This window comes from Bos indicus x Bos taurus, chromosome 7 (genome assembly GCF_003369695.1).
Source record: "Bos indicus x Bos taurus breed Angus x Brahman F1 hybrid chromosome 7, Bos_hybrid_MaternalHap_v2.0, whole genome shotgun sequence".
Taxonomy (NCBI): domain Eukaryota; kingdom Metazoa; phylum Chordata; class Mammalia; order Artiodactyla; family Bovidae; genus Bos; species Bos indicus x Bos taurus.
In genome coordinates this window covers 12,614,880-12,686,968 of record NC_040082.1, presented here as the reverse complement: position 1 = coordinate 12,686,968, position 72,089 = coordinate 12,614,880, and the positions used below count along the sequence as shown (strand labels likewise).

At 43.3% G+C, this 72,089-nt stretch overlaps 1 protein-coding gene across 1 annotated transcript; it reads left to right on the top strand.

The window, feature by feature from the left end:
- Window positions 1–36,682: 36,682 nt before the first annotated feature.
- RGMB (repulsive guidance molecule BMP co-receptor b) lies at window positions 36,683–65,691 on the top strand. Its single transcript, XM_027545537.1, has 6 exons — window positions 36,683–36,864; window positions 37,183–37,436; window positions 38,454–38,529; window positions 42,154–42,443; window positions 47,603–48,111; window positions 62,229–65,691. The coding sequence occupies exons 3-6, from the start codon at window positions 38,525–38,527 to the stop codon at window positions 62,895–62,897; spliced, it is 1,473 nt and encodes a 490-aa protein (XP_027401338.1). The 5' UTR covers window positions 36,683–36,864; window positions 37,183–37,436; window positions 38,454–38,524; the 3' UTR covers window positions 62,898–65,691.
- The last annotated feature ends 6,398 nt before the right edge of the window (window positions 65,692–72,089 follow it).

The following is a 72,089-nucleotide window of genomic DNA, read 5'->3' as shown; positions in this document are numbered from 1 at the left end:
TACTGGTTCTGATGATGTTATTCAGTCTATGGACTGCCTCACTCTAAATTTTAAATACATATAGTCTTATGGACTCTGTTGCAGAGGGAGAGGGTGGGAAGATTTGGGAGAATGGCATTGAAACATGTATAATATCATGTATGAAACGAGTTGCCAGTCCAGGTTCGATACACGATACTGGATGCTTGGGGCTAGTGCACTGGGACGACCCAGAGGGATGGTATGGGGAGGGAGGAGGAAGGAGGGTTCAGGATGGGGAACACATGTATACCTGTGGCGGATTCATTTTGATATTTGGCAAAACTAATATAATTTGTAAAGTTTAAAAATAAAATAAAATTAAAAAAATAAAATAAAATAAAATTTTTTAGAAAATACATATAAATTTCATATAAGCCAGGGACAAGTTGAGTGTTATCACCTGAAGTGTGGGGCCTATGGAAACAGGACAAAAATCATAATTCAGGTAAACAACCCACATTACAATGAATGCTGTGCATTCTTATTCTTACGATATCTTACAGCCACACTATCACTGAAAAACTTCCACTCCCTTCTGACAACAGTCAGTTCTCTGCATCTATGACTATGCTTCTGTTGTGTTAGGTTTGGTCCTTTGCTTTTGTTTTTTAGATTCCGTATATAAATGCAATTATGTACTGTTTGTCTTTGTCTGACATTTCATTTAGTATAATACTCTTTAGGTCCACCTGTGTTGTTACAAATGGCAAAGTTTCATTCTTCTTTATGGCTGAGTGATATTCTATTGTAGATATATATTCCACATCTTTATCCATTCATCTTTTGATGGACTTAGGTTGCTTCCATATCTTGGCTGTAAAATATGCTGTGATAAACATGTGTGTGTATTAGCTGCTCATTCGTGTCTGACTCTTTGCAACCCCAGGGACTATAACCCACCAGGCTCCTCTGTCCATGGAATTCTTCAGGCAAGAATACTGGAGTAGATTGCTATTCCTTTCTCCAGGGGATCTTCCCAACCTAGGGATCAAACCCGGGTCTACTGCATTGCAGGCAGACTCTTTACTTTTATAGAGGTACATATATATTTTTTTAAATTGGTATTCTTGTTTTCTTCAGAAACATACCCAGAGGTGGACTTGCTGGAATACATAGTGATATACATTATAGATATAGATAGGTAAAGATATATAGCTATCCATCTGGTCTAATGTGTTTCAAAGCCAGTGTTTCCTTAGTGATTTTTCTTTCTGGATGATCTGTCCGTTGATGTAAGGGGTATAAGTCTCCTACTATTATTGTGTTACTATCAATTTCTCCATTTATGTTTGTTCATATATGCTTTATGTATTTAGGTGCTTCTATGTTGGGTGTACATATATTTACAGTTGTTATATCTTCTTGTTCTACTGATTCCTTTACCATTATGTAATGCTCTTCTCTGTCTCTTGATACAGTCTTTATTTTAAAGTCTATTTTATCTGATAGAGGTACTTTATCCCAGCTTTCTTTGAGTTTCTATTTGCATTTTTTCCATCCCCTCACTTTTAATCTATGCACTATGCACTTATTTATCTACCTTTAATAAGATCTGAAGTGAGCCTCAGAAACAGCACATAGATGGGCCTTGTTTTTATCCATTCAGCCACTCTGTCTTTTGATTGCAATATTTATTCGATTTACATTTAAAGTAATTACTGATTGATATATGTGCTGTGTGCTCAGTTGTGTCCAATTCTTTGTGACCCCATGAACTGTAGCCCTCCAGGCTCTTCTGTCCCTGGAATTTTCCAGGAAAGAATATTGGAATGAATTGCCATTTCCTACTCCAGGGGGTCTAATTTTCCAGGCAAGAACACTGGAATGAGTTGCCATTTCCTACTCCAGGGCATCTTACTGACATAGGGATTGAACTCTCATCTCTTTGTCTCCTGCATTGGTAGATGGATTCTTCACCACTATGCCACATGGGAAGTCCCGATTGGTACATACTTATCATCATTTTGCTGATTGTTTTCTGGCTGGTTTTGTATTCTCTTTTTTTTCTTTCCCTTCTTTTGTCTTTCTTTCCTTGTGATTTGATGACTATATTTAGTGTTATGTTTAGATTCTTTTTTCTTTTGTTTGTGTATCTATTATAGATTTTTGGTTTGTGATTTCCATGGAGTTGTATTTCCCTTGATGCTTTTGAGATTCCTTCTTTAATTTTTTTCATTTTAATTACAATGTGTCTTAGTCTGGATCTCTTTAGGTTCCTCTTGTATAGGACTCTCTGTTCTTCCTGGACCAGGATGATTGTTTCCTTTCCCCAGTGAGAGAAGTTTTTGGCTATTCAGTTCAGTTCAGTTGCTCAGTCGTGTCCAACTCTTTGTGACCCCATGGACTGCAGCACGCCAGGCTTCCCTTCCATTACCAACTCTCAGAGCTTACTCAAACTCATGTCTACTGAGTCAGTGATGCCATCCAACCATCTCATCATCTGTCGTCCCCTTCTCCTGCCTTTAATCTTTCCCAGCATCAGGATCTTTTCAAATGAGTTAGCTTTTCACATCAGTTTACCAAAATATTAGAGCTTCAACTTGAGCATCAGTCCTTCCAGTGAATATTCAGGACTGATCTCCTTTAGGATGGACTGGTTGGATCTCCTTGCAGTTCAAGGGACTCTCAAGAGTCTTCTCCAACACCACGGTTCAAAAGCATCAATTTTTCAGCACTTAGCTTTCTTTATAGTCCAACTTTCACATCCGTACATGACTATTGAAAAACCATAGCCTTGACTAGATGGACCTTTGTTGGCAAAGTAATCTCTCTGCTTTTTAATATGTTTTCTAGGTTGATCTTAGCTTTTCTTCCAAGGAGCAAGTGTCTTTTAATTTCATGCCTGCAGTCACCATCAGCAGTGATTTTGGAGCCTGAGAAAACACAGTCTGTCACTGTTTCCATTGTTTCCCCATGTATTTGCCATGAACTGATGGGACCAAATGCCATAATCTTAGTTTTCTGAATGTTGAGCTTTAAGACAACTTTTTCCCTCTCCTCTTTCAATTTCATCAAGAGGCTCTTTAGTTTTTATTTGCCTTCTGCCAAAAGAATGGTATCATCTGCATATCTGAGGTTATTGATATTTCTCCGGACAATCTTGATTCAGGCTTCTGTTTCATTCAGCCTGGCATTTCATATGATGTACTCTACACAGAAGTTAAATAAGCAGGGTGACAATGTGCATCCTTGACGTACACCTTTTCCTATTTGGAACCAGTCTGTTGTTTCATGTCCAGTTCTAACTGTTGCTTTTTGACCTGCATATAGATTTCTCAGGAGGCAGGTCAGGTGGTCTGGTATTCCCATCTCTTGAAGAATTTCCCACAGTTTGTTGTGGTCAACACAGTCAAAGACTTTGGCATAGTCAATAAAGCAAAAGTAGACATTTTTTTGGAACTCTCTTGTTTTTTCGATGATCCAGTGGATGTTGGCAATTTGATCTCTGGCTCCTCTGCCTTTTCTAAAACCAGCTTGAACATCTGGAAGTTCACAGTTCATGTACTGTTGAAGTCTGGCTTGGAGAATTTTGAGCATTACTTTACTAGCATGTGAGATGAATGCAAGTGTGTGGTAGTTTGAAATTCTTTGGCATTGCCTTTCTTTGGGATTGGAATGAAAACTGACCTTTTCCAGTCCTGTGGCCACTGCTGAGTTTTCCAAATTTGCTGGCTTATTTAGTGCAGGACTTTAACAGCATCATCTTTTAGGATTTTTTTTTATTATTATTATTTTTTACTTTACAATATTGTATTGGTTTTGCCATACATCAACATGCATCCACCACGGGTGTACACATATTCCCCATCCTGATCCCCTCTCCCCCCTCCCTCCCCATACCATCCCTCTGGGTCATCCCAGTACACCAGCCCCAAGCTTCCTGTATCCTGCATCGAACCTGGACTGGTGATTCATTTCTTATATGATATTATACACGTTTTAATGCCATTCTCCCAAATCATCCCCCCCTTCCCTCTCCCACAGAGTCCAAAAGACTGTTCTATACATCAGTGTTTCTTTTGCTGTCTCACATACAGGGTTGTCATTACCATCTTTATAAATTCCATATATATGCGTTAGTATACTGTATTGGTGTTTTTCTTTCTGGCTTACTTCACTCTGTATAATTGGCTCCAGTTTCATTCACCTCATCATAACTGACTGAAATGTATTCTTTTAAATGGCTGAGTAATACTCCATTGTGTATATGTACCACAGCTTTCTTATCCATTCATCTGCTGATGGACATCTAGGTTGCTTCCATGTCCTGGCTATTATAAACAGTGCTGTGATGAACACTGGGGTACACGTGTCTCTCAATTCTGGTTTCCTCAGTGTGTATGCCCAGCAGTGGGATTGCTGGGTCGTATAGCAGTTCTATTTCCAGTTTTTTAAGGAATCTCCACACTGTTCTCCATAGTGGCTGTACTAGTCTGCATTCCCACCAACAGTGTAAGAGGGTTCCCTTTTCTCCACATCCTCTCCAGCACTTATTGCTTGTAGACTTTTTGATCGCAGCCATTCTGACTGACATGAAATGGTACCTCATTGTGATTTTGATTTGCATTTCTCTGATAATGAGTGATGTTGAGCATCTTTTCATGTGTTTGTTAGCCATCTGTATGTCTTCTTTGGAGAAATGTCTATTTAGTTCTTTGGCCCGTTTTTTGATTGGGTCATTTATTTTTCTGGAGTTGAGCTGCAGGAGTTGCTTGTATATTTTTGAGATTAGTTGTTTGTCAGTTGCTTCATTTACTATTATGTTCTCCCATTCTGAAGGCTGTCTTTTCACCTTGCGTATAATTTCTAACAACAAATAACACACATGTGGATTCCCATAAGGATAACAGCTGATCTTTCAATAGAAACTCTTCAGGCCAGGGGGGAATGGCAAGACATACTTAAAGTGATGAAAGAAAATAACCTACAGCCCAGATTACTGTACCCAGCAAGGATCTCATTCAAATATGAAGGAGAAATCAAAAGCTTTACAGACAAGCAAAAGCTGAGAGAATTTAGCACCACCAAACCAGCTATCCGTCAAATGCTAAAGGATCTTCTCTAGACAGGAGACACAAAAATGGTGTATAAACTCAAACCCAAAACAATAAAGTAAATGACAATGGGATCATACTTATCAATAATTACCTTAAATGTAAATGGGTTGAATGCCCCAACCAAAAGACAAAGACTGGCTGAATGGATACAAAAACAAGACCCTTATATATATTGTCTACAAGAGACCCAGCTCAAAACAGGGGACACATACAGACTGAAAGTGAAGGGCTGGAAAAAGATATTCCATGCAAATAGAGATCAAAAGAATGCAGGAGTAGCGATACTCATATCAGATAAAATAGACTTTAAAACAAAGGCTGTAAAAAGAGACAAAGAAGGACACTACATAACGATCAGAGGATCAATCCAAGAAGAAGATATAACAATTATAAATATATATGCACCCAACATAGGAGCACCACAATATGTAAGGAAAATGCTAACAAGTATGAAAGGGGAAATTAACAATAACCCAATAATAGTGGGAGACTTTAATACCCCACTCACACCTATGGATAGATCCACTAAACAGAAAATTAACAAAGAGACACAAACTTTAAATGATACAATAGACCAGTTTGACCTAATTGATATCTATAGGACATTTCACCCCAAAACAATGAATTTCACCTGTTTCTCAAGCACACACAGAAGCTTCTCCAGGAAAGATCACATCCTGGGCCATAAATCTAGCCTTGGTAAATTCAAAAAATTGAAATCATTCCAAGCATCTTTTCTGACCATAATGCAGTAAGATTAGATCTCAATTACAGGAGAAAATCTGTTAAAAATTCCAACATATGGAGGCTGAACAACACTCTTCTGAATAACCAACAAATCACAGAAGAAATCAAAAAAGAAATCAAAATATGCGTAGAAATGAAGGAAAATGAAAACACAACCCAAAACCTGTGGGACACTGTAAAAGCAGTGCTAAGGGGAAAGTTCATAGCAATACAGGCATACCTCAAGAAACGAGAAAAAAGTCAAATAAATAACCTAACTCTACACCTAAAGCAACTAGAAAAGGAAGAAATGAAGAACCCCAGGGTTAATAGAAGGAAAGAAATCTTAAAAATTAGGGCAGAAATAAATACAAAAGAAACAAAAGAGACCATAGCAAAAATCAACAAAGCCAAAAGCTGGTTCTTTGAAAGGATAAATAAAATTGGCAAACCATTAGCCAGACTCATCAAGAAACAAAGGGAGAAAAATCAAATCAATAAAATTAGAAATGAAAATGGAGAGATCACAACAGACAACACAGAAATACAAAGGATTATAAGAGACTACTATCAGCAATTATATGCCAATAAAACGGACAACGTGGAAGAAATGGATAAATTCTTAGAACAGTACAACTTTCCAAAACTAAACCAGGAAGAAATAGAAAATCTTAACAGACCCATCACAAGCACGGAAATTGAAACTGTAATCAAAAATCTTCCAGCAAACAAAAGCCCAGGTCCAGACGGCTTCACAGCTGAATTCTACCAAAAATTTAGAAAAGAGCTGACACCTATCCTACTCAAACTCTTCCAGAAAATTGCAGAGAAAGGTAAACTTCCAAACTCATTCTATGAGGCCACCATCACCCTAATACCAAAACCTGACAAAGATGTCACAAAAAAAGAAAACTACAGGCCAATATCACTGATGAACACAGACGCAAAAATCCTTAATAAAATTCTAGCAATCAGAATCCAACAACACATTAAAAAGATACATACACCATGACCAAGTGGGCTTTATCACAAGGATGCAAGGATTCTTCAATATCTGCAAATCAATCAATGTAATACACCACATTAACAAATTGAAAAATAAAAGCCATATGACTATCTCAATAGATGCAGAGAAAGCCTTTGATAAAATTCAACATCCATTTATGATAAAAGCTCTCCAGAAAGCAAAAATAGAAGGAACATACCTCAACATAATAAAAGCTATATATGACAAACCCACAGCAAACATTATCCTCAATGGTGAAATATTGAAAGCATTTCCCCTACAGACAGGAACAAGACAAGGGTGCCCACTCTCACCACTACTATTCAACATAGTTTTGGAAGTTTTGGCCACAGCAATCAGAGCAGAAAAAGAAATAAAAGGAATCCAAATTGGAAAAGAAGAAGTAAAACTCTCACTGTTTGCAGATGACATGATCCTCTACATACAAAACCCTAAAGACTCCACCAGAAAATTACTAGAGCTAATCAATGAATATAGTAAAGTTGCAGGATATAAAATCAACACCCAAAAATCCCTTGCATTCCTATACACTAATAATGAGAAAATAGAAAGAGAAATTAAGGAAACAATTCCATTCACCATTGCAACGAAAAGAATAAAATACTTAGGAATATATCTATCTAAAGAAACTAAAGACCTATATATAGAAAACTATAAAACACTGGTGAAAGAAATCAAAGAGGACACTAATAGATGGAGAAATATACCATGTTCATGGATCGAAATATAGTGAAAATGAGTATACTATCCAAAGCAATCCATAGATTCAATGCAATCCCTATCAAGCTATCAACGGCATTTTTCACAGAGCTAGAACAAATAATTTCACAACTTTTATGGAAATACAAAAAACCTCGAATAGCCAAAGCAATCTTGAGAAAGAAGAATGGAACTGGAGGAATTAACCTGCCTGACTTCAGGCTCTACTACAAAGCCACAGTCATCAAGACAGTATGGTACTGGGACAAAGACAGAAGTGTAGATCAATGGAATAAAATAGAAAGCCCAAAGATAAACCCATGCACCTATGGATACGTTATCTTTGACAAAAGAGGCAAGAATACACAATGGAGAAAAGACAATCTCTTTAACAAGTCATGGTGAGAAAACTGGTCAACCACTTGTAAAAGAATGAAACTAGAGCACTTTCTAACACCATACACACACACAAAAAAAAACTCAAAGTGGATTAAAGATCTAAACATAAGACCAGAAACTATAAAACTCGTAAAGGAGAACATAGGCAAAACACTCTCCGACATACATCACAGCAGGATCTTCTATGACCCACCTCCCAGAATATTGGAAATAAAAGCAAAAATCTTTTAGGATTTGAAATAGTTCAACTGGAGTTCCATCATCTCCACTAGCATTGTTCATAGTAATGCTTCCTAAGGCCACTTGACTTCACATTCCAAAATGTCTGGCTCTAGATGAGTGATCACACCACTGTGGTTATCTGGGTCATGAAGATCTTTTTTGTATAGTTCTGTTTTCTTGCCACCTCTTCTTAATATCTTCTGCTTCTATTAGGTCCATACCATTTCTGTCCTTTATTGTGCCCATCTTTGCATGAAATGTTCCCTTGGTATCTCCAATTTTCTCGAAGAGATCTCTAGTCTTTCCCATTCTATTATTTTTCTCTATTTCTTTGCATTGATCACTAAGGAAGGCTTTCTCATCTCTCCTTGCTATTCTTTGGAACTCTGCATTCAGATGGGTATATCTTTCCTTTTCTCCTTTGCCTTTAGCTTCTCTTCTTTTTTCAGCTATTTGTAAGGCCTCCTCAGACAACCATTTTGCCTTTTTGCATTTCTTCTTCTTGGGAGTGGTCCTGATCCTTGCCTCCTGTATAGTGTCATGAACCTCCATCCATAGTTCTTCAGGCACTCTGTCTATCAGATCTAATCCGTTGAATCTATTTGTCACTTCCACTGTGTAATCATAAGGGATTTGATTTAAGTCATACCTGAATGGTCTAGTGGTTTTCCCTACTTTCTTCAATTCAAGCCTGAATTTTGCAATAAGGGCTTCATGAACTGAGCTCACCCCTCTGTTATGGCAGGCCAGCTACTGTGTGTGCACTGGTACGCATTTCTAGCCCCAGTCCAGCTGGTGGCCAGTCCTGCATTGTATGGAGGCTGCCAGCCCTCTGGTGGGTGAGTCTAAATCCTGGCACAGCTGGCACTGGGGCCCAGAGTGCCCCCTGCTGGTGGGGAGCAAGTCCCAGGGCAGCTACTACTGCAGGGCCAGGGCTGGGGGAAGGGGCCTCAGGACTGCTGCTGAGTGGCTGGTACATAGACAAGCCTCCAGTGCTAGTGGACTAGAAGGAGGGTGCCAAAATGGGGCTTATCAGCACCAGTATCTTCATGATAGAATGAGCGCCCCAAAGTGATTCCACCTGGGTCTATGTCCCTAGAGGAGTCCCTGTTACCTCCTGCCTTCTGGGGGGCTTCCCTGGTGGCTCAGCAGTAAAGAATCCACCTGCCAATGCAGGAGACGCTGGTTCAATCCCTGGGTATGGAAGATCTCCTGAAGGAGGAAATGGCAACCCATGCCAGTATTCTTGCCTAGAAAATCCCATGGACAGAGGAAGCTAGTGGGCTACAGCCCATGGGGGTCACAAAGAGTTGGATGTGACTTAGCCATTAAACAACAACACAACCAAGATCAGCAGGTGGATTTGATCTAATTTGAAATGACTGCTTCTGCCCTTGGTCTTGGAATATGTGAGATGTTGCATGTGCCCTTTAAGAGCAGGGCACATGCTCTCTGTTTTCTGGAACTGTTCAGCTCTCCTGTATGCAAGCACCACTGGACATTCTTGGGTCTCATCTTCCTGAGGCAGAAGCACCAGGCCTAGGGGGCCCAATGGACCCCTCACTCCTTGGGGAGGATCTCTGCCATGGTGATTAACCTCCTATTTGTGGATTGCCTACCTGGATCTTCCCTCATGGCTCAGATGGTAAAGAATCTGCCTTCAATACAAGAGACCTGCATTCAATCCCTGGATCTAGAAGATCCCCTGGAGAAGGGAATGGCTGCCCACTCCAGTATTCTTGCCTGGAGAATTCTATGAACAGAGGAGCCTGGCAGGCTACAGTCCATAGGGTCACAAAAGAGTCAGACACAACTGAGCGACTAATACTTTACCTGGGCCATATTGTGCCCCTCCTACCCATCTCATTATGGTTCCTTCTTTATACCTTTTGTTGTAGAAAATCCTTTCTGTTCATCTTCAGGTCAGTCTCATCAACAGTTACTCTATAAATAATTATTTTGGTAATGCATGTAAATAAAGAAATGAGCACAGGATCTTCCTACTGCATCTTGGCCATATCCTATTATTTTAACCCCCAAGTTATGATGTTTCCTTTTCAAAAATACCATTCCTTCCTGCTTTTGATATCCCACCTCACATGTAAATACTCAATAACTCCACCTTCCTGACCTTAATTCTAAAAATCAGGAGTCCTGCTTTACTCAAATATGATTACATCTACCTGCTTCAGGACAAAATGGAAAAGAAAACTAAATGTATTTTCTGGTAAACACAAAATGGAGAAGCAAAAGAAGGTATAGAAGCATTGTTGTATATAGTAGACAAGATAGAAACGCTTGTCTTGACTTCAGAGTCAAACGTTGCAATGAGGTCATGCTTTATAAACGGTCTACTCCAAACCATAGCAATAATAGGTGAACTATTAAGATAGACCCAAAAAGACATACTCAGATTTGTAGAAAAGATAATATCCAGGCTACCCAAAGGCTAGATGGGGGTTCCCATCTAGGTCAAAAGAGAGGAACAGCCATTGGGAATTTGATTCTTGTGGAGGAAGAGGAAAGTACTTTGTGTAAGAGGGGGATAGTTGTGTCACTACTTGAAATCAGGGCCTGACGTGAGTTCTCTCATGTGTGAAACAAACATGGCAGATCTGTTGGCAGGGGCTATAGCTTATCAGTAGCTCTGAGCCCAAGGAAAAGCATAACCTTGCTACTAGAAGCTCAGCTAAACTGCTTACTAGGTTTTCCACATTCTCATATATTATTGAAGTATGATAATAAATCCTAGTTTTTGACTGAGGGCCAGAAAGCTAAGTGGAGTCCACCATAAAACAGGGAGTTCCTGAGCAGTCCAGCTGTTAGGCCTCAGAGCTTTCACTGCCATGGCATAGGTTCAATCCCTGGTCGGGGAACTAAGATACCACAAGCCTTCTTGTGTGGCCAAAACACAAACAAAACATAATGTACCAACAGTACAGGGGATAGAGAAAACAAAACCAAATGTACTCAAAGTAAATCTCCAAATTCTAAAACAAATTTTAAAAAAATGAGAAGAGGAAAAGAAGCAGTGGAGGACATAAATTATACTTGAAGGGAATTTATTTCATACAACATAAAAATGAGTTTGAAATAGCATTTGGAGAATTTCAAAGAGAAATAAGGGTGCAATATCCACACAGAAATAACAAGACACCATGACACCAAATGATGCACAAAGGATATAAGATTAAGCTCATATTAAGAGGAGTTAATCAGAGTTTCCCTTATGATGTGGGTGTATACTGTTACCACATCTGACTCCCCTGCATATAACAACCGTAAACTCTCAACAAAATACCAAAAGCAACAACCTGAAAGCATCAGAGAGTAAACCAAGCAAGGGTTGAGGTTCTCATTTTTTTACAGCTTTTGGCCTAAGGGCAACTGGAAGCTAACATTGCACAAGGTGGCTAAAACTTCAGTAGAAAAGCCACAGTCTTGCCTCAAGAATCAGAGGACAGAGTTCAGAGTAACCACAAACACCGGAAAGTGGGAAAGAGGGGAATTCTAGAACAAAAAAAGAAAACAGAGAAGGAAAGTCCCAAATTCTGTGTTTAGACTCTGCACAAATCTCTGGTTAATCCCTGAACCATGCATGTGTTGGACAGACTCCACTAAAGAAAAAAGAACCCGGTCTAAGATTTGAACTATTTCCCAGGAGTCTGAATTTGCAATTTGAGTGCAACCAAGTTGATGTCTGCTAAAATACAGAAATCAACACTCTTTGGAGGAATATAACAGACTTTGCACAACATAACATTTCACAATATCTAGGATAACATCCAAAATTACTCAATGGAAAATATGATCCATTTTCAAGAGAAAAATTTAATAAACAGAGACAAATCCTTGATGGTCATAAATTGAAAAGAGTAGACAAGGTTTTTTAAAGCAGCTATTATAACTATGCTCAAATACATAAAGGAAAATACGTACACAATAAACAAATTTAAAAGATGGAAATTCTAGAACTGAAAAACTTATGTTTTAAAAAATATATATTTGGATAGTTTAATAGAATGAAAGTGATAGTAGCTAGCCAATGAACTTGAAGTTTGTTCAATAGAAATAATGCAATCTGAAGAACAGAAAAATCTTCTAAAAATTTTTTTAAGAGATTAGAATTTTAGGGACCTGTTGGACAATACAAAAAGGCACATATATGCTTATGTGTAAGTAGAATCATAGCATTATTCGTACTCATGAATTTGTATGCATCTAGTAGCATGCACTTAAAATAAGCAAATTCAGTTCTTCGCATCAGGTGGCCAAAGTAATGGAGCTTCATCTTCAGCATCAGTCCTTTCAATGAATATTCAGGGCTGATTTTCTTTAGGATAGACTGGTTTGATCTCCTTGCAGTCCAAGGGACTCTCAAGAGTCTTCTCCAACACCACAGTTCAAAAGCATCAATTCTATAGCACTCACCTTCCTTTATGGTCCAACTCTCACATCCATAATGGCCACTGGAAAAATCATCAGATCAGATCACATCAGTCGCTCAGTCGTGTCCGACTCTTTGCGACCCCATGAATTGCAGCATTCCAGGCCTCCTGTCCATCACCAACTCCCAGAGTTCACTCAGACTCACGTCCATCGAGTTAGGGATGCCATCCAGCCATCTCATCCTCTGTCGTCCCCTTCTCCTCTTGCCCTCAATGCCTCCCAGCATCAGAGTCTTTTCCAATGAGTCAACTCTTCGCATCAAGTGGCCAAAGTACTGGAGTTTCAGCTTTAGCATCATTCCTTCCAAAGAAATCCCAGGGCTGATCTCCTTCAGAATGGACTGGTTGGATCTTCTCACAGTCCAAGAGATTCTCAAGAGTCTTCTCCAACACCACAGTTCAAAAGCATCAATACTTCGGCGCTCAGCCTTCTTCACAGTCCAACTCTCATATCCATACATGACCACAGGAAAAACCATAGCCTTGACTAGACAAACCTTTGTTGGCAAAGTAATGTCTCTGCTTTTGAATATGCTATCTAGGTTGATCATAACTTTCCTTCCAAGGAGTAAGCGTCTTTTAATTTCATGGCTGCAGTCACCATCTGCAGTGATTTTGGAGTCCAGAAAAATAAAGTCTGACACTGTTTCCACTGTTTCCCCATCTATTTCCCATGAAGTGATGGGACTGGATGCCATGATCTTCATTTTCTTTCTTTTTTTTTTTTTTCATTTTCTGAATGTTGAGCTTTAAGCCAACTTTTTCACTCTCCACTTTCACTTTCATCAAGAGGCTTTTTAGCTCCTCTTCACTTTCTGCCATAAGGGTGGTGTCATCTGCATATCTGAGGTTATTGATAGCCTTGACTAGATGGACTTTTGTTGGCAAAGTAATGTCTCTGCTTTTTAATATACTGTCTAGGTTTGTCATAGCTTTTTTTCCCAAGGGGCAAGCATCTTTTAATTTGAAGCCTGCAATCACCATCTGCAGTGACTTTGGAGCCCAAGAAAATAAAGTCTGTCTGTTTCCATTGTTTCCCCATCTATTTGCCATAAAGTGACGGGACCAGATGCCATAATCTTCATTTTTTGAATGTTGAGTTTTAAGCCAGCTTTTTCACTCTCCTCTTTCTCTTTCATCAAGAGGCTCTTTAGTTCCTCTTTGCTTTCTTCCATAAGGGTGGTATCATCTCCATATCTGAGGTTATTGATGTTTCTCTGGGCAATCTTGATCCCAGCTTGTGTTTCATCTGGCATTTCACATGATGTACTCTGCACAGAAGTTAAATAAGCAGGGTGACAATATATAGCCTTGGTATACTCTTTTTCCAATTTGGAACCAGTCTGCTGTTCCATGTCCAGTTCTAACTGTTGCTTCTTGATCTGCATACAGATTTCTCAGGAGGCAGGTCAGGTGGTCTGGTATTCCCAGCTCCTTAAGAATTTCCCACAGTTTGTTGTGATCCACACAGTCAAAGGCTTTGATGTAGTCAATAAAGCAGAAATGGATGTTTTCCTGGAACTCTCTTGCGTTCTGGATGATCCAACGGATGTTGGCATTTGATCTCTGGTTCCTCTGCCTTTTCTAAATCCAGCTTGAACATCTGGAAGTTCATGGTTCACATACTGTTGAAGCCTGGCTTGGAGAATTTTGAGCATTACTTTACTGGCATGTGAGATGAGTGCAACTGTGTGGTCGTTTGAGCATTCTTTGGCATTGCCTTTCTTAGAGAATGGAATTAAAACTGACCTTTTCCAGTCCTGTGGCCACTGCTGAATTTGCCAAATTTGCTGGCATATTGTGTGCAGCACTTTCACAGCATCATCTTTTAGGATTTGAAATAGTTCAACTGGAATTCCATCATCTCCACTAGCTTTGTTCATAGTGATGCTTCCTAAGACCCTCTTGACTTCACATTCCAGGCTGTCTGGCTCTAGGTAAGTGATCACACCATTGTGGTTATCTGGGTCATGAAGATCTTTTTTGTACAGTACTTCCGTGTACTCTTGCCACCTCTTATTAATACCTTCTGCTTCTGTTAGGTCCATACCATTTCTGTCTTTTATTGTGCCCATCTTTGCATGAAATGTGCCTTTGGTATCTCTAATTTTCTTGAAGAGATCTCTAGTCTTTCCCATTCTATTGTTTTCCTCTATTTCTTTGCATTGATCACTGAGGAAGGCTTTTTTGTCTCTCCTTGTTATTCTTTGGAACCCTGCATTCAGATGGATATATCTTTCCTTTTCTCCTTTGCCTTTGCTTCTATAGGTGTCTACTTGCTTCTCTTCTTTTCTCAGCTATTTGGAAGGTCTCCTCAGACAGCCATTTTGCATTTCTTTTTCTTGGGGATGGTTTTGATCACTGTCTCCTGTACAATGTTACAAATCTCTGTCCATAGTTCTTCAGGCACTCTGTCTACCAAATCCAATCCCTTGAATCTATTTGTCACTTCCACTGTATAATCATAAGAGATTTGATTTGATTTGGTCTTGTGGTTTTCCCTACTTTCTTCAATTTAAGTCTGAATTTGGCAATAAGGAGTTCATGATCTGAGCCATAGTTAACTATGTCAATAAAATACAAGGAAATACATGTTAGCTGTTGAGAGATAAGAGAGATTAGATGTTTGCTTATATATGATCTTCCTGAAAATAGGATCTGTGTCTTTTGCATGCATTTAACTGGATCTGAGGTGAAAAAGGACCACCAGAAAAGCCAACAGGTGTGGAGAACAGTGACAGTGAATGGCTGTTTTTACCACCCAGGACCCACCCATGTTTCTCTTGGCACAGAGCCCTGATGCTAGTTCCCCCTCCTCTCAACATGTAGGTTCCAGGTGAGCTACCCCAGATAGCTTGGGGATGGTGTGAGACACAGGCCTAAACCAACCAGCATGGCACATTACCCTAGACCAGGCTGACTGACCAGTGATGAGCCCCTGATCCAACGAGAAACAAGAGACGCTTCTTGCAATTCAAGGACAAAGATTTGCAAGCTTTTTTGCATGGCATTTGAAGACTAGACCACAAAAGGTTAAAAACTGCTGCTGATCATGAGGGAGGACCCTCCTGAGGTCAAAGTTGACTAGGACAATGTAGAGATGAGAGAGAGAGAAATCCCAGTCCCAGCTGGCATTGATTGAGTCCCTATATCCAGCTGGACCATATGTCTGCCAGTCAGTTGCTACTTTGAAACCCAGGCTTCATCAAAGAAAAAGGACCTCTTTCTCTTTTCTTCAGTCTTCAATAAATGATTTCTGATCCTCACAACCATCCTTTTTGTTTTCTGTGAGCCCGCTCATTCTGCCCCTCCCCAAATGTACCTGTGTTTCAGAATGGTCTTATGTGTGTGTAGGACTGTTTACCTTCCAAAATATGAGCTCACCCAGGAAAAGGATTATAATATTATTCTTTTCACAGATCTTACACAATTTAACTTCTGGAACATAGTAGGCACTCAAACTAATTGTAGAGATAGTGTGTGTGGCATTGTGGAGAGACTTGTAAAGCAAGCACAACTAGATTTAAACTAGATATTGTCTACAGTATAGAGCATCTTAGGGCTTCCCTGGGGCTCAGACAGTAAAGAATCTTCCTGCAGTGCAGGAGACTTGAGCTGGATCCCTGGGTCGGGAAGATCCCAAGAAGAGGACATAGCAACCCACTCCAGTATTCTTGCCTGGAGAATCCATGAAGAGGAGCCTAGCAGGCCACAGTCCATGGGGTCACAAAGAGTCAGACACAACTGAGTGACCAACACACATGCCCAGACACAGAGCATCTTGGTACCTCAGTTTCCCCATATGTAAAATGGGAAGAATAACTTTCACAGTTTGTGGTAAAAGTTAGATACTGTTTGAAACATGTCTCTATGATCCCTAGCTTACAGAAAGTCCTCAATAATTATTGGTTTTTTCCAACTCCATTCCCAGTAAACATTATATTAATTGATAATTCAAGCAAGTGGTAATGAGAATGTGATAGAGAACTACAGTTATAGGAAAAAAAGAAGACCAAGTTTAGGAGATAATATAAAGTAAAACAACAAATTTTGGTGAAGGACTGAAAAAAAACCAAACATGTAATTGAATGTAACCTAGAAGCTGTGAGTACTGAGAGACCACTGATGATTTCATCATGATGCAGGGAGGGAGAAAAAAAGCACAGACCATGTTATTGCTGATTAACAAATCCTCCTCCAAAGTTCCAACAATGTAATTGGCAGTTGCAGCGGTAAACTATAATTTAACTGCTGTGAACATGTTTATTAGTCAGACTCTAATTCTCTGTTAGGGCCTCCATCAGCCATTCCAGTAACTAATTGCCCAAATTAAGTTGTAAGCATTGAGCTCATTGATAAACAATTTAATGATAACACATAGCATATGGCAACAGCAAAAAAGAAACAGCTGAATATCCAAAGTGAGGTAAAGCTACCCTTTAAAGATAATCTCAATATTTCGTTGGTACCAGGCTTTCTTGGAATGTCCACTGAACCCTTTTGATGAGATTTGCCAACTGGAAACATGAGGAATGTCTAAATAATAAAATGAAGCGAAGGCTGAAACATCTATTCAGTATATGGATACAGTACAGATCAGTAAATGAAATAATTTAGCCCAATAACCTCTTTTTCCTTACTTAGAAAAGAGTTCAACTTAATTTTGACAGTGCATTTCCATTGATGGAGTGGACAGTACCAAAAAGGTCAAAGAGATTATATGTATATTATCTGTAGTATTAAGCACACTTCTATTCAAGCAATATAAATCTCTGTAACAAATTTAGACAGGGGAATTCCCTGGAGGTCCAATGGTTGGGACTCTGTGATTTAACTGCAATGGCCGAGGTTTAATCCCTGGTCTGGGAACTAAGATCCCACAGGCCATGCAGTGTGGCCAAAAAAGAAAAAAATTCGACAAGGAGGGTAGCATCTAGGCTACTGAACCCTTGGTGAAAAGATATATCTGGATAGTTAACTTTTTTGGAAAGCTGATTTCATAATTTATGCACCCAAACTCTTTTAATTGTGTTGAGTAGAATTTTTTCTAAAATAAACCACTAATTTTGCCTGTCTCTTTAAACAAAGAATATTAATGACTCAAACTGATTGTTATAAATTACAATTATTAAAGCCTCAATACTTGAACACCCTTTCCAACTATTATTGTCATTACTAGGAATTTACCTTTAGAGCATAATCATAAAGACATACAAGTATTTTACTTCAAAGATACTCATATAAGATCGGTTTCAGAAATGATTATTTGATGTATACTCAAAAGCCATGGAAATAGTAAAGAATATGAATAGAATATTCAACAGTTACAATATGTTTACAAAGTGAAAAATGACAGTGAATATGTCACACTTTTTAAAAAGGAAAATATAAACGGTACTGTGAAAGATATCGTGCGGTGATGTAGTGACCTTCGGAGCTACTCATGAGTATAGCGCTATTTGCTCTAACACACATACAACAATCAGGCTCTAATATAGTCCTTTTCAGGTCTTGACGTGACTTTTGAAATGTTTCTGCCTTTCTTCATCGCGGTAAGGCTGTCTGCTCCATCTTCTCAACACTGACAGTGCACCTGTCCCTGGCAGCCCACCTTCATTTTCATTCTCTTAGCATCATGAGGTTGAATAGGACACCAGTGATCCCTGAAACCAATCTCCTTCCAGATGTTTGTGTCAGCTCATTGACAACTCTGTCAAGTGCCATCCAGCTGAAACCTGGACCCATCTACCTGGACAGCTGACTTCATCTTCTGGCTGCATATAGCTCCTTTCAGCCTTGTGAATTTTTTTTTATCTATTGATCCCCTTACAATATTCATATTTTGCTTTTAATGATAGCCATTCAAATCTGAACTTTCTAGTTACAGTTTTTTGAATATTTGAAAATAACTATCAAAGTTTTCTCTCTTCCTTCATTTTTCATTCAGTGAATCATTATTTACACCCTACTAGGGCTTCCCTTGGAGAAGGAAATGGCAACCTACTCCAATATTCTTGCCTGGAGAATTCCAGAGATGGGGGAGCCTGGTGGGCTGCTGTCTATGGGGTCGCACAGAGTCGGACACGACTGAAGCAACTTAGCAGCAGCAGCAGCAGGGCCTCCCTGGTGGCTGAGAGGGTAAAGCGTCTGACTACAATGCGGGAGACCTGGGTTCCATCTCTGGATCAGGTAGACCCCCTGGAAAAAGAAATAGCAACCCACTCCAGTATTCTTGCCTGGGAAATCCCATGGACAGAGGAGCCTGGTGAGCTATAGTCCACAGGGTTGCAACGAGTCGGACACGACTGAGCAACTTCACTTTCTTTCTTTCTTTGATGAGGGGCACTGCTCTAGACACTGGGAATGTACCAATGAATAAGTCCAATAAGGTCCCTGTCCTCATCCAACTCACATTCTAGCAAGGGAGATAATATCAAGAAAATGAATAAGTAAAATAAGATAATTATAGGTCAGAGGAGTTATCAGGCAGAACCTAAATGGGCTTTTGTTCCAGAAAGGCACTAGAAGAGACTGAGTACGTAACGAAGCACCGTTTCTAAGTAGAGACCTGAAAGTTGATGCCCAACCAAGGGAAAAGCCAAGGGGGAAGCAGTTCAGGCAGAAGGAACAGAACATGAATTCACTCTTAGATAACGAAACTCTCAAAGTGTCCAAGGAACGTAAAGGAGACAAACAACAGCCACTGGAGAGGGTGAGGAATGGGAGGAGCAAGGAGCGTGAGATGAGGTGGAAGAGGCACACAACACCATGTCGTGTAGGGACTTGGTAAAAGGCTTAGATTTCCTTCCAAATCCAAAAGCAAGTGACAGGCGTGAACGAGATAAAATCTGATTTACTTGAACGAGATAAAATCTGATTTACGTTTGAAAAGATCATTCCGGCTGCCCAAACATCACAAATTCCTGTAACCGTTTCTCACAGGAATGATTTGCATTACTTCTCTTGGTCCAACCCTTCTAAACATGCTCTAGTTTTTCTACATTCTTCTCCAGGAGGGAGCCCAGAGCTAAAGGTGGTGCTTTGGGTGCGATCTGATCATCTGGAGTAAAGTCACCTCTCTTACCCGGGATGTTCTTCTACCATGTAGCTGAAGATTAAGACATCCAGCAAGGTTGAAAATATTCATATAAAGACATTTGTCAAGAATAAAAGTAGATGAACGCTGTTTGAGGGCTCAAAACAGTGGTTCTCAACTGTGCCTGCACAATAGAATCAACTGGGAAGCTTTGAAAAAAAAACAAAAGGAAATGAACACTGAGGGCTCAAACAGTGGTTCTCAACCGTGCCTGCACAAACTGGGAAGCTTTGAAAAAAGATGGTGTCTAGACATCACCCCAGGCCAGGTAAATCAGAATCTCTGGAGGTAGTCTTTTCAACTTCCCAAGTGGTTTCATTATGCACCAAAAGCTGAAAACCATGAGAGAATGGCTAGCTCATGGGTTCCAAATTTTATTTTGAGAAGAAGAAATGTGACAAAGGCAGGCTAGCAAACATGCTTTTGTGAGAGGGAAGCTTAACGTGCAGAGCTATCATCTGAGAATCTAGTTAAAATACATATTCTGATTCCCTGGGTCTGGGGCAGAGTCTGAGAATCTGAATCTCTCAATGATTTCCAAGTGATACCGTTGCTACTGGCTTAAAAGCCACACTATTGAATCAGCAAGGGGCCAGCCCAGAAGTTCTCACAACACATACCAGAATCACTTGGAGGGTTTGTTAAAACACAGGTTATTGGGCCCCACTCCCAGATATTCTGATTCAGCAGATTCAGGGTGCTGTGAGACCCAAGACCCATCTCTAACACCTCCCCAGGTGGTACTGGGGTACTTCCCAGAAGATAGCTTGTACAGGGACCAATCTTTGAGGTCCACTGAGCTACCCAATGAGGAAGAAACACACAAATTATAGGCTCTGAAGTCTGGAGCACACACTTTATGTTTGACTTTCATGACCTGCAAAATGTTTCAGGTCTTTTTGTTCTCCCCTGAATTCCATCTAGGCACACTGTTAATGTATATTGCCACAGAAAAATGCCAACTAAAAGGAATTTTATTTTGAGCAGAAGTGTGGCCATGGCAGGCTAGCAAATATGCTTTTGTGAGAGGGAAGTTACTTTGGGACACTGAAGCTAATCTTGATATGTTTTATCACTAAGTGAGGCTTACACTAAATTTTGAATTATCTCTCATAGATTTTAGCTACAGTATGCAACCAGTTTCCCTAATTAGTAAAACCTCAAATATTCTGAGTCCTTTTATCTCTGTTGTGTATCTACCTATTCACTTCCTTGATCACTTTGTTTCAATGCATCTTTCTGTCTTGTGAACGTGCTGCATAATGCAAACTCATAAAAATACATACTACTGAAGTGTAAAGAGTTGAGAAACATAAATAGAAAATAAAAGTGAATAGCTCTTCCAGCACCAAGCGTTTTCAGCACGTATTTTTCCGAAGAACATCTTTCCTTCCGGCTCCTCTGCATACCAAACATTTGACAGAGATATTACATTCCATCTGTTATATATATTTCTGCTGTGACATCATTCATTTCCTTTTTCTATCATTCTGTGATTATTTTGTTTTATTAATAAAATGTATTTAACATAATAAACCAGAAAGCCTACTTTCCCTATCAAAATATTTAATCAACATATTTTTTGTTGATGTCCAAAAACTACAAAATAATACCATGATCCACTGGCTATAACAGCTGTCCCCAATCTTTTTGGCACCAAGGGCTGGTTTCATGGACGACAATTTTTCCAGGGACCAGGGTGGAAAGGGTGGTTTCGGGATGATTTAAGCCCACTACATTCATTGTACACTTTATTTCTGTTTGTGGCAATCTCAGGATATTCCACCTTGACTTTAAAGTTAGTATTCACACTCCTATGAGAATCTAAGGCCACCACTGATCTGATAGAAGGTGGAGCCCCGGTGGTGCAAGCAATGGCGAGCAGCTGTAAATATAGCTGAAGCATCGCTAGCACACTGGCCACTCAGCTCCTGCTGTGCAGCCTGGTTCCTAACAGGCCACGGACTAGTCGGTGGCCTGGGGGTTGGAGACCCCTGGTATATAACGTATATACAAAAAATCTACCAAGCTTAGCACTCTTCTGTGAATCAGTTAAGAATTCATACAGTTGTGATACAGTTTTTTGTAAAAGCCCAAAAACAATTATAGCACAGTTCTCCTCAATATACCATGAATTCTTACAGCTGTACGTTATAGTATGAACATGCAAACTGCATACTTGTCAAACCAGACACGGGAGGGTAGATGATTGGAAAGCTTCAAGTGTTGCATCAGTTTTGATGCTTATTCTCAGAACAAAGGACAGTAATAAAAAGTACATAATGGAATTCTGTCTCCTATTCAATTTGTTTATTGATTTATGGGGGTGACAGGGTGCTCTCCTGAGCTACAGAGGGAATGGTCTCTTGGTTAAGATAAACCACAAGTCAGATTTATTAGATTTGTCCACAGTCAGCAATTGTGATCTTCTGCTGGTCTTGCCTTTCTTGGACTGCAGCACTTCCACCGTATTCACATCTTTCACTTTGCCAAAGACCACAGGCTTGCCATGTCCAGCTGAAATCGTTCACCTCAGATTGGGACTTGAACCCACGTGTTCAGGACTGATCCCAGCCAACACCCAGTTTGGGACTCGAACCCACATGGCTGGGCCCGGAACCCCACAGTCTTCCAACAGAGATCATAGACCTCATTTCAGGACCTAGTGAAGCTCAGGTTCTTGATGTCTCATCGCAGAAAGAATTTGGTGAGAGATAAAGTGGTAAGAAGTGAATTTATTCAGAGAAACACACTTCACAGACAGAGTGTGGGCTGTCCCAGAGGGTGAGTATGGTCTCCTATTCAATTTAAAATGTCAAATTATTTTACTTCTTTTAACCCTCCTGATTAGAAACATCTATAAAGGATAACAGAAAGGAAAAGAAAAAAAAATTCCCATCAAGGTATATTTTATTGAGTTATCTTCAAGAAAATAAAAGAGAAAGATTCACTTGAGGACTTATATAATAATAAAGCTATTCCAGCAGAAACCCAAACAGAAACTAGACGTTTCACATTGAAAAAAAAAAGGGGGGGGGGGATTTGATGGGCATCTTGTTTAACATCAGCCTTGACAGTTTAAGAAATCAGTGAGTTAACGTGGAGGGCCTTGCAAAGAAGTATAGAAAAGCTAAGGGATACCCTGGAACTCAGATTCCTTGTGATAAGTATTAGGTAGATGTCAGACAGTGAATTCAATGATAAGTTAAATTTTTATTTACCTCTTTCTCATAGAGTTTAGTTACACCTCTCAACCAGCTCTGTAATTTCTTTAACCACTCCCTTACTGGATTACCCAGTGCTGATTAGCTCCAGGATCCATGGGTGAAACCATGCCATGGTTATGAGTATTGCCAATGCACATAGACTGATGTGTGCTTTTTAAGTGAGTTAGCCCTTGTAAGAGCCCACTCCAGTGTTCCTGCCTGGAGAATCCCAGGGACAGGGCAGCCTGGTGGGCTGCCATCTATGGGGTCGCACAGAGTTGAATACGACTGAAGTGACTCAGCAGCAGCAGCAGCCCTTGTAAGCAACCCTTGAAACATGAGCATTTTGGCAGCTGGAGGGAAAGATGACCAAAAGCATGGACAGCCAAAAGAGCTGTACCTGTCGTCATTGTTGTTCAGTTGCTAAGTCATTTCAGACTCTGCAACCCATGGATGGCAGCATGCCAGGCTCCCCTGTCCTTCACTATCTCCTAGAATTTGCTCAGACTCATGTCCATTGAGTTGCTGATGCTAACCAACAATCTCATCCTCTGGCGCCCCCTTCTCCTTTTACCTTCAATCTTTCCCAGAATCAGGGTCTTTTCCAATGAGTCAATTTTTTGCATCAGGTGGCCAAAGTATTGGAGCTTAAGCTTAGCATCAGTCCAGTGAATATTCAGAGTTAATTTCCTTTAGAATGGACTGGTTGGATCTCCTTGCAGTCCAAGGGACCCTTGAGAGTCTTCTACAACACCACAATTTAAAAGCATCAATTCTTCAGCATTCAGCCTTCTTTACGGTCCAACTGTCACATCCATACTGGAAAAACCATAGCTTTGACTAGACGGACTTTTGTTGGCAAACTGATGTCTTTGCTTTTCAATACACTGTTTAGGTTAGTCTTAGCTTTTCTTCCAAGGAACAAGTGTCTTTTAATTTCATAGATGCAGTTATTGTCTGCGGTGATTTTGGAGACCAAGAAAATAAAATTTGTTACTGCTTTGACTTTTTCCCTTTCTATTTGCCATGAAATGATGGGATCAGATACCATGATCTCAGTTTTTTTTAATGTTAAGCTTCAAGCTAGCTTTTTCACTCTCCTCTTTCACCCTCATCAAGGGGCTCTTTAGTTCCTCTTCACTTTCTGCCATTAGAGTGGTATTATCTGCATATCCGAGGTTGTTGCTATTTCTCTCAGCAATGTTGATTCCAGCTTGTGATTCATCCAGTCTGGCATTTCTCATGATGTACTATGCATACAAGTTAGATAAACAAGGTGACAATATACAGCCTTGTCATACTCCTTTTCTAGGAATTATTATTCAAGCCAATACTAAATGTGTGTAATTTCTTCCGTAACCAGAGATGGGAGAAACTAAAATCAAATTGTTGGTTAGAAAACATTGCTAAACAAACAAACAACAACAAAAGCCCAAAAACAAATGCCATTTGACCAAAAAAAAACAAGCCCAGAAAGTAATTATATGCAAATATAAGATACTCCAACTGAACTGATTGGGAGAAACTGCTACTTACAGTTCTATAGTAGTCCTTTAGAAGCCAGTATCTTCAATATTTTCATTAAAAGCTTGGAGTGGAGATTTTAATACTCATCAAATTTATAAATGACTAGGAGAATATATATATAACAATATTTTTAGAAAATTAGAATTAGAATAGAATATGAACCTGAAAGCTGGTAAAATGGGTTAAAAATAAAAATAGTTCATTTGGTAAAGAAAAATGTGAAGTTATTCACATAGAAAGCAGTGAGTAGTGTAAAACACTAATGAGAACAGAACACAAAGAACAAAAGAAAAATGAAAAATATCAATAATGTGTCACTAAGACAAAAATTCTTTAATGCACTTTGCTGCTGCTAAGTCACTTCAGTCGTGTCCAACTCTGTGCGACCCCATAGACGGCAGCCCACCAGGCCCCGCCGTCCCTGGGATTCTCCAGGCAAGAACACTGGAGTGGATTGCGATTTCCTTCTCCAATGCATGAAAGTGAAAAGTGAAAGTGAAGCCTATCAGTCGTGTCCGACTCTCAGCGACCCCATGGACTGCAGCCTACCAGGCTCCCCCGTCCATGGGATTTTCCAGGCAAGAGTAGTGGAATGCACTTTATCCTTCATTAAATATAGTATTTAACACAACTGAGTGAGTTTCACTTGGAATGCTTTGTTTTAGTACAAGTGAAATTCACTTGGGGAGTATTACATAATAAAAGAGATACAAATTCTTTCATTCAGAAGAAAACAGAAGAATTACTAAAAGGTCAATAAAGAAATTACTTCAATGCAAAAGTGATAGAAATGTTTTATTCCAGAAAGAAAAAGAAGACAAAGCAAAAAAGATAGAACTCTTGTATAATATATAAATGGAAAATACTACTAGGGATAACGTTTAAGGGATTTTATTTTTTTTTTAATTGAGGTAGAGTTGATCTACAGGGTTGTTGGTTTTGCTGTACAGCAAAGTGATTCAGTTACGCCTACGTATGCATTCTTTCTTACATTCTTTTCCACTATAGTTCAGCACAGGATGGTGAATATCGTTCCCTGTACGATACAGTACCTTGTTGTTTACCCATTCTGTATATGAGAGCTTGCATCTGCTAACCCCAAACTCCCAATCCAGCCCAATTCCACCCAATTCCCAGTGGCAACCCCGAGTGTGTTCTCTGTGTCTGTGAGTCGGTTTCTATTTTGTAGATAGATTCATTTGTTTCATATTTTGGATTCCACGTATAAGTGATGTGTTCCTAATCCTTCTCTTTCTGACTTCACTTAGTACAATCATCTCTAAGTCAATCCATGTTGCTGCCAATTGCATATTATTTCATTTTTTTAATTCCTGAGTAGTACTCCATTGTATATATGTACCACATCTTCTGTATCCCTTCATCCTGTAGATGGAGATTTAAATTGTTTCTGTATCTTGGCTATTGTAAATAGTGTTGCTGTGAACACTGGGACACATGTATCTTTTTGAATTATAGTTTTGTCTGGGTATATTCCCAGGAGTGGGGTTGCTGGATCACGAGGCAACTCTATAAGAGACATGTCAGTCAGTGATTTTTAATTATCTCCTTCTCCACAGATATTAGCTATACTGTTCAACTAGCTCTTCAGACTCTGAAGTCTCTTATAGACACATGTTCGAATCCTACCTCCTCAACTACCAAGCATGACTTCACCTTTTAATTTCCTTATCTGTACAATGCAGAAAATAATGGTAACAGATTGGAGGGTTGTTATGAGAACTTAATGAGATAACACAGTAGTTTACATTGGTTTCTGAGCTAATTTCCTACATTAATTAAGATAATTTAGTTACAATTATGCCTTTCTAAAGCCAAAAACGAGTAATACAAAACAGGTCTCAACTATGGATTATTTTTAAATCAAGTTTTTTTTTTCCCAAAATAAAGGCAATAGTCTAAATCATATTCCCAAATGTGCAAACAAAGCTTGTTCATAATACTTTGTTATATTTCAAGAGTGACTTTTGTCTTTAGACAAAACTATACTTTGTTCTCACCCTTATTACCTTTTGTTCCTTAAATTTTAACTTCTAAGATAAGATTTCTAAACTCAACATGTTCTTTCCTGCCTAAAACCGCTCTGTACTCATCTTTGCTCATTCCACATTCATGATTTCCAATCTACTTTTTTCAGTCTTTTTCCAAAAAGGCCTACATTTCCTATCACTTCTCTGGCTGCTTTGATCAAAGTGGCTGTCCTGAATTTCATATGAAATATGAGATACTCTAGGTGTTGGCAGGACATGTGAGAAAAACCTAGATTATTAACCTCTAACACTATAACCAAATGCATCATTTTATGTATTTTATCGTATATCATTATCAAAAAGGGTTTTGTGTATCTTTAGGCAAATTTACTAAAGATAGGTATGTTTTTTTAAATTTACTGGTCATCTGGGTATCTACAAGAGACAGAACATAAGATACACATAGATAGGTATGAATACGAAATCAGTCATAACCAGCACCCTGCAATCTTTCATGATCCATGAATCCTATCACTGAAAAGTGAAACATCTGAAGTGTCAGATGAAGGAAAATTTGGTTCCAATTTCATTAAAGTAATTTTACTAATATGAAGGCTGTTAAAAACAAAAATATTTATACAAGAGAAAAATAATTCCGAGACTTCATCTGCTTACTGAAATGAAATAAAATTGATTATTCAAATTGCACATTTTTACATGCAGCATGAGAATTCAGGGCTTGATACAACACTCATCTCGATGTCAGGCAAGGAAATGTTGAAGGGATTTTTCACTATGAAATCTAACAGAAATCTTAAAGCTGATAAGTCTAAAACTAAAGTTCTGCTTTTCCTCACAGGAAATATTTAACTTTACCTGCGCCCTCTGCTCCCACTCTTTTGTGTCTGAAGAACTGGCTAACCAAAAATCACCACCCTTCCCTTGAATATTTGAAGATAACTCACTTCCATTCTTCCTCAAAGGACTCAGATGGGAAAAAGCCCGCCCCGTCCTTCCTCATGACTCCCATGAGATGACCTGATGACTCCATTTTGTGTCTGCCTCTCTCTCAAGGTCCTTTCCTTTTCTTTGAGATGGCCCCCGTTAATGAACTTTCTCCTTATTGCAACGGACTGAATAAAATCATTTCCTTAACTGGTGCATTTTGTTTTTCATACCCAAAACTTGTTCCAACTCAGCTCAGCTGATAGCAGTACATCCTGACGGTGCCTCAGGCCAAAATCCTGAGAGCATTCCTTGACTCCAGTCTTTCTAACACTTCCATTTGATCTATCAAGAAATTCTCTTGATTCAAACATCAAAATATATCCAGAATCAAAACACTTCTAAACAATTCCTTTGCCAGCCCTACTGGTCCAAGCCACTATCATCTCTTACACAGTTTATTGAAATAATCATCCCACTGGACTCTCAGCTTCCACCCTGGCCTGGTCATCGTGAATTCTCAACCAAACAACATGAATGAATTCCTAAAATTTAAATCAAATCACTCTTTATTCCTCTGCTCAAATTTCTCCTAAAAATTCAGTTAGACTCCAGACTCCTTACAATGGCCTTAAAGATCTGGGGCCCCATAATACATCTGAACTCATAAGTCTCCCTTGCTCACTCTGTTCTGAACAAACTGGCCTCTTTTCTCTTTCTCAAAAATGCCAGGCACGCTCCCACCTCAGAATCATTGCACGGGCTATTGCCTTGAACTCCCTTGCTTCAGATAGCTGCCTGGGTCACTCAGTCAAATCCTCCAAGTCTTTGCTCAGATGTCACTTTCTCAGCTAAGCCCACCTTCACCACCCTTTTAAGAACTTTACCTAGAAATCAGAATTCCACCTCACTATCAGGTTCTATTTTTCCCAGAGCATGTTACTCCTTTTAATATACTCTACACTGTCTGCAAGTTTATGTGTATTTTCTCTCTCTCCCTCTAGCAGCGAGGACTTTTATGATTCATGCATTAATGTATGTCTCAGTTCCTAAGTCTTTTTTTTTTCTTTCATTGGTATATCCCTAGTGCCTAGAAAAGGACTTCCCAGGTAGCTCAGTGGTAAAGAATCCACCTGCCAAGCAGGAGAAGCAGGTTCAATCCTTGGGTCAGGCAGATCCCTTGGAGTAGTAAACGGTAACCCACTCCAGTATTCTTGCCTGGAAAATTCGATAGAAACAGGAGCCTGGTGGGTCAAAGTCCATGGGGTCGCAAAGAGTTGGACACGACTGAGTGACTGAGCATGCACGCCTAGAAGAATAATGGCACATAGTAGGTAGTTCAGTAAATGTTTGTAGAAAGACAGATGGGCCGAATAGCTAACTGACTGAAATGAATGAAATAGGGATAAAACAATAATGAGTACAGTAATGAAGCTGTGCACCAATAACTCAGATTCTTTTCCATTGTGATTCGACCAGACTTTTTCCACAAAATTACCTCTAGTGCTCCTTCCAGGTTCTGAGTGTGGTAGGAAGCCACTAATATTACTGTGTATCTGGCACCATGGACACCACACAAGCATTGCCATAATCACACAGACCTTACTAAGAAAATGGCACAAGCTATGTTGCGAAATGGGCACAATTATGTCCATAAGATAATTCTGTTTGTGAATTCACTAGAAACATACAGGCATCCCACTGTAGGAGTGAGCATCCGGCCACGCAGTCCCATGATCAAGCCATAGGCTACTTATTGGACATTTTATCAAGTGAAGACTGTTCACTCATGTCTTGACGAGAGCTGTACAGAGTGACAGATGAGTGGAGAAAATCTTCAGGTCTTTGCACAGTTGAGGAGAGATTCTTGAGTGGGCTAGATGAGGACTACAGGTTTAATTTTAAATTTCTAGAAATAATTCTTAATGTTTTTTCTCAATAAGCTCACTTTTTAATTCTATTAATTACACTCATTTAATATGTTGATGACACAAAAATCTTATAACGCTCTCTGTGCACTCTAACCCCAGGACTACCCCTAAATAACACAGAGCAGTGAAGTCTAGCAGAAACAAAACTGGACTTTAGAAGCAGAAAGACTTGGTTCAAATCCTGTACCAACCACGTGTCACGTACCTTTGGACAGGTTTTTCAATCTGTCCATCTGAATTTTCTCATTTACAAAAGATGAACAATAATCTGTGCTTAGAGAGAGGTTACGAGGCAGTTAGAGCTCACCCACCCCCACCTCTGAGTCAGACACAGGGTGGTCACTCCTAATAATAATTAAATAAATGTTCCTTCTGTTTCTTACCTTCCTAAGGCTTGGGAACAACCAGGACATCTCCCTCATTCAAATTCCAACTGGGAATTAAAGAACTCTACCTTAGATTGCTTAAAATTCTCCCACATAAGGTACTTTTTAGACATAGATTTTTTTTCTTCCTTGAACACTACAGGATTGTTCATACCTCGAGACACTGACCTCTGCCTGGAACCCTTTCCCCTCCACATTATTCCAGGCCTTTCCATGATATCTCAGAAAGCCCTTTCTGTTAATGGTGACTCCTTCTCACCCTCGTTACTAACAAAAGCCTACTCCTTAAACTCGATAGCATTATTAAAATTATTTTGTTTATTGGCTTGTTTACTTGTTTGTGTTCCCACCATCAGAATGTACATTCAGAGCCCTGTCTGAATTATTTTGAGCAATATCCACAAATTTTGAAGCTTGCCAGGCTCATTGGTGGGTGCTTAAAAAGTATTTGCTTAATGGAAGGATTAAGAGAAAGGAATTACATTTGTGCATGATCCTTTCTTTAACAAAGGCCGAGTGTCCTGGATGCTGTCTGCTTCAGGGGGCCTAGGGGTGTGTATCGCCCATCTCCCTTGTGGCACCCCCTCCAGGGGGCAGGGGCAAGGGAAACGTCATCTATTTCACACAGATCCCCGCACCAGTCATGCATTCCTCACATTCTTAGTTGATGGACAGCCCCAGCTGGGACAGCTGAAGAGCACATTAACAACTCAGCAGCAAGAGCCTGACCTCTGAGAATCCTCTCCTAGTCTTCATTTGAAATGAGCCCCACTCTTGAATTCAGGCAGATTTACTTCATTCAAACTTCTGATGAACATGCACTGTTTTCATCCATCTCTAGGTTCATCCTCAGGCTTGAACCTTCTGGCATGGAGTAACACGGCCTGAGTCTCTCTGTGTGGTTAGACAACTTGAAATGATGGCATGATGAAATATGAGGAAAAAAAAGGAAATACTGTTTTTTTGCATTTGTGATTATTTGACATTGATTCCTTTGGCCCCATGGTTTTTTTCAATGTATAAAGTTGGATTAAAATATATCTCCTTGGAATTTTCTCTCCTATCTGTAGGTATAAACATATCATTTGTATATTAGAGAACACTTTTTTATTATTATTTAAACTCTTAACTGGTAATGTTGGCTATTAGAATTGAGGTTATCCAATTTCTCAAATGTCTTAGGTTTCATGGCATTTTAAGGATTTTCATATCTTCCACGGTGTCATATTTTTATAACGTTCCTACCATTGTGTATACAGGTGAGTGTGGGAAGAGATTACACCTCTGTAAGAAGTTATGAGTTACCATGGTAGGTCTAAATTGGTTTACAGGAGAGTAACTTCACAATTTTTTACCTCTCTAAAAAGATTATTTTACAATTTCTTGAGCTTTACCTTTTACAGAGCAAATGTAATGTAAAAGAAAGTGAATATTTGGGGGATGTATATGTTGCCTCTTAAGATTTAATTACAACAAACAAGTGGGTCCAGGAAATGGCAACCCACTCCAGTATTCTTGCCTGGGAAATCCCATGGACAGAGGAGTGACAAGCTAGAGTTCATGGGGTCACAAAGAGTCAGACATGACTTAGAGACTAAACAGCAATAATAAAATAAGTGGGATCTAATTAAGCCTAAAAACTTTTGCACAGCAAAGGAAATTTGTCAACAAAACAAAAAGAAAACCTACTGCTTGGGGGGAAATGTTTACCAGTGATATGACTGATGGGGGTAATATCCAAAATATATAAACAGCTCATACAACTCAACATTTAAAAAAAAAATTAAAATAGGCAGAAGAACCAAACATATTTTTGACAGAGGAAACACAGATGGCCAATAAACACATGAAAGGTGTTCAACATCACTAATCATCAGAGAAACCCAAATCAAAACCACAATGAGATATCACTTCACACCAGCCAGAAAGGCTGTCATCAAAAAGAACACAAATAATGAATATTGACAAGGGTATAGAGAAAAGAAAATCTTCGTACACTGTTGGTAGGAATGTAAACTGGTGCAGGCACTGATGGAGGTTTCTCAAAAAACTAAAAACAGAACTACCATCTGACCCAGTAATTCCACTGCTGAATATATGTCCAGAAAAACACACACACACACACACACAAATTAAAAAAAAACAAAAACATATACCCCAAGTTCATAGCAGCATTATTTGCAATAGCTAAGATAAAGAAACAACATGTGTCCCTCAATAGATGAATGGATAGAGAAGATACAAATATACATACAGCAAAGTACCACTCAAAGCCATAAACAAGAACACAGTGTCGCTATTTGCAGCAGCATAGAAGACTCTTGAGAGTCCCTTGGACTGCAAGGAGATCCAGCCAGTCCATCCTAAAGGAGATCAGTCCCGGGTGTTCACTGGAAGGACTGATGTTGAAGCTGAAATTCCAACACTTTGGCCACCTGATGCGAAGTTCTGACTCATTTGAAAAGACCCTGATGCTGGGAAAGATTGAAGGCAGGAGGAGAAGGGGACGACAGAGGATGAGATGGTTGGATGGCATCACCGACTCAATGGACTTGAGTTTGGGTAAACTCCAGGAGTTGTTGATAGACAGGAAGGCCTGGCATGCTGCGGTCCATGGGGTCGCAAAGAGTCGGACACGACTGAGAGACTGAATTGAACTGAGATGAACTTGGAGGGCATTATGCTACGTGAAATCAAGTCAGACAAAGAAAGATGAAATCAAGCATAGAACAAAAAAGAAGCAGACTCACAGATATAGAGATCAAACTTGTGGTTACCAGTGGGGTTGAGGGAGAAGGAGCAACACAGAGGTAAGGGAGTAGGAGGTACAAACTGCTGGGTGTAAGAAAGGCTGTACAATATGAGGACTATAGCCAAGACTTTATAATAATTCTAAGTGGAAAATAACCTTTAAAATTGCATAAAATTTTAAAAACAATTTAAAAGATAGATTAGGAAATCTAGAAAATTTAATGTGCATGCGTTTATAATGAGTACAATTGAAAAACATTTATAAATACAATAAAGAGAAGGTCAGTCCGTGTTCCTTGTTCTACTGTCTTACACTGGGCTGAACGGCTGAAAGATGCATGATAAGAGCTTTTCTAATAGCAAGTCCGCAAAAAATTATAGCATCTTTTCCTAGCACTTAAAGGAGATCATTGTCTACTTTCTTATCACATATGTTGTCAAGAATATTAACTTTATTAACTCAATATGCATTTATATATCTACTTGATTGTGTACATATGTGAGAATACTTCTATTTTTTTAATTAGATTACTCTTCAAACTGTTTATTTGGGGTTTTTTTGCTCACTCCTTGCAGTATGTAGGGTGTTAGTTCCTCAACCAGGGATTGAACCCACACTCCCTGCTCTGAAAGTTCAGGGCCTTAGTCACTGAACCACCAGGGAAATCCTGTAGGAATACTTTAGAATTGCAGGATTTCTCCAGAAAATCAGGCTTGCTGATAAACTGTAATAGTTTTCACCTTCTGAAGGATTTTTTTCTTTTTAAATTTTCTTTGCTCATTAGCTGCGTGTTCAGGGGTTTTATTTTAAAATTTCTAATTTACCAGAATTCTTTACCTCAACCATCATGTGAACTGATGGCTCAGAACAGTTTTCTTACATCTTTGTATGGAGGGGATAAAAGTAAAGCAAATGCTCACCCTTTTACAAGTAGAAGTAGGTCTTAGATCCTTTATGATGTCACTCAATTTAAACATTGATCCTGTAAAGTAAAAAAGATCTTGAGAAACTTCAGTAACATTTAACTAAGTAAAATATTTTTATTAATCACTCATAAAAAGTAGCATTTTCTCCCAGCATTACTATATAAATATTCTGTTCCTTACCAATCTTATTACTGGTGTTATTAATATTTAAAATAGCATGATTTATTAGCAATAACAATAATTCTCAAACTTTATGAGTAAATAGATCTGAGCATTAATCTGAAACTAGAGAAGAATTACAACAGCACATGCAAGCAAAGGGAAACAGGACTTCTCTGGTGGTCCCGTGGCTACGAATCCACTTGCCAATGCAAAGGACATGTGTTCAACCCCTGGTCCGGGGAGATCCCACATGACTCAGAGCAACAAAGCCCTTGGGCCACAGCTCCTGAGCCTGCTGGGCCTAGAGCCCATGCCCCAGGACAGAAGCAGCCACTTCAGTGAGAAGTCTGCAAAGGGCAAGACAAAGAGTAGCCCCCACTCACTGCGACTAGAGCAAGCCGGTGTGCAGCAACAAAGACCAGCGCAGCCTTTTAAAGAAAGGAAAGGAAAACAAGAGAATCTGAAAACTGGATTCATTTGGTGCTTGATCATTGAGGTTACTCTTTCAATTTGCAAAAGGAAAAACTTAGGAATATCAAACGTAAACAAACTATGAATTTGACAGCTGGAGAGCTGAATGTGTACATTAGCTGAACATTTTAAATGCTGAAGTTCTAGCACGTGTAAGTGGAAATTCAGAGGCTGGTACAAATGCACATTGAGTCATTAGAAGGTTTCTTTGCAGTCAATATAGAAACACTAAGTCAAACACTGAAAGCTATTTTTCTGTCTCTTTTCTATTCCCATCTTTGGTTTATTCTGGCTGGTATGAGGAAAAAGAGATTAAAATGAAATAAGAGAAAAAAGTTATGGAGCATTGAGTAAGATTTGGGAGAATGGCATTGAAACATGTATAATATCATATATGAAACGAATCGCCAGTCCAAAAAAAAAAAAAAATTGAGGGGTGGGGGTGGATGGGAAATAAGTCATGTTCTTTTACTAATGAAACCTACCATGTGGTATTTAATTAGAAATATAACCATTTTTAGCATATATGAATGGGACAGTCATGATGGTAGTGTGACAGATAGAAATGAACAGAATTAGACAAGCTCAAAATGTTCCTCCATCACTATTATTTAAACAATAACTTATATTTCCCAATGAAAGTATACTTAAGAATTCTCTTCAATATATAATTTTTAAGTGTGCATTGGTGTGAAAGCTAAGCAGTTCTAAAATTCTTTTGTTGAAGCCGAAGAAGCAAGAGATTTATGGTTTAAAAATTAATACTTCATTATAAAATTTCACCTTTTATTGTCTTGGTTTCAGAAAAGATTAACAGAAAACAGTCAGGTTTTTCCAGAGGGAGAAATAAGGCTAAAGATTCCAAAGTGAGTAGTGAATCAAAAATTCTGGAAAGAATTATGAAAGAAAGTGAAAGTGAAATCTCTCAGGTGTGTCCGACTCTTTGCAACCCAGGGACTGTAGCCTGTACCAGGCTCCTCCATCCATGGGATTCTCCAGGCTAAGAATACTGGAGAGGGTTGCCATTTCCTCCTCCAGGGGATCTTCCTGACCCAGGGATCGAACCCTGGTCTCCCATATTGCAGGCAGACACTTAACCCTCTGAGCCACCAGGGAAGCTATTGGGCTTTCCCATGAGGCTAAGGGAAAGTTTAGTGTATTGATTTGATTAATGCATTTACATGATAGCTGACAAGTTAGCATACAGGTTCCACTGACCAATATTTATGGGAAGGGGTGAAGGGAAAGGGGTTCTGGCAGCTCCTGCCTACTATTTATGTGCTGTCCAAAGCCAGCCTTAGCAGGGGCTGTGGTGAAGGACTCCGGCTGCACTGCAAACGTCCTCTGGGCTGGCTCCCTGGGCTTGCTTTGAACTCTTGTTCATCATTATTTTATGTTGCAGCTTGTCTTTGTGTTGGTGGAAGGGAAAAGAAAAACACAGGAGGCTTGCCTTTAGGTTTTAAATCAAAGCTCTGCTCTACTGATTGTTGGAGTGGCTTTTCAAAGTGAGGACATTAAAATTCCTTGTTTCTATGGACCAGGAGCTGAGGGTTATTATTTTTTTTTTAATTCTCAGTAGCAAAAAGAGCATTTTCCAATATATCTTACGTTTATCATGAAACATCCCCAGTTTTTGGTTTTCTTTTTTTTCCAATTTGATTGGCACTTGGAGAAGATAAAGCCAAGTGGATAAATGCTTTAAAAGGGGAAAAGGAACCTACAGAGAGGGTGCCAGGGGGCGTGTCTCATCATAGGATTTCAGAACCAGAAGGAACCCGGCCACTGCCCCTAACCCACCCTTTCTCCATAGTGACCCAGGAGCCAAAGACATCAGTTGCCTGACTCCTCTTCAGAAAGTCCCTAAAGGACCCCGCTACCTGGATTCCCACCCCGCCCTCTTTGCCCTGCTCTATGCTGCCTCTAGCGACAGACGGAGCAGCACCAGAGAGGAAACAGCAAAAGGCGAAGAAAAGCTAGAGAGGGTCGGAGAAACTTCTAAGGAGACAAAAAGTGAAGTGCCTAGGTCAAGACGCTGGACTATTTGCCCAAACGAGGAGACGCAGCCTGCTTGTCTCAGGCCTTGATCGCACAGAGTAATCATAGCTACTGCTGAATAACAGTGATGCTTATTTTCAACTTTGGAAAGTCAGCTAGTCCCTTCCCTCTAGCCCCCAGCCCCCCATCCCGCCTTCTGCTCTTACCCAAGGGACTGTCTTCCCTTGAGCATTGCGTGCGCTTGGGCTTGTTCTTTATAACTAACACACTTCCTCGCCTGTGTCTTAGGTGTCTCTCTCCCCTGGTGGTGGTGGTGGTTTAGTCGCTAAGTCGTGTCCGACTCTTTGAGCCCCCATGGACTGTAGCCCGCTATGCTCCTCTGTCCATGGGATTCTCCAGGCCAAGAATACTGGAGTGGGTTGCCATTTCCTTCTCCACCGGAATCTTCCCAACCCAGGGATCGAATCCAGGCCTCCTGCATTGCAGACAGATTCTTTACCAACTGTGCTACCAGAGAATCCCCTCTCTCCCCTCGTGATTCCCAAATCGTTGTCCTAGGTTTGTCTTAAGCTATAAACTCAAACCCCTTTTAGAGGGACGGGACAAATGGCTGGATTCCTTATTTCAGCGGAACTCCAGAGGACCAATACTGCCCCCCCCCCCCCCCCCCCGCCTAGTTTAGACGTATTAGGAAGACACTCAGAGGTCGTGTATGGAAAGGGAGGAAGGCATTTAGACGCCGCTGGTGGGCAGCGAGAGAAAGGGGGTGGAAAGCTGGGCATCCGCGTCTGTGCGGCAAAGCGCAGAGTAGGAACCACGTGCCCACGTTCCCAGCCGCCCTGCCCTGGCGACAGCTGGCACAGCCACCGACCGGGAATAGGTTGGTGCGGGTTGGTGCAAAATGCAATGCAGCCGGCGAGGAGGGTGGCTTTGGCCGAGTGAAAGGCTCTTTGTGCCGGCCCGAGGGGTGAGGGGAACGCGGGCGAGCAAACCTGGAGGCTGGGGGTCCTGGCCCGCCGCTGCGCGCCCCTCAGCTGCCGCACTGCACAGATCCGGTGCGCGCCGGCAGGGGGAGACGTGGAGGGGTGGGGTGGAGACCCCCTAGATTTGGTCTTTGATAACGAAAGGAAAGAGACAGCAGCTTGGAGAAAGCGAGAACGCAGCTAAGGGCTTTTTGCCTCCCGCCCGCCTCCCCTAGGGAGCCGGAGAGATCGCGGCGGCAGCAAGGGCGCAGCGCCTCACCGGGCGCTCTCTCACAGTCGGGGAACCGGGAGGGCGAGCCCCCAACCCTATCCCGGGGCGGAGCCCCCCTGGAGCCCCCTGGTTCCCGCCGCCCCCACCGGGGAAAGAGAATCGGGCGCCGCGCTGCCTCGCTCAGCGCCCCGGCCGCGTGGCTTGCGGCTTATTTTCCCAGCTGGCAAGCGTCGTGCTGCAGACAAGGGAATGCCTGTGGTGAGTTGTTTATTTTGTTGAAGTTTGTGGTGGGCCAGAGGGCCGGGGTTGGGGGGATGGCGAGCGGCAGGCAGCGACCGGGACTGTTTTGTTTAGGTCTCCGTCCACCTGTGTGGTATAAATCTGCCCGCCTCGGGGCGGCGGGGAGCCAGGGTGAGAAAAGCCCAGCTCTGCAAAGGCCCCTTCTTGCCACGTGCAGACCTAGAACCGCACTGGATTCCCCACTCCCGGCGTCGGCTGGATCCACCAGATCCCGGCGAAACTGCCCCCCCCCACCCCCGACCTTGCTCAGTGCTGAGAACGGGGCTGGCGCCCCAAAAGGGGAGTCAGCACCCGCGACCCGGGCCCAGCTGGCCGTCGAAGTTCCTTCCCGTGTACCCCCGCTGGTTCCGTGAGGCTCACAGAGCTGGAGGCTTTGATGCGACGGGCGCTCGCGATATCAGTGGGGACTTGTTGGGGCTGTTTCCCGCAGCAAGTCGGTTCAGCGGTGTCGGGTCTGCCCGTGATTACAGTCTGGGGATCTGGGTTGGCCAGAGTTTCCCTGACTTGAAGCCGGGGGGGAGGAAGGGAGAAGGTAAGCGGTTGGCTCCCGGGGGAGCCCAGAGGAACCCCCCTCCCCTCACCTCCCCGCCACCAGGGGCTGATGGCAGACGCGGCAACGGCTGCGTTTGCCTGGAAGAAAAGCCTTAAATACATTAGCGGGCTGGTAAAGCTTTTAAGGCCTTCTCGGGAATGAGTGGCTGGCTAATGAGAGGTTAATTCTGTTTGGAAGGGAAGGCTGCGCTGGTTTCCTGAGATAAATGGACAGGAAGCGCATTACCTCCGCGCGCTGGCAAGCGACTCCCAAATGCTTTTTGCACCTGCCGCTCTGAGCAGCGCGAGCCGCGGCTGAGCCCGCAGGGATCGCGGGGGCCAGTCGGGTTCGAGCGGGTGATGAGCCCCACGCACGCCCTGGGCCCTCTCCTTCCGGGGGCGCAGCTCTTACCCCCGGCCCTGGAAATCCTCTGTCACACCCAGGTGCTGCGTGTTCCGGAGCTCAGGGGTCCCCCGATCCCGCCAAGCCCCCTCCAGGAGCGGAAGGGTTAAGAATGATGTAAGTACGATACACAAGCCTCTAGCCGCCGCGCTGTAGGACTCCGGGCTTCTTCTCCCCGGCTTTGCTGGGGAACAGTGGGGAACCTTTCCTCTAAAATGGGTGGCACACATCGCAGCCCTGGGTCCGATTCCTGGCTCCTCTGTCCCGGGGTGGTCTGTTAGAAGAGGGTCCTGGTAGATTTCTGGAAATGGAGATTCTGTATATTAACAGGGGAACAGTTTAGACATCATGTAAAGGTTCCCGAAAAGAAACCACGTCTGTTTAGAATCCATTAATGTTGCTGGCGTGTGTTTTATTTCTACTCATTTGGCACGTTCATACTATGAGATGCTTTCCTGTGTCCCCTAATTGTACTGTTCTGGTTTCCTCTTTTCTTCCTGAAAATAAAAAGGAAGGAAGGAAGAATACAAGGGGCAAGAAACGGGGTGGATTTGTTTGAATTGTGCAAGCTGTCACGTCACGGTTTTATTTTTTATTAAAATATAAAACTTTTGTAAGTCATCGATTTTATGTTTATGTTCTAGCTCCCTCTCCAGATTTTTCTTCGTAGAGTCTTAAAAGACTCCTTAACTTGCGGCATACTAGCTGGGGAAGTAGGTACGCTATAATTGACCATTCACCACGCTCTTGCTTCCCAAGCTGACTTCGGATCTTGTTAACAGTCCGCATGTACCCGGCGAATGTGTCAACTAACCTAATGTCCTGAAAATAAGAACCACCTTGCGGTTTAATTGTGAAAATTAACATTTTCCTCTAGCATACTGAACACTTATGCAGCAATTAAAAAATGAATTCTTAGGCGTATAAATCTTGGGCTTGTCAAATGTTTACAACAGAGGAGCAATAAAGCACCTCAAAAGAAATGAAGTTTTTCCTCTAAAGAACAATAGTTCCATTTCAGGACGCTAGGACGTGCAATGACTCGGGGGTGCCCTCTGTTGGTAAAATCTAGAGCAACCATGTACTTAAGGAACAAGATATAGGAGGGAGAAGAGGAAAGGGAGGAAAATTACAGAAAATCAGGAGTGAAAAAACTCCTGAATTTGATCCTTAACTCTTGGTTATATGTTTTAAAGTATGGTCAATAAAGTGGGATTCTTCTTTCATAGGAGTCGAATTAAATCTTGGGTTAAGGAAGAGGAAACATTAGTCTGTTAGCAAAATGCTTTGGAAGATGCTGTTTACATTTGATTACTTTGAAAAAGAGGTTTACCAGGGTTTCATTGACTTCATTTCATTAGTAATATGTAGTAATTGCAAGAAAATCAATTTGGGGCTTAACAGTATTTACTTCACAGTATCACCTAAAAATCATATCACATAACTCCCCCCCAAAAGTCATTTCTCCAGGCAACTCTGAAGCTACTATTAAGCATATCATGGATACACACAAGACTTGGGTTATATCGTGGGCAGTGAAAGGTATGTTTACCACTTGAGTCATCATAGTATGTAATAAGTAAGTAATGAAAAGTTGCAGTAAAAATAGATAGGCATCCTTCATTAGGGAGCTAGTGGTTTGTATAATTCAGAACGTGTGTAATGAGGAAGCTGGAGTGATGGAAGGTTTGCCCTCAATTATCCTGGTCCATTGACTGGCACTTTTTAACATGTGGAATACTAACATGTCCGTGGTTGATACGAAAATTCCTAAATTAGGGATTCTGAGTAATGTAGCAGGTAGAGTTGCAGACTGCGACTTGGATATAAGTTCATTTAAAATGACAGCCCACTGCCGTTTGCGGTGCTGCGGTGCTGTGCCAAATCGCTCAGTCGTGTCGGACTCTTTGCGACCCTACGGACTGTAGCTCCGCCAGGCTCTTCTGTCCAGGGGATTCTCCAGGCAAGAACACCTGAGTGTTGGAGAAAGGCAAAGACAGGACAGTATGAAGTGGCTCCTGGCCTTTGAGGCCGTTCTTGAGATTAGATACCACTTCACACCTGCTGATAACAAATTGGAACCTATCATCGACCTCATAAAACATGCTTTCCTGTATCTCTGGAAGTCTCCTTTCCCGCCAGCAATTGGTTTCCCTCTCATTTTTGGAGCCATCCCATCGCAAAAGTAGAAATGGACCTGCTATTGAATTAATTTGCTAATAGACGATGAACATTTGTGGAAAAGCCACGGAACAACAACAGATCATGGTATAAAATTACACTGCATTAAAACTCACTATCCTCATGAATCTAACTACAGTGTAACAGAACACGTAGACGTTCCCCCTACTCTCAGAACCCCCTCCCCAACTGCTTTCAGGAAGGGAAAAATGTCAGAGTGACAGGAACACCAGCTGCCCGCGAACTCCACCAGGGAGCTGGTGGCTACCTTCCCAGGCCATCCGATTCGTTCCGGACCACGGGTCACATTCGCATTTCCAACGCGACTGGCTTTACCAAAAGTCCCGAATCGGCTCAGAAGGCGGTGGCTTTACCAAAAAAATAAAAAGACTCATTTGAAAACACCCTGATGCTGGGAAAGATTGAAGGCGGGAGAAGAAGGGGCCGACACAAGATGAGATGGTTGGATGGCATCACCGACTCGATGGACGTGGGTTTGAGTAAACTCCGGGAGCTGGTGATTGACAGGGAGGCCTGGCGTGCTGCGGTCCACGGGGTCGCAAAGAGTCGGACACGACTGAGCGACTGAACTGAACGGAACTTACTTTAAAAAAAAAAAGTCCACAGCGGGCTCAGAACGCGGCTCAGCAAATGCGATTGGCCTCGAAGGGATCTACCGCCGGGCGCTAGGCATAAACGCGCCCGTTTCCTCCGAGGATCCAGGGCTGTAGGGCAGGGACAGGGTCGAGGGCTGGTGATCTAAATAAATGCGTTACGGAGAGGGACGTTGAACCCGATCACTTTCCTTCTTGGAAAGGCCAAAGGCCGGCTTCTTTGTAACGACGGAGCTGCCGTCGCCCGTCTCCACTGGGCGTGGGACGATAGTACATTGCAGGAGAGGGTGGAGGGGAGCGCGGAGGCCGCAACCAGCAATAGGGAGGCTGGGCCGCAGCGCCGCCGACCGGACCGGTGGAGGGCGGGACGCGGAACTCGAATAACCCCGGGGAGGCTGGGAGCAGGGGGCGGGGGCCTGGAGGGGCGGGTCCGGAGGGCGGGGCGGGCGCTTGGGGCCCTATGAGTGGACGACTGCGTCCACAGCTCCCGCCTCCCTGCCAATGGAGCTAGAGGGGGCGGGGAGTGGCGGGGCGGGGCCGGCGCGGATTGGCGGGGCATCGGGAGGGGCGGGGCGGCAGTGCGGGGCTGAGATTGATCGAGCGTGGGGGGCCCCGCGGCACAGAGTGATCTCGGCAGCCGGCGGCTGCGGGCCGCCGCTCGGGGCTCCGTTCGGTGCGTTTCCGCGCCCGCCGAGCCCACGCTGGCCCGGGGACGCCCCGCGCGCGCGCTGCCGGCCGGGCTTCGCACTCGCTCACCGTCTTTGTGTCTTTTCCTTCCCCGCCCTCCGCTCTCTTCTCCCGCCCTCCGCCCGCCGACTCCGGCCGCCACGATGCCTCCGCTCCCCGCGGCCGACGCCGCCGACGCGCTCCGCCCGCGGCGCTCGGCTCGCTTCTGCTGCTCCTGCGGCGGCGGCGGCGGCGGCCCGCGTCCGACGCGGGGCTGAAGGAAGAAGAAGAGGAAGCGGGGCGCTCCCTCCGGCCCATGCCGCCGCCCCGGCCCGGGACCCGCCACGGCGCCCGCGCCGCCGCCCTCGCCGGAGCCCACGAGAGCTGCATGGACGGGCATGGGCTTGAGAGCAGCATCGCCCTCCTGCGCCGCCGCCGCCGCCCCAGCCTCCGCCGCCGCTGCCGCCGGGGCTGAGCCGCGCCGCCGCCCCCGCCGCCGCCCCGGGCTCGGCCCGCCGCCCCTGGCGCTGCTGCTGCTGTTGCTGCTCAGCCTCGGGCTGCTTCATGCAGGTATGGGGGGCAAGCGCGCGGGTTGGGGGTGGGGGAGCCGCCTCTAGGGTCAGGGGGGCTGGGTTCCCCTATCCCCCCACCCCCGGGGGGCAGAAGGCGCTGGCCGGGGCGGGAAAGGCCTCCCCAGCTCCTGACCCGCACTGTGGCCGGGCTGGCGGCGCGGCGGCAGGAACACACCCGCCAACCGAGCGGCGCGCCCAGGGCACACGGGAGCGGCCTTTCGCCCTGCCTCCCCGCCAGCCCGCCCGCCGTCTCCGCCTTCTGCTCGGACCGTGGATGGATCTCTCCTCTCGCAGCCACTTATCAAAGATGTAGCGCGCGGGCGGGGGGGGCTGCGCTCCCGAGACAAACGTTCCGGATGCTCTATTGCTTTCTGCATGGGTGTTTTTACTGAAAGTCGGGCTGGGATCAGGTTTCCGCCGCCGCCGCCGCCGCCTCCTAGGCTGGGGAGACCAGGAGCCTGGTTGCTGCTGCCGCCCTGGAGTTGGGGGTGGCGTCGAGGCGAAGAAATGGCACCCGATGGGAAGATAATTCTACCCGTTTGAAAACCTGGGGGTTCATCTCGAAGTCACTTAAGACTTCTTTAAACTGGGATCACTTTCATATTTGCGAAAGCCCCTTTTAATTTCAGCTTTCACCCCCTCTTTGGAAAAACTTGGTGCTTTGTGGCTAGCCGCGTGTTTTGGGGGGTTCCAGGAGAGTGTGACCGATCTCTTGCCTTCGGGAACTTCCCCGGTGGAAGCAGCAGTGAGGAATCTGTTCTTAGCGAAGAAAAATCTTTTTGTCTTAGCGACGATGAGCCTTCTTGCGTGTTTTGCCTGTTTTTCTTTTTAATATCTTTTCATGAACACAATGATGTATGTCAGTTATATCTCAAGAAAGCCGGGGGGGCGGAAATCTAGAACGCCCTTTATAAATAAGTACCATTCCTAGCAGCATATCTAGACAAAAAGTTTTTTCAGTGCCAAATTGAAAAAGACAATCTATCTTTTAGTTTGAGAGCACCTAGAGCATTAGATACGTTATCCTTTGAGATCTTTTTGTCCTGTATTTGTGGGACAGCAACCACAACACTCTGATCTGGAGAATACTGAACTGTAATGCCACCCAACTGTGCCAGAGTTAATTTTTATTTATTTATTAAGTCATACCAGCGGTGTTAAAAATCCGGGAGGTCTTTTAAGTAATGGGGAAAAAATGTGACATTTGAGCAGACGACTAAATTTAGTTTTGCGTAACTTTGCATTGTGATGTAACAGCTGCATTTTAACACTGTCTCTTGTGGAAACAGACTGAAGTCTTAATAGAGAGTGTAAATAGCAAGTTTTACAATGATGAAGGTTTTTAATTAGTGATTTTAGAACCTTAGAAAATAAAGTCAGTCTGCTCACGGTTGCGTGGAAAACTTTTTATGACGTGTCAAAAAATATATTCAGGAGTGTTTTGTGTGGGAAAAAAAAAGTGTCCATAATGTCAAAGTGTAGATTTCTTGAAATGGAAATTGAGCTGGTGGGCAGGACTGTGACCCTCTTGACTGCTTAGATGTTGTTTCCTTTAGTTGCCATAGGGTCCTGTAACAGGATTGGAATGTGGTCCTTGAAGCTTTCTTCGATGGCCTCTGAAAGGCCTAAGAAGTTGGTTTAAAGGTTTAGAAAATTAAGGTGCCTGAGTTCAAGAACTTGGAATGTGAAACTCCTCTCAGTATCCTAATGTGGTCACACTGAAGTCCCCATTAGATTCGACCCAGAGTTGCTGTAGTGAGTGATATCTGTGGCTAGATTGTTGGAATGAAGCAATTAATCTGGTTTTAGGAAAGAGGGCTCCTTTGGAGAGAGTTCTTTGAAGAATGGTGCTATTGAAATGCAGGGGTTGTGTCTCCTCAGAGCAGCCAGCCTCACCTCATGCTCTTTACAGATGGGCCACCATATGTTTTATGCCCGGATCCTTATAATTTGCTTCCACACCCCAGATGGCTCTGCGTTGCACTTAATTCATTTCAGCATATCTCATTTCTTTTATTATAATCTGATGATTGGGCTGCAGATTCACTCGTGCAGGCCTGACATTGCGGAAACCGCCTTGAATGGTGAGGTCTTTATGTCTGCATCATTCATGAGAGCTCTAGACTGACAAATCCTTTAGTAAATTTCATTTACTGGGATGAAAATACGGTCACATCATAGATGGTATGATTTGAAAAAATAGATCTGTAGCTGCAGATTTTGAATTCTGCCCTTGGGAAATGAAAAGGATACTTTTATTCTTTTTTTTTTTTCTTAAGCAAACCTCTACACTTCCTGAATGGAGATCCAATATGGGAGTTCCTTGCTTACTCATATACTTCATGGTTTTCTTGGCTGCATCCTTGAAATTGCTTCTGCTCTGCATTGTCTTGGCATTTTGACAGGAGGCTTACTTTACCGCCTCTTACAGGCAAAGTGTGCATTGTCATTATAAATTCATGAAGCCTGGATATTTCTGGGTGTATGCTGCAAATTAGTCATTATATACAGGAGCCTGTGATGGGGCTGAAACTGCTGACCCACATGCACTTTCTCTCTGGTTAGCCCTCCAACATCCCACCATCTCTATTCAAAAAGTCTGTTAGAAACCTCATCCAAAACAAAGGAATCCAAGGAACTGTGTTTTGTGTGAGATTTCTCAAAGGAATCAGCACCTACCTGCTATGAAAAAGGGTGTGGGGAAGGGAGGAAGGGAACAAAAAAGAATCTGGGAGTCTAGATTCTGCTTTTTCTTTCTAAACAGTTGCATCTGCATTTCCATGCTGGTCTTACTTTTGATATTTTTATGACTATTTGAAATAATTATAAGTAAGTGTACGCTCGGCTACATTTTATAGACCATAAAAAGAACAGAATAGGCCCTGCAAGTTTAGCGGAAAGTTCTTGTGTTGTCATTTATGTGTTGTCCAAAAGCTGTTCGTTACTGAATGAGCCTTGGCTCATATATTTATTTTCTTGCTTACTGCTTGCTATGAATCTGATTTTAAAAGAAAAAGAGAAAAGATGTTGCTGTTCCTGAAGTGTGTGTGTGTGTGTGTGTGTGTTCTTTTTTTTTTTAAGCTATCAAGTACTGTCTTGAGAATCAGAAATTTTGTTGGGGGAATGAAAATGAGATTTGAGGAAAGGCACATGTCCTGTGCTTCATGCTGGCAGTTTACAGTCCAGCCAGGTCAAGCCCTTTAGTGTCCCTTTGTCTTGATTTTCCCATCTGTAAAATGGCTTTAATACCACTTTGGGGGTTGTTGGCTGGTTTTATTTTTTTGTTTCCACTTTTGCCTTTTTGAGTAAAAACAGTTGAAAGATGATTTGATCTACTTTGTAGAGAGGAATTCTATAAATACTAGAGCTGCTTTTGTCAACTTTGGAATGAGAAAACATGAAAGAGGCCAAATGCATAAAGATGCATCTGTGATTTTTATTTAGTGCCTTTAACAGCTGTAAATTCACAGCTCCAAAATATTAAAATATTTTAATCTTCTCTTTTCCTTGTGTTAAGTCAGATATCCAGTCTTGACTACATTTTCCCTTTTTGGTTTTGGAAACTTAGGGATGGTTGGGGGAGTGCCTTACGAGGTTGTCATCGACTCCTCGTTTCCCCAGCTGATGCCAGGAACAAAGATTACAGGCTATTTCACTCATTTAAAAGCAGTTTACTACTGAAAAGACTAAAATATCTTTCTACGATGATTATTAGAGTTAGTTTTAAGTCTTTATCAGATAATGTCCTAAATCTTGATATCATCCAGAAGTTTTGTTATGCCTAAATCTTGAATAATTACACATTTAATAATACTCTACTGACTGATGCACCCCCTCGGATATTTCATGCCTAGAAAAGATCACAGAATTTACTTTCGAACAACCTATTCATTTCTCAGATGAGGAACCTGACTTGAGATTGAGGCTCCTCCATAGTTGAGGTACCTATAAAGAATGTGCAGGTAACACAAATAACGTGTTACAGTTCATTTCTATAAAATTTGAGGTGGACAATAAAGAAAATTGTTTTTCTTTTCCGTGTGTCTGGTGTTCTCCTTTTAAGGAATACAATATTAAACTGATTAGTATACACACTGACCTAGTATTGGCAGTTCATTGTGGGTTTTGTGCTTTGAGAGATTTTACAAACTTTTGTATAAAAAGCTAGGGGCAAACCATAATTTGAAAACTTACTGTTTAAATAGTAGGGCAGTAATCGTGTGATTTTTCATTACTTTATGTTAGCTTTGCTTAAATCATTAAGTTTATGTGAATCATTGATTTAAGGGGGAAAAGTAGTTTTATATATACTCAAAGAATTCTGTCTCTGGTTCTGTTTCTAGGAAAAAACATGGTTGGTGGGATCACCTGTCAGTGTTGTGTACATTTTGAGTTAGCATACTTTTACTGTGAACTGTTGAGGAGCTAGAATCCTGGGGGATTGATGTTATGGGATAGTGAATACCTAGCTTGGTCAAATCAGTCACTCTATTTTTTTAAACGATCATTTACACTTTGTAGAAACCAAGGGATTATGTGTGTTAATTTATATGCAATTTGTTGGTAAATATTTCTCAAGAAAGACAGAATAACTTAGTACCTGGATTTTTTCCTGATATTCTTGCCCTGTACTAGAGTAGAATCAGGTAAAGGTGTTTTAACTAATCACGCTATAATTTAGGAGTTTCCCCTCCCTGAAGTGTGCAGGCTTTACTCATGATTTTGTGTACAGACTGTGCTTTTCAAAGCAAATTACTTACGCAGTTTTCAAAATCAAAACAAAGTTCACATCTTTGACTTGGCCTTAGAGCAAAGGGATCTTTCTCAAAATCTGTAAACAAGAGCAAAGTTGATAAAATATTTCCTTTATCGTTCCCTTGTAGTTTAGCCTAAGAACACCTGACTAAACTCCTGTTCACTCGCAGTGGCCCGCGCTTTAGTTGTTAAGTTAACCAGCTGCATGCAGTGGTTCTTCCAGTGGCTTACTTTGTGAGAGACCAAGAAGCCACAATGCAACCCTATTTCTGAAGGCCTTCTTAAAATAGGAGTATAGGAAATAGAACAAACAGTTCCCAGGGGAGAATGTCCTTTTCTCATGCAGCTCAGAAAGTTGTGAAGCCTTTTAAAAACATTTGGTCTTAATCGTCTTTCTCCTAGGTGACTGCCAGCAGCCAGCCCAGTGTCGAATCCAGAAATGCACCACGGACTTTGTGTCCCTGACCTCACACCTGAACTCCGCCGTCGATGGCTTTGACTCTGAGTTCTGCAAGGCTCTGCGCGCCTATGCTGGCTGCACCCAGCGGACTTCCAAAGCCTGCCGTGGTAACCTAGTGTACCATTCTGCTGTGCTGGGTATCAGCGACCTCATGAGCCAGAGAAACTGTTCCAAGGATGGACCCACATCATCTACCAACCCAGAAGTGACCCATGACCCTTGTAACTATCACAGCCACGCGGGAGCCAGAGAACACAGGGGCGGGGACCAGAACCCTCCCAATTACCTTTTCTGTGGCTTGTTCGGAGACCCTCACCTTAGAACTTTCAAGGATCACTTCCAGACATGCAAAGTGGAAGGTGCTTGGCCACTCATAGACAATAATTATCTTTCAGTTCAAGTGACGAACGTGCCCGTGGTCCCTGGATCTAGTGCTACTGCGACAAATAAGGCAAGTGTACTTTTTTTTTCCTTCTTCTTTCCTTCTGTAACTTTCAGATGTTTGATTCTTCAGACGACTGGAACTTCTGTTGGCCAGCTCGGCACAGAAGGTGGATAAAGGATTAAATGAAAGTTACTTGGTAAAAAATTTTCTCACTGGAATTCTTGTAGGTCTAAGTTTAAATAGGCAATGATATGAAAAATAAAAAGGAAACAGTGAAGTTGGGTTCTCTAGGGAAAAGGCAGGCCTGTTTAATGAAAAAAAAAAGTTCTTTTTTTCCAGTGATGTCATTTTTGAGTGCAGATGTGTGTGGCTCTTGAAGAAATCCACGTTCAGATTTATCAGATGACTGCAGTGGGTGTTCTGAACAAAGAACGCCGTGAAACCTAAGAGAGCGACTCATCAGGAAACCTTATTGGAAACTTGGAAGCTATAGTAAAATGTGGTGACCAGGGAAGTTAAGAAGTGGATTTTGCAGAGCAGTAATACCTAATTCTGTGTAACCTCAGGATAAAATTTAAGTCAACCAGAGGGGAAAACTGACAAAATTAAGCTTACCGGGTCTAGCTGCCATTGTCTGTGGTTGGTGTTTGTTCATTTTAAAGAAACTGATACTGATGAGGGAGCCTCAAAGCCAGCATTAAGGCACCAGAGTCTTAGTGCAAACAGGTGGCGAGGAGCTGTGACTGGGTTTCCAGTTGTCAGGCCAAACTGATTCAGGCGTTAGTAAACAAAGAGGTCCAAAAGGGTTTTCCACAGAAGTGGTGTCCCAGGGGCTTCCCTGGTGGCTCAGTGGTGAAGAAGAACCCACCTGCCAGTGCACGGGACACGGGCTCAGTCCCTGGTCCAGGAAGATCCCACATGCCTCCAGACTACTAAGCTCATGCACCATATCTACTGAGTCAGAGCTCTAGAGCCCGTGTCCCCCAGCAAGAGAAGCCACCACAATGAGAGGCCTCACAGCTGGAGATGACCACCCCCCACTCTGGGCATCTGGAGAAGGCCTGCAGATAGCAAGGAAGACCCATAAACAAATTTTCTCAAATGTTTCTAGTGTTAAAAAAAGTGTAACAACAAGGAACCAGCTCCTTGGCTGTCTTCTCCAACTATAAAATCGCACATACAGGTTTTCTTATTTTGTATCATTTCATTTTGTTTATTGTAGCTTTTCATCAGTTGGGTTAGATTAAAATGTAATTGACAGCTAGCACGCTTTTATAATACTTAAGGACTGTTCTCTTGATTCCAGGCCTTGCCTCCAAACATATGTAGCATAGTTTTTTAAGTGAATTTAAATTATTTAACTTGGCATTTTGTGGAGGGAATTTTAGCACACTTCCAGAGACTGTATGGAGACACCCTGGGGTGTCACAAATCTAAGATTAGAAGTCATCACCCTGAACAAGGGAGACTATACATTGGTCTAGACATCTTAGGGGAACTTAAAACTATTTACACTTCAATTCCCAATAAAACCCAAGGTTGCCTTTCCAAACCTTATGTCTCAAATAAACTTTTCTTCCTCTGGATTTTGCAAGTAGATAATTTTTCCTGTCTGTATATTACAATATGTATTTGCTATATGTTATAAAGTTGATAGCTGCAAAGTCATAAGGTAAGCAATGAGCAACAATTCATCATTGCAGACTCAAAGGGCATAAAACCTGGTAATAGTTTTTGAAAAGACATGGCACTGAAAATTCAAGAAGGCAATTCCATTGAAAATGCAGAAAATCATCAATTTTGCAGATAATTGAGGGCTTGGAAGGGTAGCTTTCACACGATACTTTTGAGATTCATAAGTGCTGTGTGCATGGGAAAATTTACAGTTGACCCTTGGACAACGTGGGTTTGAACCCAGCCAGTCCACATATGTGGATTTTTTTCAGTAGTAAATGCTACAGTACTACGTGATCCCTGCTTGGGTGAATCGGGTACAGAACCCTGTATACAGAGGGTTAGCTATAACGTTATATGTGGATTTTCAACTGCCCAGGGGTCATTGCAACTAACTCCCCTGTTGTTCAGGGGTCAGCTATATTGTTTCTTTCACAAGCCCAGAGTTTTATTTTCCAAGCCTTCTATCCAGTCACATGTCACTTCTATTTGGTGTTCAGCCTTTCAAAAATGTACTTTTTACTGATCGTGTTGAAAATATCTGGGGACAGCTGGTTGCCTTATGAGTACGCATAGTATATGAATGCGACAGTTGACATTGAAGTACTTTAGATCATTCTATTTCAGTTGTGGTTGAACCTATCATAGTTTTTAGCAAATAACGTAAGTACAATTTGTTTTCTCCCTCACTTTGGTGAGGATCAAAGGTTTTACCCTTTCTAGAAAGGAGGGAAAAGTTATCTATCTTTTAACATAAATTCAAGCAGACAATGAGAATGTTTGGTCTTTAATTGCCCTATGGGAAAGTATTCCCCCCACATCTGGTGACCATGCTGTTCAGCAACAAATTACTCTATGGCTTCATGACCTCCAGTGCTTGTTTTTTTTTTTTTTCTTTTCTCTTTTTGTAACTCTCTCCAAAGCTGCCCAAAAGCGTGTGAAGATTACTGTTTGAGGGCCTGTCTCTGTGTTGGTATGGCCTCTGCTGGTGAAGCCAAACAAAGACCTAAAATCTTGCACTGCAATTCCTTCTGCTGTACCCAGGACCAAAATAAAACTTTTTTAAAAATTTCTAAGCAGTGAAAACAATCCACTCCAGTATTCACGCCTGGAGAATCCCATGGACAGAGAAACCTGGTGGGTTACTGTCTATGGGGTCCCATAGACTCGGACATGATTGAGTGGCTAACACACACACACACACACCATGAAAAAAATGCGATGCTGAAACTATTGTGTCTAAACAGCCATTCATTCCACCATCCTCAGCACAAAAGTAAAGCACTGGACTCAGGTATTTGGCTCAGGCAACTCAGTCCTGGGGCCGTGGGCTTCCTGAGCAGGCCATCATCTTCAAGGCTGCCTTTGTGAGCTCTGCCTGTCCCCTGAACACCCAGGTTTCCCTCATCACAGAAAGACAAAGCTTAGGGGGGAAAGAAATCTAAACAACAGAGGGAAAGAAAACGAAGTCATCTCTGGTCAGTTCAGTTCAGTTCAGTTACTCAGTCATGTCTGACTCTTTGCAACCCCACGGACCACAGCACACCAGGCCTCCCTGTCCATCACCCACTCCTGGAGTCTACTCAAACTCATGTCCATTGAGTCGGGGATGCCACCCAGCCATCTCATCCTCTGTCGTCCACTTCTCCTCCTGCTAGCTAAGCCTTTCTTCACCAGGCCTGCAGTGCTTGATGGTGTGGTCTCATCTCCCCTGGTCCACGTCCTCTCCCCCTTCCCAGCTGTGCACAGGTACACCTTCTCAGGGCCAAGGCTCCGGGCTGTGCCCTGCGCCAGCCTGTCTGGTTCCCTCCCTTCCCCAGAGTCTGTGTGCTTGGCCACCTGGCTAGCTCGATGCGTTCCTAAAGGGGACACCAGGGCTGTTTTTCCCCCCCTCCCCACCGCGGGGGCTGCCAGGGCTCCTTGGCACACCTGCACACATCTCTGCTAAGATGCTTGTCCACTCTGGGCCACCTTCCCCATCTTTGTCTACAAGAGGCGGGCAGCTTCAGACCTGCAAATGCTCTGCAGAAAAGATATGAGAGAGGGGATGGGCTGAGAACGGGCAGGGTTGGTTCTGTGGGAAGGAGCACTGTTTATGTGTTTGGGGCTCCAGGGGGATACAGTGCTGTCTTCTCTCCTGATCCTCACACAGATAAACAAGCAGATCATCCGTGGAGGGTGCTGGGCAGCGTACCTTGTCTTCCACGTTCTCTTTGCCCACCCCTCAGTCTCAGCTTCATGTTGTGTAACTATGTATCCCTGTTTATGTGGATCTAAGAAGGAATTGCATATGCCATGATTGCAGAAGGCAATTTTGGTGTGAATTATTTCATAAAAAGATTTTGCCCTTCCCAAATGGAGTCCTAGTAGCATGTATGAAAATCTCCAATCTCTCAGGTGCATTTAAAATGGTTTCCCTAAAATTTCAAGGATGCATTTATTACACATCTAAACAAGGGTCTTTCCTTGTAGCTCAGTTGGTAGAGAATCTGCCTGCAATGCAAGAGACCAGGGTTTGATCCCTGGGTCGGGAAGATCCCCTGGAGAAGGAAATGGCAACCTATTCCAGTGTTCTTGCCTAGAGAATCCCATGGACAGAGGAGCCTGACGAGCTACAGTCCATGGGGTCGCAAGAGTCGGACATGACTAAGCAACTAAACCACCAAACAGTGGCAGTACTTTTAACAATTATTTTATACAAATAACTTGTGTACTTTTGCTTTGTCTTTCAAACCTTTCCTTTCAATGTAATCATATCCTTTCTTCAACATTCTAGCTTGCTTATCCTATTCTTCAAAGTCAAGGAAACAACATTGCAAGTAGGAGGGGATATTGAGATGACAGCCAGTCCTTTATAGATCTTCAGACCCTTCTATACTGCATCCGTTAATGAGAGAAGGTGGTTTACCTTCAGGCAGTTTGGTTTTGGGGAGGAGGTGTGTTCCTTGTGCTTAACCAAGCCAGGCGAGTGGACACTCAGGTGCTTCGTACGTCCTTGCCGCTGCCCCAGGCCACCCGCTGTGGTAACCCATGGGCAGCAGGGCTCTGTGCCTATCCAAAGCATGAGAAGAGAGCCTGTCTTTCAAAGTCCATAAATATCTGTACTTCTGGAGCTGTGGCTACTTGCTGAGAGATTTTCCTGGAAATCAGCACTGGCTGATGATACTGGAGATACAAGAAGTCTTGAGTTCCTGGGCTCCATTCTCGCTGGCTGCCCACAGTGTTCCCTGGTGATAAAATGTCCTTCTCTTGTAGGGTCCTGGAGCACGAGTTGGGTCCTCTCCTGCTTTTGATGCCCCTTAGCATGCCCTGTTGTTCAGCAGGAGAATGTGGGCATGTAAACCAATGTTCTGGGTCATTCTCTGTTGGTTATAAAGTCAGAGCCAGATGTGCCTCTGTTGCAAAGCCTTCCAAGGATCTTTTTTTTTTTTTTTTAGGCATATCTCTGGATCAGGCTTTGGGAATCTGTCCTCTTTTGACCCTAAGCCTAGTGGATTTTTTTTGTAGCTAAGTTTTTGTAACCAGTTATGTTTTTAGTATCTTTATGGAGACTCTGTGAGCTGCACAGTGGTGATCATTCTTATTTTTGTCCACTAAGGAAGATGCCTCATCCTCTTGTGTACAGAATTAGGTTTTGAATACAGGGACACTGTCCTTGCATGCAACACTGTTACAGAGGCAATACACTATTCTTTGAGAATATAGATTCCTTCCGGGAGCACACAAGTTGCCTTGCAGATTCATTGTAACTAACCCTTAAAATCTGAGATTGTTCTTTGTTATGATTATCTGTTAATACAGATAACTCTTGCCATCTTTAAGTTTTGCATCTCATCCTGGTCCTCCTTGTTTTGCAGAAATGTCTTAAAAATTACAAAAAGTTGCAAGATCTATTGAGCTATATTGTTGAGATATATTGTAGAACAGATGGGAAAGAAGTTTGCAGTTGTATAGCTCCCTGCGCAGTATACTGTGTTCATTTGTCGGATAAAATGTACTGTTTAGTGTTGCATTGGAAACCTCAAGCATTGACGGGCCTATCGTGTCTGGGAGATGCCGAGGTGAATGTAGTCTCTGCCTTAGTCTAAGCTCATAACTAAACTTTGCTGCCTTCATGTCATGGAGAATTGTGGGGTTTGTGTCGGGGGGTAGGGGAAAGCCGTTTTTAGGGTTTCTTTTCAGAACACTGGGGGCCCATGCTATAGGCTGGTTCCAAGTGCTGCAAGTTGCCTCCGGGGGTCAGGACCAGGAGGCTGGGCCTGAGAGATGGGCGGCTGTACCTTGGACATAACCCTGCCCACCGGCCACTGTCGCTGGTCAGTGTTCTCGCTCCCAGGACTTGGTACCGTCTCCCTTTTCACATCCCACCGTCAAGGTGGTCCCTCACCTACACCCACATTTCCTCACTCCTCTGAAATACCCTAGCAGGGTCTGGAATCCTGGTTGCTGTTGTTGAAAGGTAGTTGCTTTTTAATACCCAAAAGCTTGCTAGGGTAGTTGAGCATCAGAATCACCAGTTCTTAGTTAAGTTGATTTTTCAGGGTTCTGTCTCATCTTTAAGACTCATAAAAGCATGTCTTGGATAATCCTTATCCTCCCTGAATTTCTTTATTGTAGAGACAATATTAAAAGAAGAGTTTCTAGAAGAACAGACACCAGCTACAGTTGTTCCAGGTGGTGGTATTCCTGTTGGCCCTTTTCTGCTTCCTGCATAGCTCTGGTTTGTACTGGATTGTAAGGTCTTAGGCCCAGAAACTTTCACCTTCGCTTCATATAGTTTTCAGCAGACTGCCTGGGGGTGATTATATTTGGGCAAAGGAAGCAGAAGAAAAGGGGGCGACATTCTTAGCTTCATAATGTACCCTTAATGTGAATGATCATTTTGTGGGATGAAAACAGGCCTACCTGGCTTATTCTTTAGGCCATACTTGAACAAGATCTGCCTTCATTTTGTCCGTACAGATTGCATGTACTCTGGGTAGGTAGGCCTCTGTCTTCTCTCTGTTCCCTGGAAGGAAGAAATACATAAGGTGGTCAGTGAAAACTGTCTAAAAATGTATAAAATTTGTCTCTGTATACCTTGTCAGTTTTACATTTCGAATCTCTGCGTGTGCCAGTGTCTCCGTCCCAGACGTGGTTTGGAAGGGTGAAAAGGACCTTCCGAATCCCCCCTGTGTAAGTGACAGTAACCCAGCGCCTGCCTGAGCCAGCCAGAATTCCCTCCGAGTGCTCTGGGCCTTTGCTACTTTAAAACAAACCCACCGTCCTCCATAGTTTGAACCAGAGGCGCCCAGCCAAGTCTGATACACAGCTGAGCGTTAGAACTTGTTTTTCTGTCACATTTCCAAATGTCTCTCTCTGCCCTGTTAAATTTTCTTTGAGTCAACATTTTGAGAGGAAGGGGCAAGCAGGAAACATTGGATGGTTGGTGTTTTTTTTTTTTTTGGTTGTTGGCTTCAATTAATGCTAACCAAACAGTTTCTGCCCCTGCGGAATGTGGCGTGTAAAAAGAGTCATACCTACAGTGTCGAACAATGAAGCTGCTACCTTACCCGTTTCGTCTTTATTTGTTTTGACTGCAAGTAGAACTTGCTCTTCCACTGGTTTGGATTTTGTGTTCTCCTGGGTGCGGTAACTTCAGGACTTCTTAAGCTGCTCAGCTTGTCCTAAGTATAACAAGAATAGCCGCACACATCTAAGATGCAGAATTTAACGGGGGAGCCTTGCAGTGAAAACCCATTGCTGTTGGGTCTAGAAAGAACTTCAGATGAAATTGGGTCTGTGCAGAGGGGAGCTCAGTATGTCCAAGTGAGCTGGTTCTTTTAGGAGTCGGAGCCCAGAGAACCTTAGCTCCTGCTGGTGGGGTTGTCTCAGTGCTGGAGCTGACTGTGTACACTGGATAGGCTTAATGTGACAGCATTTAAAGACCAACTTCTCATCTGCTCTGCATGTGCCCCTGAAAAGGGTGTCAGTGTTTGCTCTTTCCTTTTTAAAGGTGTGAGTACACACACAAGCACACGTGTGTGTTTATGTGGGGTCCATGCCTTCCCCGCTCCCTGCCTCAGGAAAATGAAGACAGAAGGATATTGTTTTGGAACTTTCCAGTTAACTGGCTTCTTGGAATATATGGTCACCACCTCTAACCACCTTGTTCCTGACTGGGCTTTGCTTTTTTTTTTTTTGTTAATAGCCCTGGGAACCTGAAACTGACCCTAGAAGTGACAGAATGTGAGTGCATTGAGACCTTTAAGCCCTTTTGCTTTTTAAATTACCTCCCCCAACTGAAAACCGATCAAAGGGGCTGTGATTTCCTGATAATCCCGGTCGGTTTGGGAAACAGCTGTGCTGAACCTCAGCCCAGAGTGTTCACCCGGGGTGCTGCGAGAGCCTGGGGATCTGTGTGCCTCCCCCCACCTCCACCCAATTAGGAGGGAGATCCCAGAAAGCCAGACCTGCCGGGACAGATTCCTACCCCTGAGTGACTGCAGTAATTTTAGCCTCTGGTCCAAAGCGCAGCAGCTTCCCTGGTGGCTCAGAGGGTAAAGCGTCTGCCTGCGATGTGGGAGACCTGGGTTCGATCCCTGGGTCAGGAATATCCCCTAAAGAAGGAAATGTCAACCCACTCCGGTATTCTTGCCTGGAAAATTCCATGGACAGAGGAGCCTGGTAGACTCCAGTCCATGGGGTCACAAAGAGTCGGACATGACTGAGCAACTTCACTTTCACTTTTCCAAAGCGTAGCGGCAGCCTCGGCCTGAAATACTGTCCCCACGCGCCTGACTTCCCATCTAGAAGTCTAGCGAGGGCCTCCTCACAGTGCAGAGACGGAGCGGAACAAGCAAGAAGGTCCCCCTGGAGTTCTCCGGGTGCCGGGAAGGCCAAGGCACCCCAGGCCTCCCCTCCTCCCTGTAAACTCTGCACCTTGTGCCTCTGGCCTGTACAAGGAAGCTGGCCCATTTCCCTCTGAGCCTATTTATGCTTCCAGCCTTCCTTGTTTTAAATGTACAAAAATCACTCTTTGGATGTCAACTTTTTTTTTTTGTCTGTCGCTTTTATGTATCATCCTGGGCCTGCTTCTCTCTCTCTCTCCCCCCTTCTCCCTCTCTCTCTGTTTCTCTCTCTCTTGCATGCTGTTTCCAGCCACGGAGCTTAATGCTCCCCCCTGGACCACCCTAGCAGCCTCAACTGTGGGTGTCCTTCTCCTCTGGTTTGGTTTCTTCTTTCTCCAGCTGCTGCCAAGATCCCCTCCAGCAGCCAAGGCAGCCCTTGTTCCTGCATGTATTACCTAGGGCAACCCTAAGAATAAATAAGTCTGATCCATTCTGTGTCTCTGGAATCCTGTGAGTGCTGCTACCGCAGAGCTCGGTGGAAAGAAACTCGAGAGGACAGAGAAACCTATTTGGGTATCTTTAGGAGGCTGTAGACTTTTGTAGTCTCATTCAAGCCTGAAAAGGAATCTAGAGGGAAATTTCTTCTGCCACCCTCCTCTGAAACTCATGTACCACTTTCTTCCTGTTAGCTATCTTGTCCTGGCCCAGTGAAGTGACTTAAACTGTGCTTTTGTAGATGTTGAATTCAGACTTCCTGTAGGTAGATAGCTGATGCTAGGCTGAGTTGCAATGGTAAAGTTACACTTGTTTCATTGAGTTCATGCCTTCCTGGCAGATTTTTTTTGTTTCTTTTTTTTTTTTTTTAGTTTTTCAGGAAAATGATCAATGACATCAATTACTGACCTCCTTAAGTATGGTCCATGTACTCTCCAGAAAGTTATTCTAGACGGATATGCTTTTATTTCCTACCTCATAAAAAGGAGTGAAAGCCAGAGTTCTCCTCAGCCTAACCGAGATCCTTCCTTAGTGCTTCGGAGCTTCCTAGTCTCGGACTTCTCAACATTGAGAAACATTGGCCCACTCGAGTTAAGATGATGTGTTTTAGAGCTGGTGATAGAGCATGTGTGTTTATTTCTTTGAAACACACGCGCTCGTAGGAATGATCTTTGTGTTCAGCTCTGAGGACTAAGCAGAGGCTGTATGCCGCTGACCTGGTGAGAGCAAAGGCCATGGGCACAGCGTTCTCTGATTTCTCCCACAGTCATCTGTTTTTTCAACCTATAATTGCACCCAGAGGATCTGAGGAAGTAGACACATCACCTAATTACATGAAATAAAATTAATCTTAGCTTTCTTAACGCAAGCAGAATTTTAACTGGATACCTGTCAACATTGGGTTTCCCTGTGTTCCAGGCTGATTTCCTGTGATTTTCAGTTTGATTTGCTGGCCCATCTTAACCCGAGAGCTGGAGCCCCTTGTCTATAAAAGTCCCAGTTCTGGTATTAAGAGAATTCCAGTAAGGTCCCACACATGCAGTGCCAAGTGGTCTGATTTAAACCCCGATAAACATTTCTTCCAAAGAATGATAAGCATAAATAGTTCAGGGCACAGCCTGTGGGGAATTCTGCTGTTTGAAAACCTCCTCACAGCACTGTGCAAGGCTGTTGAGCTTGGAGAAGCTCTGTGCATTGGCAAGGCAGTGCCTGGTTCTGTGGGTGACCTCTCTTTCATTTAGTTCATTTTTATTTTTATTTTTTTTCCTGATGGAAAGGAGAGGCAGGTGCCTCTCAGTGTTGGCATTTCACAGCAAACCCTAAATCCTTTTTGCCTTTCTCATGTGGAAAGGTTGATTTGTAGCTGCTGTCTTGCTTCTCCTAAGAGACCCTGTAGGTGGTAAAGATCTCAGGGAGTGAAACATTAAAAATGAATGAGGAGACTGGAGTAGTGTTGTCTGAGGTGGAGGTTGGGAGGAGCTGGGCGGGGAAGGTTTAACAAAAGGCATTGATGTTTTAAATGCACAGAAATGCCATCCATCAATAATAAATGGTGTGGCATAGAACAGATGTGCCAAATTGAGTTATTACAGCATATGGATCAGTTCGTAGAGGGGGGAAAAGTAAAGAGCATAGCTGTTTTTAAATTATCTGTTTAAAAGCTTTAGAATACAATTTTGAATGTCCTATTGTGACCCTCTGATAGCTGCTAGCTGGGAATAGAAAACGTGTGGAATTTCCAAACATTTCCATTAACATTTGAGTTTTTTAAAGGAAGAATTACTGAGAGTGAATAAATTTTATTTAATTTTTCTGAAAAGGAGGATAGAATTGGAAAATGAATTTCTGGCCCTTTCTGGTTAAGTGCTTGCTTTTTAAGACCTCAGGTTGCAATTGTATAAGGGATGAAAATACCTTATACAACTTGTCAGGGACTGTTTCCTAGTGTTTTCTACATTTCCATTGCTTATATCTCTAGGTACCTCTTCAATATCTACTTAAACTACAGAGGACCACTCAGGAAACCTCTCATTCATTACCCTCAACATCTTGATTCAAGGGCTGATTCTATACATAGACTCTGAGAGCAAATTATCTCACCTAAAAGAGAAACAACTAGAGAAACATCAACTTCCTTGTCTTGTAGAGAAAGTCACTTCTAGGAAATTCGACAGATAGACAAAAATGCATTAGGTAAACTGGAATATTTTGTGAGTGTAGACAGTAACACAGAGGTTAAGCTTTAAGTTTCACCTATCTTCCAGAGGTGTGGGAGTTACCTGTTGGTGTCACAGGTAGAGCAGCGGACAGTAAGGTGAGAGGCATTTGAAATGACTCCTGAGTTGGAATTGGTGTTTTTAATGAAAACAGCGGAGACTTGGTGAGACAGGGAACTATTCCATTCATGTTAATATTGACCCTTGCTTGCCTTTGTTGGAAACTTGTTTGGAATTGGATCTCTCTGCTGTGTTGTCCCAACAAAACTAATTCCTCTGTGTTTTTCCTAAGGCGAACTGAAAAGTCCTAAATTGTTACAAATAAGGCCAAGTTGGTTTAAATTTGAGGTTTGTTAGGTTGGAAGGACAAATGGCTTAGCTGTTGTAGAAGAATTCAGTTACTCTGAGCGTGGATGCTCTGGTTGAAAATGAGGACAGCGGCTGTATGCGAAGTCTGTTACTCTTACTGTAGCCATCTGTATTAACTTGCAGTCCAGTCAGGTGCAGAATTTACTTGAATTAATCTTTTCACCTCCAAGAGATCCCAGCTTGCCTCTAAAAAGCACTTGTCAAACTGTCTTTAGAGTCACCAAATAAATCTATTTTATAGTCCCATTAGATATCTAGCTCGAAAAATCCCACTCGCTCTGGAAGGTCGTATGGTTGGATGCACAGCAAATTTCCTGAAATCATCTCTGGTACACCTCCTTCAGGTTGTTAGGAAGGTGTTGAAATGTGAGAAGGCTGGTCATGAAATTAAATTGTGGCTCAGAGTAATTAGGCAGGGAGAACACCAGGCATTCTCACAGTGCATTGTCTGGCTTTTGGTTGCAGCTGCAAACAACGGATATGAATTTAACCAGTTGCTGCAGCCACAGCTGGTTCGGATCTGGCTTTACAACTGGCTGAAGTGAAATGAAATGGCTGGAAAATTCCAGTCAAGTAACACCAGTGGGAACATGTGGAATTAAATAGCATGAGCAAATGCTGGCTGAGCCAGGGGGAAAGCCTTCAGACATAAACCTGAGGGTGGCTGGGAGGGCTTGTAGGGAGAAGGGTGGGGAGGGAGGCCCTCGTGGCCTTTTTAACAAGGGTCTATTGTTTTGATTAGTCCCCTTGCAGGAGGTGGCCGTTTGCCTCCATCCAGAGTAATTTGTAGTGTGTTTGGCCTGTCTCCCTTCCTCCTTGACTGAAGTCACCTGATACTTTTTTCTTTTTTTCAAGAAGAAAGCATAATAAGCCATTACCTCACTTACAGACAATAACTCAAATCTCAAAATGTTGTCGTTCCCCACCCCCCCACTCCCACCCCCGCCCCCCGCCCCACCGCTTGGGGACCATTTTCCCACCTTGTGTGATCCAGAAGCCCGTATCTGTCTTAGCATCTTTCTATCCCCTGTAGCAGAGATGTCGAGGATGTTAGAGGTGAAGGTGCTCAGAGTTGTTGTTGTTTTTTTTTTCTAAGTACTGTTCTAATTAAGGAAAGAAAGTAAGTTCACTAAAGGGAACTTTTTATATTATCAGTAGATTTTTTTTTTCCTCCATGAATTTTCTGCTTAATTTGGAGAGTTGAGAGTTGACTGGGGAACAGATTTCTGAGAAGCTGAAGGGCCAGCATGCTCTTTGGGGAAAACATTTGCTGTAACTAGGTTTAGGGTATTTATTCCCTGCCAGTGCTTGGGAGTGCACTTGCCAAGTGCTTTTGCGGTCCCAAAGATTAGCCAGTCATGTGAAACGTTTGATTAAGAGACTTAGAGAATCTTTCCTGAGGCACGTGGTTGATCGCTGTTGCTGGGCTGGCCCCCTCTTCAGCTTTCTGTCTCTTCCCTGAGTGTGTGTGTATAGCTCAGTTGGTAGTGATGAGTCATAGGATATTGTTTTAGAGTCCAAGGGAGAAACTTTTTAGAAATCACAGTTCTGGTAGGTTTATTATTAATGAAGCCACTTAGAGCGTCTGCATAACTCAGAAAGGAATCTTCTTTCTTTTTTTCTCAGAGCTATCTACCACAACTCATCTGTCTTTGGAAGGAGACAGGATACACATGATCAATAAAACTTGCCTATAGCCCAACAACAACATTTTTCTGTCTTAGGAAAATGAAATTCTTTTGCTGATACACACACTCTGGATCTGTGTCAGTTTTTCATTCTAAATACGTAGGTCTTTGGGACTCCCCTGGCTGTCTAGTGGTTAAGACTTCTTCACCTTCCCGTGTAGAGGAGTGCAGGTTCGATCCCTGGTGAGAGGGCTAAGATCCCACCTGCCTCATGGCCAAAAAAAAAACAAAAAAACAAAAACACAAGACTGAAACAATATCATAACAAATTCAATAAAGACTTTTAAAAAATGGTCCACATCAGAATGAATACACGTATATGTATGGTTGAGTCTTGCTGTCCACCGGAAACTATCGCAACATTATTAATCAGCTGCTCTCTAATATAAAATAAAAAGTTTAAAAAAAAAAGTCCACATCAAGAAAAAATACATCAGTTCAATTCAGTGGCTCAGTCCTGTCTGACTCTTGCGACCCCATAGACTGCAGCACGCCAGGCCTCCCTGTCCATCACCAACTCCCAGGGTTTACTCAAACTCAGGTCCATTGAGTTGGTGATGCCATCCAACCATCTCATCCTCTGTCGTCCCCTTCTCCTCCTGCCCTCAATCTTTCCCAGCATCAGGGTCTTTTCCGATGAGTCAGCTCTTCTCATCAGATGGCCAAAGTATTAGAGTTTCAGCTTCAGCATCCATCCTTCCAGTGAATGAATGCACAGGGTCTTCAAAATTGTCCCTAACAGTGACACCATTCACATGCAAGGCAGAAGCAGATACAGTCTGAGTTGGGAGATTCTGTCTCTAGCTGGTTCAGCCTCCAGAACTGGAGGGCAGCTCTCATGGCCCAAGGATGCTGTCGCCCATATCTCTCCCATCTGTGTTAAAACTTTGTCCGCCTTCCTTCCCCCACAGATCACCATCATCTTCAAAGCGCACCGGGAGTGTACGGATCAGAAAGTGTACCAAGCCGTGACTGATGACCTGCCGGCCGCCTTCGTGGACGGCAGCACCAGTGGCGGGGACGGCGACCCCAAGAGCTTGCGGATCGTGGAGCGAGAGAGCGGCCGCTCAGTGGAGATGCACGCACGCTACATGGGGACCACGGTGTTCGTGCGGCAGCTGGGCCGCTACCTGACGCTGGCCATCCGCATGCCCGAGGCGCTGGCCATGGCCTACGAGGAGAGCCAGGACCTGCAGCTGTGCGTGACCGGCTGCCCCCTGGGCGAGCGCATCGACGACGGGCAGGGCCAGGTGTCCGCCATCCTGGGGCCCGGCCTGCCCCGCAGCCCCGCGGCCCCGGCCTGGCCCGGCTACACGCTGGAGACGGCCAGCGCACGGTGCCACGAGCAGATGCCGGTGAAGGACATCTACTTCCAGTCCTGCGTCTTTGACCTGCTCACCACCGGCGACGCCAACTTCACGGCCGCCGCGCACAGCGCCCTGGAGGACGTGGAGGCGCTGCACCCCAGGAAGGAACGCTGGCATATTTTCCCGAGCAGTGCCCGCGGGGCTCCCCGTGGACGCCCCCTGTCGTCTGTCAGTCTGGGACTCACATGCTTGATCCTAGTTGTGTTTTTGTAGGGGATTATCTTTTTCGTTTTTTTTTTTTTTCTGTTCCGTTTCTCCTGTCTATAACAAAATTTTTAAAAAATATATATTGTCATAATATATTGAGTAAAAAGAGTATATATGTATATACCATGTATATGACAGGATGCGTGTGTCCCGGGATGCCCACCTGATTTGTACATATCGCGTTTGGCTATGTTCCACATAATGTTGGATGTAGTGTTCTTGGACCGTTACCTTTTTTTTTTTTTTTTTTTTGCAGTTTTGTGAAATGTTTTATAACGTCCCTGCCCGGGGACCTGTTAGAAAGCACTTTATTTTTTATATATTAAATATTTATGTGTGTACCTGGTCAGTACGTATATAGTACACGCGCACAGACACCGTATGCGGCGCGCCCTTGGAAGAGGACCGGCGACCTTGTTTGCAGCTCTTGCTGGCGGTGCCCTCACGGCCTACAGCCTTGGCCATCGCTGTGTGCCCAGCTTTCAACTGCTGCCCTCCTGGTGCCACTGCCTCGTTCCTTGGAACTAGGTCCTTGCCCGCTTCTCCTGCCCTCACTCCACGTGGAAGGATTGTTAACCGCCCCACCCCACCCCACGACAGGTGTTTTTGGCTGTTAAACACTGATTCTGGGAAGCCCTCTCCCTCTTGGACAGCTGCCACTTGTTTTCAGAGGGTGGGGAGAATGTTAGCACAGTTCTTATTAACTAGGATTGATGCGTCTGAGCACTTAGAGCGTGGTAGGTTAAACGTATGGAACTGCTGTTTTTCTAGGTCAGGAGGGGCTCCAGATGGCAATGGGTAAGGAGATACCAGGCATCTTGCAAGAGCCCTCTCAGACTTTTGTCACCCCTCATTCCCTGTTCAAACTGTCACTTTTCCCTCTTTTAACTCCATTCTACATTGAACAAAGAAAGTGCAAACCTGTAAGTGCAGCGATCGTGCCTTGCTCTTCCCTCTGTGATTTGTACAAGCCCGCGTTCTCAGCCGCCTCCTCTCTGGCTGTCTGGACTTGTACTCACCATGTCCACACCCAGTAAGCCCTCCCCAGGCTCAGTGTTGGAGCCCGGGAGCCCAGGCTCTGGGGTGTATTAGATTCTTTCATGTGAAGACCCAGACCCCATCACAAAGATTTCCTCTTCCTTGTCTCCCACACCGTGGTCTTCCCCAGTCTCCCACTTTGCGTCTGTGTGTGTGATGGGATGGACTGGGGTCCTGACAACAGACGTTTTTCCTTGGCCTGACCCTGTATGCAGCTTGACTGGGTGCTGGTTGGTCATTCCCACTGGCCAGGCTCCCCACGTGGCCTCTCCATGTAGTCACTTTCCCTCTTAATATGCATAGGTTGACTATTAGTTGCTCGTGTAACTTGATAGTGATTTCACCGAGCTACACGAGCAACTCCTTCCTTCTTCCATTCCATCGTTGTTGGCACCTCTTGAAAAAAGGAAACCACCACCACCCAAAGGCAAGAGCAGTAGCTGAGAACATGAACTCCAGGATAGGTAGGCTTCTATTGTACCTAAAATGTAAATATCTGGTTCTAAGAATTAGTGGTAGAGTTTGTACTTGAGTCATTTACGTAAATGCAAACAGACGGTGAACTTGAAAGGCCACAGAGATTTGGGTCAAGGTTGTGCGTAGTTTTAGTTGGCCGGGTTAATTTCTTCCTTTTGATGAGTGGCACTACCAGACTGGTAGCAAAGAGGATGTCGCTTCGTGAAAGTTCTGTTTCTTTGTGAACTGATCTGTGGGTCACAGCATGGAGCTGTCGACTCACCAGAGGTGGCAAAGCTTCTCTCTAGCCCATCTTCCAATGTACGAGAGAATGATATTGGCCAGTCTGGGAAAATCCCAGAGGCATCCTGCCTCTTACTGGGCAAAGATGCAGCGCCAGAGAGCTGAACCCAAACCTGTTATCCTTGTATCAAAGCCGAACGGGGGCCTGCCTGCCATCAGCTCTGAACGGTGACTGCTCTTGTTCCCTTATGGAATCACGTGCCCAGGTCAGAAGCTGTAGTTAGCTAGTACTTCTGTTATGTAACCGAGTAGAATGCAGGAGGAAAAATATTTAGGGTACCTCTAACCACTATTTTTGTGCAAATAGTCTAAAAGTGGAAAGCGGTAGAGGTTTTCTACGATGTCTGGGTTTAGTGTGTACATGATGTAACATACCTGTGTCCTTTTCAGCAAAAGCAAAACAACTGCCTCTCCAAATACCTGGGAAGAGGAAACTGGGTTTTTTTTGCTGCATCATTTACCTGGAAAGGTTGCATCACGTCTCTTAGTACCAGTGGATTTGGCTGTTTTCCCTTTGCAGTCAGTGTCTCTCTATGACTCTGAAGTCTTCCCCATGGATAACTGTTTCAGAAATACAGGTATTTCTCTAGAGAAGGGCCTGGTTTATTTTCTTCTGTTTCTTTGATAGAATGTCTGGGGAGGAAAAAGAAAAATGTTCCTTGCACATGTTGGTTTTTGAAATCCCCCCCTTAACCAGAAGCGTTTTGGGTCATACTCACACGTTAGGTAGGACGTCTTCTGGGGGAGCTTAATCTTGTGGGAACACACTGGTTTTCACAGATGCACCACATGGCTGTCTGAAGACTCAAAACTGTTTTTTTGTCCTTCCCTTCTCTTTGTTACGCTCGGAAACCCCCACAGTGTGTCGAGTCTTTACAAAGAAAACTTTAGATGTGGTTCATAGGTATATGAATAAGTATCTGTGTAAAACAGTGAGTGTGCAGTGTGTAAATACTTTAAATTATTATGGTAGAAAAATAAAGTTACATACCCTTCTGTGGAATGTTTGTTCTGTGACTGTAGTGCCACCTGCTGGAAGAGTGGAGAAATAGCAGAAGAAAGGGAGTGAGGGGGTGTGTGTACAAAATCCTTCATGGTTACTGACAATGAGTCGTTCAACCTGTCCACAAACTCACTTATTTTCTGAACTATATCACTACTATAGTTTTTCCTTTTTTAATTTCTAGGCAATTGGAAATAAGTCAGAATCTGTGAGATTAGTCCACGGTATCATCCCAAAGGTCTTTTTTTAGTGTTGGTTTGGTCCCCTGCAAGCATGGAACCTGCATTTGGTTCTTTGAAGGCAGCTTGAATGGTAGCAACTCCATTAGTCCTGGTGGGGAGGATATTGGGGCAGGATTTTCTGGATTGGTAAACTTTTTAAAATTCTCACTTCTTGGGTGTTCTAGAAAGAGACATCACAAGATCACAATTTGGTCTTTGTTCAAGAAACATGCCAAAGGGTAGAAAAGCTTGAGAGAATTAAACCCAAACTGAAGACACAGAAACTCACTGTTCACGCCACTGGGTAGAATACTAAATGGAGCGAATTCTGATTGGGGAGACATACATAGTCATTTCTTAAAAGAGAAAGTTAACCCTTACATGCGGTGTTTATGTGTGGCCTTTCAGAACAAATAAAAAAGGAAAATGATGCCAACTGAGCCACCCACACAAAGTAAGATGCCAGTGTTCCAGCCGCTGAGTGCTTATGTCTGTACTGACGAACACTAAGAAATAATCTATGTCACCGTGAAGTCTGTGCTTAAGAGGAAAAACATTCTTCACTGTATTCACATCCAGACCTCCAGCTTTTCAGGGATGGAAATTTGAGCAGCTGTCCAAAGCCTTAAAAAGAAGCTTGCTCTTGAAGAGCAAGTGGTGACTAACAGATTTTAAGAATCCTGTTATCTCAGTTTCTCTCTCTCTCTCTGTTTTGGTAGCCACAGCATTTAGCAGCATCCTAATGCCTGTAATCTGGAATAAAGCACAGGGATTTCTGCCATCCTTTCTGGGCCAAGATACTTTCTCCTCAGTTTTTCCCGTTCCCACAAACAGTGATCTGTTTGTACGTGAACCAAGGAACATCTCCCCCATAGAGAATGTAACCCAGCCATTCAAGAAGCAGGGAGCAGGCCCCAGTTCTTTGCTATCTCACCCCCTAGCCTACCATATTGTTTCTGCCTGCATCCATTTTCAGCGTGTCTTTGAATTGGATGAGTCACATTCACGTTTTCATTTCGATGGTATTTTCTTTTGAATTTACTGTTCTTCTTGCCCCGAGTACCTCTAGTAAGCACGATGCTTAACACTATCAACTCAGTAATAGAACACACCATCCCTTGTGCCCTAAATGTGATGTCTGGACTGTGTGCTTGGAGAGGGGCTGTCTTTGTGTCCCCTCTTCCTTGCGAGCATTGTGTGGGTTTATAAAGAGTCTGGGCATCCAGACTCCGGGAGGATACACTAACAGATCCTACATATGCCACTGGCCTCGTTAAAATGACATTCTAACCAGTTGAACAGACCAGCCTTGTCAACTAAAATGTTAAAGTAGGTCCATCAAACGCCAACCAGGGCTTCCCTAATGGCTCACTGGTAAAGAATCTGCCATCCACTGCAGGAGACATGGGTTCGATCCCTGGTCCAGGAAGATCCCACGTACCACACAGCAACTAAGCTGGCGCACCACAGCTGTTGAGCCTTGTTCTCTAGACCCTGGGAACTGCAGCTCGACCCCAGGAAGCCGGTGCTGCAACTACTGAAGCCCTCGCATCCCAGAGCCCGTGTTCCACGGCAAGAGAAGCCACTGCGATGAGAAGCCTGAGCACCCCAACTAAGAAGTAGCCCCACTCTCTGCAACTAGAGAAAGCCTGGATGGCAGGGAAGACCCAGCACAGCCAAAAATAATAAATAAAATTATATTTAAAAAAAAACTCCAACCAGAAGAAAGCAACCAGGCAATGTTTTTTAACTGAAGGTTCTTGATGGGTGACAGTTCTAGGGCCATTTTTAGTTTAATAATGAAAACTCCAGAAGAAGAATGAAAAAAAGAGGAAACATTCTGCTACCAGAGTGGATATAGACCAAAAAAGTGAAGTGAAATCGCTCAGTTGTGTCCAACTCTGCAACCCCATGGACTGCAGCCTACCAGGCTCCTCCGTCCATGGGATTTTCCAGGCAAGAATACTGGAGTGGGTTGCCATTTCCTTCTCCAGGGGATCTTCCTGACCCAGGGATGGAATCCGGGTCTCCTGCATTGTAGGCAGACGCTTTACCGTCTGAGCCACCAGGGAAGTGGTGACCAAACCACATACAAATTAACCAAGTATGAATTGCACCTACCTTAAATGACATTTTAAAAACCCAGATTCTCTCAATCAATAATGTAGCCCTGCCAAGGGAAAGGATGCTATTGGATGGCATAAAGGGCTTCCAGAGCTTCTAACAGGAAGCAGTAAGATAGGAGTCACTGAAGGGGAGGATTGACAGGGACAGTAAATTCATTTTCTCGCAAGACCCTCTCTGGAGCTGCCAAGTAGCAGTCCCATTAATGCTTTGTTGGCCCTCAGTGTGGTGAGGTCCGTGGAGAACTATCGATGGGCTCGCTCTCAGGGTAAGATTCAGGGCCAGAGTCACTGTGTGAATGTTCGTCTTCCTTCTTGGGAAGAAGAGAATGGTGAAATAACCTGGGACCTGGAGAATCCCAGGGACAGGGGAACCTGGTGGGCTGCCGTCTCTGGGGTCGCACAAGTCGGACACGACTGAAGCGACTTAGCAGTAGCAGCAGCAGCACAAAATATAAGATCCTCAGTGTCCTGTCAAGATGGACATTTGGATGATATTTAGAGGCTGGGTAAGACGTGAAAGTTTTATCTGCGGGCCTGGGAAGGGAGGGCAGTAACAGAACTGATGGAGCTCACAAACCAGAAGGATGAATATGGAGGGCATACTGACTGCATGTGTGGCCAAGAGCCAGTCCTAAGGGTTCATTCGTGTGTCGGTGTGGGTTTTATATCCTCTTCCTTAGAGGAGACAGCATAGCCCGCTGGTCAAGATTACGGATGCTGGAGTCACCCAGTTCTGAGTACAAATCTATACGCTGTACAAGACGTTCAGCCTCAGACACCCCAAGCCACGGCCTCATTTTTAAAATGAAGATCCCAATAGAAATTCATATCTCAGACATTCACTGTGAGAGGTAAATATGTTACCACATCGCAAGTTCTCAGCACAGCACCTAGTACAGACCCACCCCTCAACATACATTACACAGAAATGTACCTGAGGTGGAGAATTGTGTGTTTACTATTCTTGTTGTTTAGCTGCTAAGTCGTGTGTGACTGTCTTGCGACTCCATGGACTATAGCCCACCAGGCTTCTCCAGGGGATCTTCCCACCTGATCTTCGCATCAGGTGGCCAAAGTATTGGAGTTTCAGCTTCAGCATCAGTCCTTCCAATGAGTATTCAGGACTAATTTCCTTTAGTATGGACTGGTTGGATCTCCTTGCAGTCCAAGGGACTCTCAAGAGTCTTCTTCAACACCACAGTTCAAAAGCATCAATTCTTCGGCGCTCAGCTTTCTTTATAATCCAACTATCACATCCATACATGACTACTGGAAAAAACACAGCTTTGACTAGGTGGACCTTTGTTGGTAAAGTAATGTCTCTGCTTTTTAATATGCTGTCTAGGTTGGTCATAGCTTTTCTTCCAAGGAACAAGCATCTTTTAATTTCATGGCTGCAGTCACCATCTGCACTGACTTTGGAGCCCCCAAAATAAAGTCTCTCACTAGGGGAATGGGTGAGACCAAAAGCAAAAGCCTTGCATACCAGATGCCTCCTCACTGCACCCCCTGCCCCCCACCCAGATCTCAGTGCCAATTCTTGAAGGATTCTGCTGCTGCTAAGTTGCTTCAGTCATGTCCAACTCTGTGCGACCCCATAGACGGCAACCCACCAGGCTCCCCCGTCCCTGGGATTCTCAAGGCAAGAACACTGGAGTGGGTTGCCATTTCCCTTTCCAATGGATGAAAGTGAAAAGTGAAAGTGAAGTCACTAGAGTAATCCTGACTTGTAAGCAACCATTTGCCCTGGACAGAAGTTCAGGGCTTAAGAGTGACCTGGGGACAGGAAGAACTCTGCCACCAATAAAATAACTGCTGGAGATTTCTGGTCCTATATATATATGTATGTGTATATGTGTGTATATATATATATATATATATATATATACACCTTAGCAAGTAGGAGTCCCAACGGAGATAGCACCCACCTTTGGAGAAGGACATTCTGAAGTGTCGTCCTAGGTCCAGTTGCATGTAGAAGGCTGAGCAGCAGGACCTTCAGTAACTTAACTCTAACCCATCCATCTCTTCTAGTTGTGCAGACTAAGCCAGCTTGTTGACAACAATGGCTGTCTTCTCAGAATCGCTTGTAGAGGAACATGGAGAGAGCAAAAGGGGGAGGCCACGGTGGTGGCTGGCGAACTTTGAGCCAGTCCTACTGGTGTGAGGACTTTTTTCACATGTTAAGAAGAGGAGAGGAATTGCCAGAAAGTGCGCGCAGACATTCAATAAAAAGACAACACTGGAGAAAAAGTTAATGACAAATGTGTGGGAAACAACTGCAAAAGCAATAGAAACAGGAAAGAGAAATGAAACACGCGACCAAAGAAGCAAAGGGTGAAGCAGGGGTGACTGAGAAGACTCGTAGACAGTGAATAAAACACAGACTAGAGATACCACAGTGCTTGAGGGATTTTTGAAGAAAAGCATGGAGGAATCGGATATCCCCATGTAGTTAGTTCTCCAGAGAAACAGAGCCAGTAAAACAGACACATGAAGAGATTTGTTACAGGAACTGCCTTCTGCAGTTGTGGAGGCTGAGAAGTCTCACCACCTGCTGTGCACAAGCTGGAGAACCAGGAAAGCCTGACTGTATTCAGTCTGAGTGCAAAGGCTTGGCAGGGACCTCTGGTGTAAGTCCCAGAGAAGTCCCAGAGTCTGGAGGCCTGAGAACCAAGAGCTCCAGCATTCAAGGGCAGGAGGAGCTGGCTGTCCCAGCTCAAGCAGAGAGAATCTGCCTACCTCCACCGTTTGTTCCCTTCAGGCCCCCAGTTGGCTGATGCCTGCCCACACTGCTGAAGATGGTCCCTTTACTCAGTCTCCTGAACCAAACACTAATCTCTTCCAGATGCACGTTCACAGACGTACCCAGAAATCATGTCTGGGCATGCCTTAGCCCAATCAAATTGGCATATAAAATTAACCTTTACATCCTTCTGTTATTTGCTTATACATTTTGTTATATATCCCTCAGGCATTGGAAGGACTAACATGGAATCAAGAGTCTGATTTCATCAACAAAAGCTAATTCAAACTACGAAGCACAAAAGCAGAAAGGAGGGCCTTGTTTTAAGTTATAGTACATCTTATAGACCATAAAGAAAGAAGACTTGATGAGCACCAAAGAATTGATGCTTTTGAACTGTGGTGTTTGAAAAGACTCTTGAGAGTCCCTTGGACTGCAAGGAGATCCAACCAGTCCATCCTAAAGGAGATCAGTCCTGGGTGTTCATTGGAAGGACTGATGCTGAAGCTGAAACTCCAATATTTTGGCCACCTCATGTGAAGAGCTGACTCATTGGAAAAGACCCTGATGCTGGGAAAGATTTAAGGCAGGAGGAGAAGGGGATGACAGGATGAGATGGTTGGAGGGCGTCACCGACTCGATGCACGTGAGTTTGAGTAAACTCTGGGAGCTAGTGATGGACAGGGAGGCCTGGCGTGCTGCAGTCCATGGGGTCACAAAGAGTTGCACACGACTGAGCAACTGAACTTTCACACAATGGATCTGGGGCAGAAATGGCACCTGGCCCACAAGGCTGGAAACAGTCTGGAAAGCTGTTGAAATCTCATCTCTGCTTCTGACTCTAAATGAGCTTTCTTCTGTCTCACTCTGCATGCTGGTTCCTCTACTTTACAGGAACTCCTGGTGGGACAACTGAGTTACCCACCTGCATAGAGCTCATGTTCCTGGGGGATCTCTTTGGCCTGACTTAGGCCAGGTAAGCAAGCATAACACAGGATGGCCACAGAGATCTCCTTCGCGGCTACCCAGCCTTCTGCAGTTTTGGCACTTGGGAGCTCTAGGGTATCAGTGGTGTGGCCCGCTTTATTCTGGACACATGACTGTCCTATCTACAATGATCCCCCCTCCCTCATTCTCTGCTCCCAGACTCCGCGTGGTTTGTTTCTTCCCTGTCTTACAGTATACTGCGTTTCGTGTTTAAGTGTTAATTGTGCTTCCCCTGCTAGGATGTAAACTCCATAAGGACAGAGGTGTTTTTTTGTTTGTTTGTTTGTTTCCTATTTACTATTTTGTCCCTAGAGAAGA

Excerpts from the sequence above, each read along its gene's own strand:
- RGMB (XM_027545537.1), top strand. Across the intron at positions 42,444-47,602 it reads CCTCGGGCTGCTTCATGCAG|GTGACTGCCAGCAGCCAGCC; the intron begins GTATGGGGGGCA and ends TCTTTCTCCTAG. Across the intron at positions 48,112-62,228 it reads GTGCTACTGCGACAAATAAG|ATCACCATCATCTTCAAAGC; the intron begins GCAAGTGTACTT and ends CTTCCCCCACAG.